Genomic DNA, 71333 nt, shown 5'->3' with positions numbered 1-71333 from the left:
ACTCCAAGGGCAAGCTTCTCAAGAAAAGCAAATGGAGCTCGGAGCAAATTCAAAGGTGCAAGGCAAATGACAAAGTGACCAAGCTTTTGGTCAATTTATTGCCAAGCACCATCCTTTGCAAAATTGGAGAATTTGAAGATGCAAAGGAATTATCGAGCAAATTGGCCAAGCTTCATGAAGAGATCCCCTCCACTGTACAAGAGCAAGAAGTATCCAGAGAGGGTGGCTCTTTGGAGCAAGACCAAGAGGAGGACTCCGAGGTTGAGAGATGCTCAACCTCCGAAGAAGAGGAAATCCAAGAAGCTTCATCCTCAAGGGAATGCAACGAAGGGAACAAGGAGGGAGCATACTCCTTGTTTCATATTCAAGATGATGAAGCCTCCACTTCTAGGATTGAGGGGGAGCAATCCTTGGTGACGCCGGATCAAGAAGAAGGAGAAGCTTCTACATCCGGGTCAAGAGACGAAGAGGAGGAAGAAGATTCTACCTCCACAGGTCAAGAAAAATTAAATGGAGGAGAATCAAGGTCCGATCAAGAGGAAGCTTCTACCTCCGGATCCAAAGGAAAAGATGACACCCCTACAAGAAAAGGTATAAATATTTCAATTAATAATAAAAATCATATTATATGCTTTGAGTGTAGGGAACATGGGCACTACAAGAGCAAGTGCCCTAAATTGGCCAAGAAGAAGGGCCAAGTGGCACAAAAGGGCAAGGTGAAGCCAAAGGAGATCATCCCCAACACAAAGAAAAGCAAGGAGCATATTATATGCTTCTCTTGCAATCAAAAGGGGCATTACCGAAGTCAATGCCCCAAGGGGAAGAAGATGGTCAAGGCTCAAGGAGGCATTAGTCAAGGGGAAGCCTCCAAGGTAAAGAAGAATGTAACATTTATTGAGCCTACCCCTTTACATTATGGTAAAAAGCATGATAGTTCTAATTTTTATCATTTTAATGCAATTTACCATAAGAATAGAAAGCATGAGGGCTTTAAGGAAAAGCATGTGGCCCTACATGCCAAAACTACCCAACCTAAGGTTAGGAAGGTAGATAGACACTTGGGCGGGAACACTAAGGAAAATAGATACATGCCCAAGAACAAAAATGCTCATGGACCAAAACCTAAGGATTTAATGATAGAAAATCAAGTCTTGAGATCAAGACTTGATAAAATGGAAAAGACTCTAAAAATGATGGAAAATATCCTAAAAGGGGAAAAAGAGCATAACCTAGGTTTAGGGGTACAAAAGTCATCCAATGGCCATAGAGGTTTGGGATACAAACCCAAAGCTAAAAAGGTTGTGCCCAGTTATCATAGGGTTCCATATAGCTATGGAACAAACCCTAAGTCTAGAGGTCAAGTCAAAGATACAAGGGAAGATATCCCTAGAAGTATCTTTGCAACCAAAGTGACTAAGACTTCTAAGAAGTCTAAGAAAGTCACTAACAAAGTCACAAGGGAGGCTATCCCTAGAGTTGACCTAGAAAATGTGACCAAGGCTTCTAAGAAGCCCAACAAGGTCACTAGGAAGGTATCTAGGGAAGTTATCCCTAGTGAGTACCTAGAGCATCCAAGGAGCACCAATATGTGTTGGGTTCCTAGGAGCATTTTCTCTACCCCATAAATGGGTTAGAGAGTGTCAACTCCGATTAGAAGGGTAGTTAACCCAACTTTGAGGAAATCGACACTCAAGGAATATTTTCAAGGTTTTGTTAACCTTTGAAAATGAAATGAAATTATTATTTACTCCTTGAAAGAGTAAAATGTACCTAATGGTAGAAGAATTGATTTTAATCTTAAATGGCACATATTGGGAAATTCATAAGAACTACCAAGTTGGGATTTTGGTATGTTCTTAGGAAATTTAAGGCGATCCGGGCCTTAATTTAAAGGTGCTACTCTTGTGGAAAAATGAAATATGCCAACATTTGAGGATATGCTTATTTTCAATTGGCATGCATTAATCAAGGGAATTAGAAATGCCAATTTAGACTTTGACATTTTCTTGAAGCACTTTAGGGCAATCTAGGTTTAAGTTGTAAGTTTAGCTAAGATCTTAAGGATACTTAGATAGTTAATCTAGGTATATTTTATTTATGCTAAATCTTGCCATGATTGTTTGCCCATCATATGCCATGACATCATGTCTATTTTTGCATTCATGTTCTATTATGCAAAATCCAAAAATACCATGTCATGACATTCATACATCATGTAGTTATAGGAATCTTTCTTTTGAAAGTTATTTTATTTTGATGTATGCCATAACATTATCATGCATTAGTTTAATTCCTTGTAATTAAGGACAAATGATATTTAACAACACTTATTAACAAGTGACATCCTAGGTGGATGTCTAATATCTTTAAAATGCCTAGATAGATATGCATGATCCCTAGATTAGGGCAAAACCAAAATCTACATCTCATAAAGACTATAAGGTGACTTGTATGTGCTTTAGTGCACATTAGATACAAGTGAGATGTTAGGATGATGAACAAAGCTCAAGATGTTGATTTAGTGCATTCTTTTGAGTTTTTAGGTTCATCAAAACACATAGTTATGTGTTTTCCCATCATTGGGAAAGCTAATGTACAAGTCATGTGCATTATGCCCAAGGAACATGATGGGATATTGGTTTTGAAAATGTTTTAAAAAATGCTTTTGGAAAACCATGGTGAAGGCTATCTTTTGATAGTAATCACCATTGAATAGTTAGACACAAACTTGAAGAAAACGCTAAAGTTTTAGCAAGTTTTCAAGCTTGTGTCAATCTTTGAAAATATGATGTATTTTCATAGAAAACTATTTTTCCATGATTAAGTATGCCCTAAATAATGTCTACACGAAATTTTATGATTTTTGGATTTTTGTAGAATTTTCTAGGGATTTCTGAAGTTGACTGAAATGGAATTTCAGCAACTATCAGAGCTTCGATCGATCCATGGATCGATTGGAGTGCCTGAATCGATCAGTGGATCGATTCAGAAGGCAACTCTTGCGAACAGAAGCTCGCTGAATCGATTAATGGATCGATTCAGAAAGGTTCAATCGATTGGAACCCAACTCCAATCGATCCAAGTTGCTGATTTTGGCTGGGAAGGCCTGAATTCAGCATCTTTGAACCTCTTTGAGTCTAGGTAACCATTCCAAACCCCTAAAATACATTTGTATACATACAAAGGGTGTTTTCATGTGAAAACAAGGATGGATTGGTTAAGGAAGGCTTCATTGAAGTTTAGGTTGAGGTTTGTTTCAAATTTTGAGTATTTGAACCTCAAAACTTCTAAATTTGGGTTTCCTAAAGGTTTAGGGATTCTAAGTCATTGTTGGTGCAATGACAGAAGTTACCACCATATCTTTAGGGGGAGGGACTCTTTAAAGACATGAAAAATTTATTTTTCATGAACCTTGGAAGGTGGTTAACCTTCTTTAAAGAAAATGCTCATGTATGAGCTTTTGAACTTGAAATGGGGAGTGGATATCCTCATTATTTCAAGTGGGAACTCAAGTGGTTAGAAAATGCTCAAGGTTGGGTATTTGTCTACATTGAGGGAGAAGTTAAGGATAAATGAAGGGTATGGGACCTTCATTATCGTGTTGATTACAACGAGCGATGTTGTGAACAACGTTGAGCAACTCTTCAGGGGGAGAATCGTCAACAAATGGATTTGTTGATGTGTACCCAAAATTGGGGCATGGGTTGATGTGTGCCCAAAGATGGGTTGATGTGTGCCAATAGGGGGAGAATGAAAGGACCTGTGAATGAGTGTAAGTTAGGCTTTCATTACCTAGAGGGAGTGTGCCCTCTTAGGGGGAGAATGAAGAGCTTAATTTATGTGTTCATTACCTAGTGGCATGAAGATTGAGGCTATAGGATTAGCCTAACTTACATGTGGTATTGTAAGTGTTATTGTGGTATTGTCAAACATCAAAAAGGGGGAGATTGTTGGTGCAACATCCCTCAGATCAAGGTTGACCTGGTTGACCAAGCTGAGTCTTGGTTTGAGTTTAGATGTTTGACAATAAGAAATTGTTTGAAGAAGAGTCAAGTAGGTCAAGGTTGACCGGATACTTGACTGGGAAGTCCTAACTGGGATGTTAGGTAGAATGGAAGTCCTGGTGAGTGAAGCCAGGCAGAAGGAAAGTCCTAGTGAGTGAAGCTAGGCAGATTGAAAACCCTAGTGAGTGAAGCTAGGTGAAAGTCCTGGTGAGTGAAGCCAGGCAAGGGAAAATCCAGATGGATCAAGGATGATCGGACATCTGGTGTTGGGAAGTCCAAGTAGGTCAAAGGATTGACTGGATACTTGGCACGAGGAAATACAGATAGGTCAAAGGGATTGACCAGACATCTGGTGGAAGTCCAAGTAGGTCAAGGGAGTGACCAGATACTTGGCATGAATAGAAAAGTCCAAGTGGGTCAAAGGGATTGACCAGACACTTGGTGGGAAGTCCTAGCAGGTCAAAGGAGTGACCAGATGCTAGGCATAATGTACCAACAGGTCAAGGTTGACCGGATGTTGGTTTGAGAGGCTTGGGACTTGGTTTTGGGCAAAAACCAAGTACTGGATCGATCAGTGGATCGATCCAGGAGCTGGATCGATCAGTGGATCGATCCAGGCCTTTCCCAGCGAACAGAAAGCCTCTGGATCGATCAGTGGATCGATCCAGATGTCCCAATCGATCAGTGAATCGATTGGGACGCTGCTGCTTCACGCGATAAGCGCTGGATCGATCCGTGGATCGATCCAGGCGTTTTTCCAGAGCACAGAGGCGCTCTGGATCGATCCGTGGATCGATCCAAAGCCTCCCCGATCGATTGGGAACATTCGAATCGATCGGGATCCGACCGTTGGCGTCGATAAAGGCCGCAGGTGCACGATTCCTTCGAGACCTCTTCGCAGATTCATCTCAGATCTCTCGCCAGCTTCTCCACAGCACTCACAAAGCTCAGATCGCCAGTTCTTGAAGGATCTTGGAATGTTTCCAAGTCAAGAGGCGGATCAAAGCCAAGAAGAGAAGCTAGGGTTAGGGTTTGTACTCATTGTAAGCTTGTAAGCTTGTATTTCTTGTATCCTTTCCCTCTCTTCTTGTGTTGAGTCTTGTAGGGCTTCTCCGCCCTTGGTAGTTACCATAAAGGAGAGTTTTACTTAGTGAAGGGTGTGTGTGTTGGTGTGGATCCTTGGATTAGTCACCTATTGTGAGGTGGATACCAAGTAAACCAACCGTGTTAGCGTTGTGTGATTGTTTCTTTGTATTTCCACTGCACATCTTTGAAGAAACAAGCAACGAGCGAACGCGACGAGCTATTCAGCCCCCCCCCTCTAGCTACTTTCGGTCCTAACAGGATCGAGTCCATTCGGGTCCAGAATTATGATGGTGATAACGCCGAGCGGAGGAACATGGAGCTTGATTCGGTCGACGAGGAGCGAGCCAAGGCGTCCATCCGGCTGATGGCGTACCGACAAAGAATGAAGCAGAATTACAACCAGCGCGTGATCCCTAGAGCATTCCAAGTTGGCGACCTTATCTGGAAGAAAGTAAAGCCGGTCGGTGACGTCGGCAAGTTGGAGGCTCCTTGGGCGGGCCCTTTCAAAGTCATCGAAAAGCTCCGCTCGGGTGCTTATTACTTGGAGGATGAAGACGGACGGTGGTTGGATCGACCATGGAGCGCGAATCATCTCCAGCCGTACCGAGCTGGGTGAGAGGTGCGCTGATGTAATTTTATATATGCTTTGGTCGCCTATGTCCTTGTAATGCAGGAAGCAAAAATGATTAAAGGATGGCAAATAGCTTCGCCGAACGGCAGTGTCAAAATTAGCTTTAAAGACCGTCGAGCTCCGACGTTAAAAATCGAGAGACGAACCGGCGTCTATAAACCCGCCGACCGGAAGATCATCGAGCTCCGACGTTAAAAATCGAGAGACGAACCGGCGTCTATAAACCCGCCGGCCGGAAGACCGTCGAGCTCCGACGTTAAAAATCGAGAGAACCAAATCTAAACCCGCGGGGGAAGACCGCCGAGCTCCGACGTTAAAAATCGAGAGAACCGGCGTTTATAAACCCGCCGGAAGACCGCCGAGCTCCGACGTTAAAATCGAGAGACGAACCTGCGTCTATAAACCCGCCGGGAAGACCGCCGAGCTCCGACGTTAAAATCGAGATGAACCGGCAAACCCCGGCCGGAAGACCGTCGAGCTCCGACGTTAAAAATCGAGAGACGAACCGGCGTCTATAAACCCGCCGGCCGGAAGACCGTCGAGCTCCGACGTTAAAAATCGAGAGACGAACCGGCGTCTATAAACCCGCCGGCCGGAAGACCGTCGAGCTCCGACGTTAAAAATCGAGAGACGAACCGGCGTCTATAAACCCGCCGGCCGGAAGACCGTCGAGCTCCGACGTTAAAAATCGAGAGACGAACCGACGTCTATAAACCCGCCGGCCGGAAGACCGTCGAGCTCCGACGTTAAAAATCGAGAGACGAACCGGCGTCTATAAACCCGCCGGCCGGAAGACCGTCGAGCTCCGACGTTAAAAATCGAGAGACGAACCAGCGTCTATAAACCCGCCGGCCGGAAGACCTTCGAGCTCCGACGTTAAAAATCGAGAGACGAACCGGCCTCTATAAACCCGCCGGCCGGAAGACCGTCGAGCTCCAACGTTAAAAATCGAGAGACGAACCGGCGTCTATAAACCCGCCGGCCAGAAGACCGTCGAGCTCCGACGGACCGTTGTACATCCGAGCGACGAACCGGCATCTACGAACCGGTTGTAAGCGCCGACCCATAACCGGTCCTACTATTAAGGCAAGAATAAGGCCATCGTACGTCCGAGCGGCTCCCTTATAAAGAATACTTAGCATGAAGAAATTATTATGAATGAAATAAAGGCTAAGGATGAACATTGGTCTAGCAAGCAAATAACAAGCAAAAACAGAGTTCATTTACGCCGAACGGCGGCCAGATAAAAGTAGTAATGACAAAAGTGTTCGCACCGAACAACAGCCATACAAAAAGCGATTCAAATACTCCTCACTCATCGAAATTAAAACGGGCGTCAGGGATAGAGCCCATCATGACAGCGAGGTCTTCAGGGGGGACGGACAACTCGGCTAGTAAGTGGTCCTTAGTCTTGAAATAATCAACCGCCACCTTGATAGCCTCTTCAAAAGTTAGGGACAGCTTGTCGCTGAACTTTTCACCAAATTCGTCCGAGCGGACGAAAGCTTTTCGCACTTCAGTCGACTGGCCGGGCTCCCCATCTTGATATTATTTGAGCGTGGCTCGGGAAGCGTCAAGGGCAGCCTGGAGATCTCTCAAATCCCCTTCAAATTTGGCCTGGTCAGCCGAGCGGCTCTCCCGTTCGGCAGTCAGTAGGGCATCCGAGTCCTTCATGCGCTGTTCCAGCCCTCGGTTTTCCACCTTCATCAAGTCCATATCGTCGATGGCCTTGAGCTTCCGGCTGGTCGCGAGCTTTATTTCCTTATCGCGCTGCTTGACCAGAGCCTCGAGCCGAGCCACTTCACTCGTCAAGTCAGAAGATCTATTCCGTTCAGCTTCCAAGAGTTTCTTGGCTTTCTCCAAAGCAGCCGTGGATTGTCCTCTGCTTTCCCCCGAGGTTTTGAGCTTTTTCAGCTCGTCCTCCAGCTCGGCCAGGTGGTTACTGATAGCGATCTGCTCCACCCAGTTCTGTGAACGAATGTGATCAAGTTAGAAGCTAAACCAAATTAACCAACAAAACAGAGGATATACCCCAGTCACCTGCTGCAAATTGCTGTCGCCTAGTTGGCTGGGGGTCATAAGCGCGATGTGGAGCCGAGCGTACTCCCAGGCTTTGGCGAGAGGACCTGTGAGAGTGATTTGCTGTTCGGGAACCGTTGGCCGATCAGCAGCCAATAAGTATTCCTCCGACGGAAATCGCAGAACAGTTTTTATCACCCGCGGGCCGCTCGGATCATCTTGGGTCGCAGCTGCTTTGCCAGACGGCTCGCCAGTTGTGGAAGGACGGTCGCCCAATCGTCTAAGGTGACGCAGGGTCCGAGGAGGACTGGTTGGCGACACCTCGGAGGCAGCCCGAGGAGAATCGAGCGGCGTGGGGGTGCTCTCGGTGGAAACCGCCCCGGAGATCACGGGAGCATCATCACCCCGCTCGGAACGCTGCTCATCGGATGGGGTCGGCTGAGAGACTTGCTCTTGCCGTCTGCGTTTCCGAGTCGCTAGAGGAGCTTCATCCGCCGAGCGGCCCTCTACCTCGGCTTGAGCAAAGGATGCGATATCGCCCCCAGCCTCGTTGAGAGAGATAGAAGCGGTTAGGGCTTCGGGGACAATCTGAGTCCCCTCCTCTCCTCCAAGTGCCGAGCCAGCCAAGACCAACCCCCGTTCGGCTACCTCCTTGTCCTTCGTCGCCTCAATCTCAGCAGCTCTCAACTTAAGCCGCTCGGTAGCCTTGGCACGCCACATGATTTCAGCTGCAGAAACAAAGAATAAATCAGTTAGCACGAAGGAAAGAGGACGATAAGAATGCTTACTCATGCTGCACAGCAGGTCGGCTTGGACGGGGGACAAGCCGAATATATATAGCACTCCCGGAAGGAGCAGCTTATCGATGTGGTAGCGTTGGCCAACCAGCCGGTTGGCTGCATGAAGATAGGCCGGATCGCTCTTAAACTTTCCGAGCTCCGGTTGTGTTGGTACCGCCGTCTGCCATTTGGTACGGAAAGCCGGTAGCGCGGGAAAACGCAAGTAGAAAAAATGTTCTTTCCAGTGCTTGTTGGAGCTTGACATGTTATCGAAAAGAACAAAACCTATCCTAGATTGGAAAATGAAAGTGCCCCACTCGGATTGTTTCGGATAGTAAAAGTAGCGAAAAACTTTGGGATCCAGTGGGATGTCGTTCAGTTTAAAAAGAATTACCACCCCGCTCAGCAGCCTAATGGAGTTCGGAACTAGTTGGCCGAGCGGGATGCGAAAATAGTTGCACACTTGTACAAGGAACCGGTGCGCAGGAAATCGTAGCCCGGCCAAAAATTGATCTCGGAAAAAGAGAACGGTACCAGGTGGTGGACCATGAGGCCGGTCGGTGGGGGTGGCTAATACTATATTGTGGTCAGCCGGAAGTTCATATGTCCGAGCGAGACGCAGGGCATCCTCCTCGTCAAACCGACTCTCCATGGTCGTGTACCAAAGACCAAGAGCGCCGGCGGTCGGCTGAGAAGTGCTAGCCATGGTCGAAAGTAAGGGAGAAATGCGAGGCGGAAAGGAAGCAAGAGAGCAAGCAAGGAAAGTCGGCGATAAGACGGAAAGGATAGCTAATGAAAAGTGCAAAGGAACGACGGAATGAAGGGTGAGGGAGGCTTACGAGCGAGAGGATGATCGAAGAAAGAGGCTGTGAAGTCGCTGGAGAGCTAAAGATGAAGTCGCCGGAGCAGAAAGAGCAGCAAGGCTTCGGAGCACTAGGGAGCGGAAATGCGGCGGAGAGAAGAGATCGAAAGCTTTATAGTGTTGGCCCCGAATGGTCTCAGCCGTCAGATTCAGGTCGCAAGAAACGAAGCTATCATCGAGCCGTTCATTTCAAACGGCGGTTGTCCCATCGGAGGTAATGCCGCCGCCGTACGCTGATGACAGTGGGAGCGCCACGTGTCAGCAGGACACAGGGCGCATTTAATGAACGCCAGTACCGCGTGCAGCGCGGGTGCTTGGCGTTAATAGAGAAGATTCGGCATGAATTCCGAGGGGATACTGAAGGCGTCAGCATGACAGCGCCGAACGGGCATAAAGAAGAAGTTGAGCCGAGCGGATGAACCTTCCCGGGCCCAACATAGTGGTCGTTACTCAGTCAGACCGGCAGTCTAGTCAGTCGGACTTTGACGCCTCTTTCGACTGGACTTAAAGGGGAGGCAAGTGATCCGGTGATAAGGCCGGGGGGCCCTCATGAGGGCAAGGTCAACGTTACGTGGAGGTCAGCAGTCAAAGGGGGCTCGACGAGCGGGCGGGACATGCTGATCACTAGGCAATGACCTTCATCCGAGAGAACAACCATCTTGCCGTGAGCCCAGATTTCCAATGCAGGAAAGAAGAGCATATGGCCGAGCGGATAGTCCGCTCGGCCGCAGTGCAAAGCAAGAGTAAAGGCCGAGCAGTTACCCGTTCGGCCAGGGTGTCAGGCTATGAGAGCCGAGCAGGCGACGACCCTAAACCTTCTCTGACGGACGACCACCTACGCTAGACCAAAGGCGAATATTCTGGCCGAGCGGCTTGATGGTCGGTCCGAGAACAGGAAGTCAAAAAGTATGGGACAACGGGTACGTCATCTTAGTAACCCTTGTTGCTGACAACAGGCATGTTCGAGGACCAGGCCATACTCAGTATCGTACGACAAAGGGTTCTGCTCTCCCATCAAGGAGACGCTCAAACTGTAGCAGTATGACGTCAGACATGCTCATGCTGCGGTATGATATAGGACACGTGTACACCTCGGCTTGTGTGCACCAAGTTCCCATAGCTCTATATAAGAGCCCTTAGACTTCACCGGAGGTATGAAATCTCTGATCCTGGGAGCCACTTTCTTATTCTTCGTCCACCTGACTTGAGTGTCGGAGGGTCGTCGCCGGGAACCCCTTCCCGGTCCGACTTCTTTGCAGGTTCGCCGAAGCTCCATACGGCCGGTCAGAGATCTACGCCATCAACTCGGAGAGCGCCACGTGCCCAATGTCCGCTGATTCAACGTTCGGACATGATCAATATGTAAAAAAATCGAGATGGTGTGGGGATAAACACAAATAAAAAGACATAAGACAATCCAAAAATCAATCATGGATCTAAATTCGAGACTCTATTATTGAATATTTTTCTTATCAGTAATTTTTTCTAATTTTCTTTAGTCCCACGTCTTAAGATCGGTAATACTACAAATGAAGAAACTTATATACACCTTGGACTGACAATCATACTTTTATTGAGTTTTTTTTTTTGTTTTTGTTTTTGTTAAGATCATGTATGATATTAAAAGTATGATTTTATTACAATCCAGCTCTAGTAAATTAAACAATTACAAAAACAAAAGAATAAATATTCATTTTATTTCTATTGTAGATAAGCAACATGTGAGAAACTATATTACACAACAATAGAAATTAAATAAATACATTAAGATTCAAAGTGGCACCTCATAATTTGCACAAAAATCTCACAACAATACAAGCACGTCCAAGTGAACGAGTAAACAGGGAGAGAACCAAAACCTCATTCATCCAAAGGCAGCCATTCCAGTTCCAGTTCCATCTCCCCGGACTCGACATTCTGGAGCTTCAGATGCAGCTCTTGCTTGATCCTTCCATCCACAATGTTGACAAGGCTGTCCTCGACGAGTGCATTGTCGCTTGTTTTCAGCCACTTCCCTACCTGCATGTTCCCAGGAATATCCGAATCCCCGAAAGCCAATGCTGCCGTGATCATAGCCTGAAGGTCGATCTCGGCCTCGCCCATTATGTCATCAGCGGATATAACATCGTGGTCGTACACTTGCTGGTAGAAGAGAGAAACATGTCATTTCTGGTTCAGAGTTTATGTTGGCAGTAACATTCTATGCCATTTTAGAGACGCAAGTATTCTAGCATCAATTGGAGCTAAACATTTCAAAAGCAAAAGAACTAAGCTTTTCCACTTCGCAAGGTTAAAGTTTGCTGAAACAAGTCAAGTAACTGAAACCTTGATACACAATGATATTTTCAAAGTCGGAGGTTAGATACTGAAGCAATGATCGAATAGATAGCTAATTTTGACAATCTACTGATCCAATAAGTAAATAAATAATCAAACTAACCAACTTCAGAGCGCCGTAATTCGGTGGAATTGAAAACGTGAGCTCTTCATTCCAAACTGGATTCAAGTTGCTGTTCTTTACTGTGGTCTGGGCTTTCTGGTACACTCGATAAGCATTAGCCATTAGAATATGAATCAGAAGTAGCTTTATTCAAATTCAATATTTACAGCACCTAACGCATTTAGCAGTCCAAATAAAAAAAGAAAGAAACAAGAAAAATCACACACAGAAAGTCACCTGTTGTCCGAGCATTAAAACAACATACGGGTCACTAGTCAACATGTCCCTGACTGCTAATTTTGATCCTCGAACTACTTTGACCTTCAAATTTCCGATGAATTGCCCCGTTTCCACCTGTGATCATTCTAGAAACCTGATTATTTACGTACCAAAAGAGAAACTGTTGATACAAATCTTGAAACAGATGTTGATAAATGATCACTTACATTCTTCTTTGTACTTTTGGAACCGAAGGTAGAAGCTGAACTTTTTGAAGATTCAACATATTGGAACGAACTCTTTGTTGATACAATACGCAAGCTTGGCGTTAAAAATTCTTGCAACACATACTTGGACCTATCGAAGAAGAGAAGAAATAAACGTCAGTCGATTCACGTTGCAGCATAAACCTGTCAAACATGCTCTACCTGATAAACTTGGTCCTGTCCTCCTCACTTGAGTCTGGTTTTGGTTTTGGATAGTTTCTTGGAAGAAAAGCTTCATAAATTGAGTTGGCGTAGGAGTTTCCACCAACTTCAATGACTGATTCCATGTCACTTTCAGACCATTCATCCAGTGTCAGGGAAAGCACCTGAATGACAAGAATCGAAAAAGGAAAATTGATCAAAATACAACAATGCCACTTTCATAAGGTTGACACAAACTAGGCTAACATGATAAGCATCTCGTAAACCAGAATATGGGAGGTTGTAACCAGGACAAAAACAGACCACACTTATCTTAACTATTTTATTGAGAGCCAAACAGAAATTGTAAACACTCCATAACCCTGACAGGCAAAAGGAAATTCATAGCAATTATTAACAACCTCATACTACAACAACAACAACAACAACAACAACAACAAACCCCAGGATTTATAAAATTTTGCCCCTGGGGCAATGGTGCAGCAATAGGGCGCCTTCTTAGAGCATCCACAGTGGTTAAAACCCACTATGAGCTCCTTCGTTGCCACATCTGCGCCACATCAAAAGTTAAAAACCCCATACCTCTTTCCACTATCAAAAAACCTCTCAACAACTTCTTCATGGGTCCCACACTTTTCATTATATATATTTCACCATCTCTTCTTCATATTTACATTTTATATAATTAAATTTTAATAAAATTTAAATTCATAAATTACTAACAAAGGTAACTTTCATAATTAAAAAAATTACATAAATATCACAATACATATATCACAATTAATAAAAAAAAATTTCACTGATTACAATTATAGCGTGCCCAGATATACTCAACTAAGTCGGCTCGAAGTTGATGATGTAGCTGATTATCACGTAGCTCGTAATTTCTATGAATATATGCTTGGAATTCTTGAGTGGAGCCTTGAAATATTTGTGATTGAGAATCTCCTTCATCGTCCGACCAATTGACTACTGCATCTCCCTCATTCTCAATAATCATGTTGTGCAAAATAATACAGGTATACATGATGTCCTTCAAATTATCCTTGTACCAAAATCGTCCTGGACCTTTTATCATTGCCCATCGTGATTGGAGCACCCCAAATGCCCTCTCGACATCCTTTCTCGCAGCCTCCTGTCGTTCCTTAAATATTTTTCTTTTGGGATCCTGGGGCATGGAAAGCTCTTGACGAAAGTAGCCCATTCTGGATAGATCCCATCGGTCAAATAGTATCCTTTTGTATATTGTGTATTATTAATCGTGAAATTAACCTCGGGTGCATTCCCTTGTAAGACGTCGTTGAATAACGGTGATTCATTAAGCACATTGATATCATTGCGTGACCCTGCAATCCCAAAAAAGGCATGCCATATCCACAAGTCCGAAGATGCAACGACTTCGAGCACAATTGTTGGGACGCCATGATCTCCTCGAGTAAACTGACATTTCCAAGCGACGAGGCAATTTTTCCATTGCCAATGCATACAATCAAGACTGCCCAACATACCAGGGAAACCATGTCTCTGCTCATGCATTTCAAGCAAGTGTTGGATATCAGCAGCATTAGGTCTTCTTAAATATTGGGCCCCAAACACTTCAATTACACATCGACAAAAGTTGAATAAACATTGGATGACAGTTGTTTCAGCAATCTGTAGATACTCATCATAATGATCAGCAGGGGCTCCATACGCCAATTGACGAATAGCCGTTGTGCATTTCTGAAGTGGTGACAAACCTTTTTTCCCCGCTGCATCGACCTTCCATTGAAAATATTCGGAATGATTTTTCACGGCATCAACTATATGAAGGAATAACTCTTTTTTCATTCGAAATCGACGTCGAAATATGTCATCAGGATATACCGGATCATCAGAAAAGTAATCATTGAAAAGACGAGCATGTCCAACTTCACGATCCCGATTCAAATACCTTCTCCTTTGTGTTCTACCGGAAGAATTTTGAGATCTTTGACGTACCGTTTGTCGCTGCTCATATAGTTGGAGCATTCTTCGTTCATCTATATCCTCGGCATCTTCCGCCAATTCATTTCTCCAGAATTCCTGGAGCATAAATCGATCTGGATTTTGAGTCATTTGAAATAAATCAAGATATTTTTGTGGTTGAAAAATATAGAGAATTGAGGAAAGAAATCGAAAGCAAAGATAACAAGTAGATGAATGAAAAATATGAAATCGATCATGTATTTATAAAAAAAAATAAATTAAAAAAATTTAATTATAACCGTTGAACAACGGCTAAAAATTAGCCGTTGCTCAACGGCTATTCTCATTGAAATGAGAAGCAGTTACCAAATTTTTGATTTTTTTTTAATTATTAAAAAAATAAAAATAAAAATAAAAAGACGAAGAAGCGGCTCGGCAGCGGCAGAGCCGCTTCTTCGTTTTAATCAAAAAACCTCCCTCCACTATGGGAGGGAGGTTTTTCACCCAGTCCACGTCACTGTGGGAGCTCGGAAAGAGCTCCCACTGTGGTTGCTCTTAGTTCCCAGACATTTAAGGATCCAGTCTCAGTTTTAGCGAATTAACGGATGAATTTACCTTAATAGGCGGTTGACCTAAGAACGCTGGGCTGATGGGTCGTCTGCTGCGAGCACTTTCTGATTTACCTTGGTGGCGGGTGGAAAACTTCCAGGGGATCGGGCCGGTCACCCCAGGATTAGTTAGCATAAGTTAGATACCTAGTTCCAATTAAAACAACAACAACAGTCAAGCCTTATCCAATTAGGTGAGGTCGGATATATAGATCCTTCTACACCATTGAGTTTTATCCCCTATTATATCATCATCTATATGTAAATAAATTTTATCTTATTTTATTCTTGCTAACCAAGTCTTTTTTGTTTTCCTCATTTGATGTGCATATTTGTCATAATTTTACATCGCTTAACTAGAACATTTATTGGTTATCTAAAACATGTTCATACCAACTTAAACGTATCTCTCGGAGTTTTCTTTCAATAGATGCAACCCCAACTTTCTCTTTAATAGTTTCATTTCTTATGATGTCTATCCTCATATGTCCACACACCCACCTTAACATCCTTGTCTCTACAACTCGCATCTTCTGTTCATGTGCTCGATTCATAACTCAACATTCAACTTCATATAACATAGCAAGTCTAACCATCATTTTGTAGAACTTTCCTTTAAGTTTTAAGAGTACTTTACGATCATATAAAACACCCGGCGCTCTCCTCTATTTCAACCATCCTGTTTGTATTTTACATAAGACATTTCTCTCCATCTCTCCAACCTTTGCAAAAATGAACCTAAATACTTAAAACTCTCAGTTCCTCTAGATAACTCGTTATTGTTGGTACCCCAAGGTAGTTTTGATGTGATCAAACAAGTTAAGTTAGGTCCTGTTGTGTTTAATCCTGTGTCTAAGTGTGCAGGAGTTTAAGAGCACATGAAGTCGAGCAAAAAACGCAGCTAGCGTGAAGGACGGTACGGGAGAGAGCCGACGGGCTCGGTGCGTCTGAGGGACGAGGTGCTGTGGAAGAGTAGCGGACGAGAAGGAGGCGCGCGACATTTCCGAGGGACGAGAAGCCGGAGCGGAAGCTAACTCGAGAAGGGCGGAAGTTGGGTTCGGGTGAACCTTATTCCGGATGAACCTTATTCCGGATGACCGAGATCACCCAAGCTAGAGGAACCGGAGCGGAAGACCCGGATCAAGGCGAGCGAAACCGGAGCGGAAGGCCCGAACTGAAAAAGTCAACTTGGTTAACAGTCCAGGCGTCCGGACTCAGACTCCGAGCGCCCGAAACCAAGCGCCCCGAGCAAGGCTATCCCAAAACTAAATAACAACTAGAAATACAAAGAAACAACACTTGTGTGCTCCTAGTTTTTTGTTCAGCTTCTTTTCTGTGCGTTCATTGCTGTAAGAGGCTTCTCCGCCTGAAGGAGATTTTTTAGTGCACTTTTTCGCCTTAGATTAATAACCTCCCCGGTTGTAACCAAGTAATTCGCTATGTTTCTTTCTTTTCAATTTCTTTATTATTCTTTTATGCAAGTGTTCATTTTATTTAAGTTATAAGTTCGAGGAATGTATTTTTGTTTTGATTTGTGTAGGGGTTATTCACCCCCTCTAGCAAGCCGTCAAGGGTCCTAACAAGTGGTATTAGGCTTCAGGAGGACTAACCGTCGAACGAAGCACACGGGATGGCAAGACCGAGCATCTACCCACCGAAGTTCGAGAGGGAGTTCGCGGGCTAGAAAAAGAAAATAGAGGTATTCTTTAAAACCGATTTTGAATTATTTCTAATAATGAAATTCGGCTTTGTAGCACCCGAAGAAAAGGAAGAATACCAATGGACGAAGGAGCAGGCCGACTTCGTGGCAAACGGCAAAGCAGAGTTCCATCTGTTGAGTGTCCTACCGCCACAAGAAGTCAACCGGATCGGCGCCTACGACTCAGCAAAAGAGCTTTGAGAGAAGTTCCTTGAACTACACGAAAGGACATCCGAAGCCAAGCTCGCGAGACGGGATATGTTAAGGAATCAGTTAAGCAGCATAAAACTGGAAGCAGAAGAAACCGTTGCACATCTTCACTCGAGAATGAAGGAACTAATCACCGGGCTCACGAATCTCGGAGAAAAGGTAAGTAACCGAGATTCGCTAAGGTACGCACTTAATGCATTTCTTAGATCGACTGAGTGGCCATCATTAGTAGATGCTTACTATATTTCTAAAGATTTAGATTCTGTTACCTTAGAAGAAATGTTTTCAACATTTGAAGTCCATGAAACGAGATGTGCAGATCCGAAGAAGAAATCGAAGCACAACGTTACCTTTAAGGTAAGGATGGGCGAACAAGATTCAGAATCCTCTATCGACGATGAAGAAACGGTAATGATGGTAAAACAATTTAAAAAATTATTTAAATCTAGCAAAACTAACCATCTGCAGGGTAGAAAGAAAAGAACTATCAGATGCTACCACTACAATAAAGAAGGGCACGTTAAAGACAACTGCCCTAAGTTAAAGGTCAAGGACAAGGACAAAGGAAAGAACAAGAAGTCTGTCCAATCTAACAAGTACAAGGCGCTAAAGGCGACGTGGGACGAAACATCGTTCGAATAAGAAGTTGAAGCGGTTGCTGGACTTGCGTTAATGGCAAGTCATCAAGACGACAAAAACGAAGCAAGTTCGTCTGAAATGAGCATCGAGAGCATCGATGAAGGGAGAGCGACATCGGAAGAGAGCAGCAGTTCAGGGGGAGCTACGGATAACGAGATTGACAAGGTAAATCAGGTATGATCTCTTTCTCCCGATAAGTTATTTAAATTTGTTAAATTATTATCTAAACACTGTTATAAACTAGAAAAAGAAAATAAAGAATTAAAGTTAATTCTAGCAAAATCTTGCCTATTAGAAGATTTTGAAAAATTAAAATTGGAAAATAATAAATTAAAAATACAACTAGAAGACTTGAAAAATCGTGCATGCTTAAATGTTAAAAATCAAAATATTAGGAAATATAATAATTTAAACTGGTATTTTAATTACCACAAGGGACAAATTAGGAAAATTTCTCAGAAATATATTCCTAAGAGATTTTTAATTAACCCAATTGGCTGGAACTTATATTGGGTTCCAAAGTCTTGTCTAAATTGAACTTTAATTAGACTTAGGGTTTTCAGCAAGAAAATTAAATGTTTGAATTTCCTTAAGAGACTTTGTCTAGAAATTGATTGTTGCTCCAATAACAAAGAAGGTCTAGTGCCTCGCCACAGCTTGGAAGCTAATTAATGAAATAAAATGTTTAATTGACTAACTGATAGAGCATTTAATTGTAAATAAATAATACTTTAAATAGTTGCTCAAACATTTTTTTTTGGTGTTTTTTAACTTAGATTTAAAAAAAAAAACGAGACAGTTTTTTTTGGAAGTATCAGCTTTAGTTTTACTAAAATTATTTCTACAAAATCAGTTTTTGCAAATTTGTTTAACTTAGGAAATTATTGATGTTATAATTTTTTTTTTATATCAAAAATATTTTTTACTTAGAAATTTTTTTCTAAAATTATTGCAATTTTTTTAAGTGCTATCAAAATTATTTTCAAGATTTTCAAAAACTTTATAAGTTTTTCAAAATGTTGAAAATCAGATTTTTTTTTTTAACTAAAAACTTTCCTATTTTTTGAAAATTTACCCTTAGATTTCTTTTGGTACCCTATTTTTTATGTGATCAAAGGGGGAGAAGGGAAAATTAAGTCTAGAGGGAGGTAATTTAACCTTTTTCAATTTTTTGCACTTTTATTGCAAAATTTATTTCTGTTACTTTATGTTAGTTTACTCTAACTTAACTTAGGTTACTCACATAAAAAAGGAGAAGATTGTTGGTACCCCAAGGTAGTTTTGATGTGATCAAACAAGTTAAGTTTGGTCCTGTTGTGTTTAATCATGTATCTAAGTGTGCAGGAACTTAGGAGCACAGAAAGTGTGCAAAAGACGCAGCTAGCATGAAGGACGACACGGGAGAGAGTCAACGGACACAGTTAGCGTGAAGGACGGCACGGGAGAGAGTAGACGGGCTCGGTGCGTCTGAGGGGCGAGGTGCTGCGGAAGAGTACGCGGGCGGACGAGAAGGAGACGAACGGCGTTTCCGAAGGACGAGAAACCAGAGTGGAAGCTTGCTCGAGAAAGCCGAAAGTTGAGTTCAGGTAAGCCCTATTCCAGATGGTCGAGATCACCCAAGCAAGAGGAAACGGAGCGGAAGACCCGGACCAAGGCGAGCAAAACAGGAGTGAAAGGCCTGGACTGAAAAAGTCAACTTGGTTGACTTTACTAGTCCGAGCGCCTAGACTCAGACTCCGAGCGCCCAAAATCGGATTTTATCCGAATCTCGTTTGACCGTGATCCGTTGCGAAAAGGATAAATTTTAGAAACAACACTTGTGCGCTCCTAGTTTTTTGTTTAGCTTCTTTTCTGTGCGTTCATTGTTGTAAGAGGCTTCTCCGCCTGAAGGAGATTTTTTAGTGCGTTTTTTCGCCTTGGATTAACAACCTCCCTGGTCGTAATCAAGTAATTCGCTATGCCTTTTTCTTTTCAATTTCTTTATTATTCTTTTATGCATGTGTTCATTTTATTTAAGTTATAAGTTCGAGGAAGATATTTTTGTTTTGATTTGTGTAGGGGCTATTCCACCCCCCCCCCCCCCCCCTCTAGCCGGCCCGCCAAAGGTCCTAACAGTTAATCTCTTATCTTAATAATTGTCTTATTGTGTCTAATTTGATAAACTTAAATTTCATATATTCTGTCTTTATTTTACTAAGTCTAAAACCTTTCACTTCTAGTGCTTCCCATCAAGATTCAAGTTTAAAAAGATTAAGACTTAGAGAGTTTCATAGTATAACTCATTAGTTTAATTCCCTATAGTTTGTACAATTTTGTATGTCTCCTTTGTTCTTATATAAGGGAACTAGAGTACTTACCCTCCGTTAATCAGACATTTTTTTCGTTTTTAATATCAGGTTAAATAACTTTGTAAGTCATGTAATTCCTTATTTTTCTAAATACTTTCATACCTTTATCGGAATATCATCTTGTCCAACTACTTTTCTATTTTGTATCCCATTTAAAGCTTGTTATTCTTCTGACCTTTTAATTCTATGATAAAATTTTAAATTTATATACTCATTCGACCTACTTAAATTACCTAAGTTAAATTGGTCACCTAAACTTTCATTGAAAAATTGATGAAAATGCATCTTCCACCACTCTTTTATTTCCTCATCATTTACTACTACTCTATTACATTCATCTTTAATATATCTTATTTGAATAAAATCTCTTATCTTCCTCTTACTCACTTTAGCTATTTTGCAAATGTCTCTTTCTCCTTTTATATTTAATTTTCGATATAAGCATTCAAAAGTTTCATTTTTTTTTGCTTCATTCATTATTTTTTTAGCCTCTTTCTTGGCTATTCCATATTTTTTAAAATTTTCCTCTTACACGTATATAATACCTTATAAGTTGCTCATTTGCCAACACTTTCTCCTGTATTTTCTCATTCCACTATTAAAATTCTTACTTGGGGGTGCACATCCATTTGACTCATTGACCACCGTCTTAGCTACTATTTTCAACTTGGATATCATCTTATCTCATGTCATATTTGAGTCGTCATATATTTCTCTTAATACTTATACTCCTACTCTCTCCTTAAATATATTTTGTTTCTCATTCTTTAACCTCCGCCACTTAATTCTAGAAGTCGTGCATATTTTCTTTCTATTGATAGTTTATACTATGTTTGAGATGGATATCCAACACTATTAACCTATGTTGGGTAGTTAAATTTTCTCAGAGATGACTTTACAATCTTTATAAATGTTTCTATCATTCTTCCTAACTATAAGAAAATCAATTTGCGATTTATTATTCCCACTTTTGAACGTGACCAAGTGTTCTTCTCTTTTCTTATATTAACAACCTCATAGCTAATCAAAAACAATTTGGACGGACAAATTGTTATTCTGGAAAATAAGAAAAGTTGTGCAAGTCGTAACAGTAAGATTTGGAAGATCGAGGACGATATTGATGAATGAAGTATGAATGATTGGCTAACTAAAAGGAGGACAAAATGATCCAAATATAAATGGATGGAAAAAAGAGTCAATACCATGAGGGCAACAAGAGTGGGTAAATAGAGTAGGAGTGACAAAAGGGAGAAGAGAAAACATGAATTTCAATTCTTAATTGGTGTTGCTCAAGTAAGGTCCATATATTTAAGACACAAATTTCCTACAAAGTGATTATTAAATTATTATTATCATTAAATGAACTAAGTCCAAAGGCAACACTTACCTTAACAATCTCTATACAAGTATGGACTCCAACACAATTCCATTTTCAGAAGTTGGCTTATAAATTCCTAAATGTGGCTTGGTTTCCTCTGCCTACATAAACCTTGCTAAAATATATGACCAATTGAACAAAAACAAAAATGCAGAACTTTCATGTTCTTTTTCTAGACCTAAGCATTATTAGTTTAAATCCTCTTTTGAATGAGTACCCCTCTGCAGTGATTATTTCAATATCCCTACCCGTTACATGTATGATCATGAAACACAATGCATTATCACTAATCAAATAAGAGAGAGCACAGTAGAAAATGTGGATAATCTGTCAAAATCAGCAAAAAGAGATGCTTGAAGAATTGAGTAACTACATGCATACAACAATTTCTGAGGACAATAGAGCCAATTCAACTCAGCAACTGAGCACCTAAACCAATACCTTAGAAGTATCAACCCCAAGGCTTCGGTGGACCTCACTGCATTTCAGGCATAGAAAAACCCCAATATTAGCAGATCTGTAATAACAAGCATGTTTTATATCAGAAAAATTCAAGCTTAAGAACAAGCCACTAAAAAAGACGATCTCATGGATTTAGGATAGAAATGTTAAATCGACTGCCATGCCATCCATGATTATCTAGACCAGAAATGATGAACTAGGCAACAATATCACATGAAATTAATTACTCAATATTCAGTATGCTTGAGGTGATCAGATATCCATAGACAAAGTCATGCAATTATAGGGCAGTTAGTAAAGATACTATAATCCTAAATAAATGAGAAAACTAAGGGTTCTCTTGTAACTTTGGATCAGAGATAAATTTGCATGATCCCTTAATATTTAAGAATTTAGTCTAAATGCTGATATTAGACAATTTTGATAATTCCTAAATGCATTAGATAAACTAATGATTATCGTAAATTTGACTAAGAATAACTTCTTTGCACAATCACTTAATATGAAATATATTATCTTAACACCCATGCTGGGCCTACAAATTTATTAGCACTGCAGACAAAATACCAAGGCAAACTTCATGATAATGAACCAAAAGCTTTTTAAATAATGAATAAGAAAAAAGGTATTTGCTGCTTAGTGAAACACTGAAAGTACGTGAGTACCATTCTCTTTCATAGTGCTGATGATTCCAATCAAGATTAGCACCGATGATTTACAAAACAGATCACTACCAGGCATGCACCTCATATATGCAACAAGATGACCATTTACAACACTTACACCCATTTTGGATCTGGAGCACTACAATCTGCACAAATTCGATTATCGCTTTTCATACTAAGATCCCGCAGTTTCTTCCATTTGCCTGTTATAGAAATAAGAAATTATAATAAACTAAGACAAATTAATATCAGCCATATCATGATGATGGTAGCTTGCAATTGACATATGGCATAACATGTCAAGCTTGGAGCATATAATCTATAAACACCATCTCTAGTATGCATCTGATGAATCCAGAAATGAAAATAATTAAACTAAGTAGTGTTTTATTTTTCTTATCAGGCTAGTCCATCAGTTTGGTAGCATGTATTGGAAGATGATATATGCATGCACAACAAACTGTCTAATCAACCAGTACAATTAGATTTTTTTTTTCTATCTAGGATATAGAAAACATCGTAAAAAATAAAAAATTGAAAAAGTCACAGAACATAATCTATAGATTATACTAAACAGTAAGCATGTTTACCAATCCTCAAAGCAAAAGTACTTGGTTGCTGATTTTTTTTTGCCTTGGACCTATTTGATTAATGGATGCGACTAGAAAAACTATTCCTTTCAGACAATTACCCATCCCAGGCTCCAAAGAGGAGTTTAAACCTTATAAAACGACTAATGATTTCCCTATCAACCTGAACTGATCTAGAAATACATCAAACTCTAAATTAAGAATACACCATATTGTTGTAGATTAGCTAAACATGACCACAAAAGTAATCCAAAAATTCTCAAGGAATGATAATTTGTCTAATCCATGTTCAAGGTGTCATCTGGAAAAATGCTTCCACATATATTCCTCAGTTTGGGAATTGATTACCTATTAGAAGATGTAGTCAAACATAGTACATATGATGCTTAGAAAAAAAAAATCCAATGCAAGAACACCAACTCCAGATTTTTCTAGCAATTAAATGATAGACAGCATCTTTGACTTTGTAAATGCTCCTATTAACGTTCATCAAGGCATATAACGAGGAATGTCAGCAGTAACAAGTATGGACAGATGAGGTCTTGTGTACCTGGCACTGTCTTGTCAGGCCTGTCGTACTGAGAACTCATTTATTCAGTAATCCACAGAATGCTAAATTTCACAAATGAAAGAGGGAAAATCAACAAAACTTGAACAGCTACAAGTCAAGCTGCTTAGGAATGCATAATATTTTAAGATGATCAGGTAACACATCAAGAAAAGTTCATTTGCTTTCGATTGTTATTACTATCAAATTACTACATGGCACAAGAACATTGTGGAGCGAAGTTTGTATCCAATTTTTGGTCAGTAAAACTGTAAAAAGCAAAGGATTCATTAGTGGATTTTTAAATCTTGATAGGGAAAAGCTAAACAGACAACAAAATTAAGAGTCAAACAAAATGGAAAAAAAAATCGAAGATGGCAAGAGGGGGACTAGTGAACCACAAAAGCAAAAGTCAGCCATAAAATCCTTAACCATCTGTGCCACCACAAGAGCATCTCGTAAACCTAAGTTCAACAACACTGTTCCCGTTCGCCAAAAAAGATCAGATCCAGCAGATTAGGTTTCTTACTCAACCTAACGACTGGAAAACAAGGTAAACCATCCAAGGAGTAAACTTGAAGCGATCGAGACGAATATCCCACCAGAATAAAGCCAGAATACGGATCAGATCTTTCAGAAAGGAAACTACTAAATGCACGAATCAATAACCCACTCGAATCGTCAGAAATGCGTCGCAAGCGAAATCCAAGCATCATTCTGTAAACTTACCTGGAAAACTAGCAGCTATTCGAGCAAAATCTTCCGGAATTGAGATGGAAAATGGAGTTCAGTGGTCGTCTCCTCCACAGTCCATCGGAAGATTGCCTATAAATATACAATTTCTTGCCCATAAATAAATAAAAAAAAGTCATTTTTTCTAATATATCTAAGAAATTTTAAACCGTTTTTTGGTTAAAAAAAATAATTTTTACTCAATCGATTAAAAGAATTTAGAATTTAATCAATTTTTAAATGAATTCAACCATAACATACAATTCTGATTTTGAAAAAAAATATATTGGTGTGCAGAATCAAATCATTTTAAGTAGATTAATAGGATAATTTAACGATAAATTAGAGAAAAATTCTCAATCATAATTTTAATTTTGTATGCAGTCCCTATGTCTAAAAAACTTTATTTTCACTCTCTGCATGTAAAATTTTATTTGTTTCAACTTCCTAATGCAAATATCATTACCTAATTGCTCTTCGGATTTTTTAGGTACAAAACGTTCAAAAATGAATATAATTCTTTTTAAATGCAGCACTTTAAATTAGAATTTAGTATATTTCTATCAAAATTCAGCACTTTAAATAAGAATCTAGTATATTTCTATCAAAATTGATCCTTCATATTTTTAGATATAAAAAATCTAAAAATAAATATAATTCCTCTTAAATTCGACATTTTAAACTAGATTCCAGTATATTTTCTATCAAATTGAACATGAATTTTTTTCCTACTTAATATAATTCCTTCTAAATTCAGCACAATTCAAAAAAAATCTAGTATATTTTTTATCTAATTGAGTATCATTTAAAGAAAATCTAGTATATTTTCATCTAATTAAAGTGGAAAAAGAGTCGTGATCAATTTGATAGAAAATATACTGAATTCTAGTTTAATGTGCTGAATTTAAGAAAAATTATATTTATTTTTAGACTTTCTATATATGAAAATATCAAGAATAATTAGTTAAATTAATGTCTATTGGATTAGGGGATGGGAATAAAGAATTTGATTACTGCATATAAAATTGAGTTTATGATTAGGGTCAAAATGAAAATTTTTCTGAAAGACGTTAAAAACTGGTCAAAGGAAATCGGCAAATAAGCTTTGCTTCGACTGCACGGCGCCGCCCTTGCAGTCTTCTCTATCCAGAAACACCGACGCCGGCATCGCCACTCCCTACGCGACGACGAAGCCGCTCACCTCGAGCACGTGTCGCCTCTTCTCGGATCGCCGGCTCGATAGCTCCTACCCTCTTCTCCTTCGACCTTTGTCGAAACTGTCGCTGCTGGAAGGTCCGCGTTCCTCCATCTAAACCTCCTGGAATCTTGGAGACGATCTCCATCTCTATGAACACCACGAGGAATAGTGGATCTCAACGTTTTCTTATCGATCTCCGATTTCTGGCTTCCTGTGGTGATTCTGATGGTATTGTGTTGATTTTTGTGTCATGGGTTTCGTGGAGTCCAGATCGATGGCTTTCGCCCAGATTAATTGTCTTGCGTTGGGAATGAGAACGAGCATGAAGCCATCCTTAGGCGGGATTCGCCCTTTACCACTGTTGCGTAGGTTTTCTTCTCCCGATCTTATGGAGCAGAGGGCCAAGTGGTTCAGAGTTCCTGCCGTTAGGGTTTCCAACGTCAGCAACAAAAAGGTTGTTTTTTAAAATCTCTTTAATTTTTCTTAGCCGTGGTCAAGTCTGGAGATTCACTGTTGGCAATTCGGGGTTTAGCTTAGATGCACAAAGTGGCGTTGTCCCTTTCATCTAGTTTTGCTGTTTGAATTTTCCTTAAAAGATCACAAATTTACTGGGGCAGGCTTCTCATCTTTTTATGCTGGCGCCATCTTCTGGATGCATGATTTCCCTATCAGATAACAATAGCATTCATAAACTGCCCAAATTATAATAAATAATGAGAAATCATTTAGTCCATGCTTTTTTTTTCCTCCTACTTTTGATGTGAAGTAATGGTAAAGCAAGGGTTGATCACAAAAATGAATGTCCATCCTTCTTTGTATTGGTTAGAGGGTTGGCGTCTACAGTCATCTCAGAATCGAGACATTCTTTAAAATTGGATTAGGGGAATCCTACTTTAAGCTATTATTTGTCTCCTCTCTGCCTTTGCTGATGTACATGATTAGTAATTATATATTAGACTTAACTTCAGGTATGCATGATAAATGCTTTTTGACTCCTCTTGCAAATAATTTTTTTTTTCATTATGTTGGTCTTGATTATGATATCCAAGATGTGAACAACATAATTTATTGACCAAGTTTGCTTTCTTGCTCTCAACTATCATTCTTGTGAAGTTGACAAACAGGGGGTTATCATTCTTTGTGTCCTTCTGATGTTGATTCCCATGCAGTGAAATTCATTTGATAATTACCAAAACTTACTATTGGTCAAATTTTCCTTTCATAACTATTTTACACTAGACTGAATAACTGTTGTATTTTTTCAACATTTCTCTTGAAGTCTCGCTGATATCCTCATCTTTTCTTGGTTCATGAATATATTCAAAATCAAGCAATTGGCGCCCTACAAATGTAGTCAAAAGACAAGCATTTAGGGAAGCTATTTATTCTCTAAAACCAAAAGGGAAAAGTGAAAATTGAACTCAAAGAAAGAAGCAAAAGAAAATTTTTCTGTCTGAATTAGAGCTTACTCATTGATCTTCTCTTCATTTGTTGGTGCATTAACTCTAATTTTTCTTCAACTCAGCTTTTCGTTTCCATGTGCGTCAATGGAAGTAGCTCTCAGAGCAATTTAGAGGCTGATACTGCTACAATTTATCCAGAGGATAAGCTAGATAAAACTGAGTCTATTGAGTCTAGTCCAGTTGTGGAACTAGTCAATGAAAAAACAGGTACTGAGATTCATCATCAAGAAGAAGCTGTCATCCCAACCCAAAGAAGTGCAAGAATACATGATTTTTGCTTGGGAATCCCCTATGGTATGCCATTTCAAATTTTAGTTCAACCATTGGGATTATACTTCTTGTTGTGAGTACATAGGCAAGAAATTTTAATCCTTGATATAGACTAATTAGCGCAATGCATACAATGGCCAGCCAACATACAACAAAATTTAGTCCTTGACATAGACTAATTGTCAAAATATGGACTAGGGCCAAAGGCATGGGTACACTAATGTTGCACTAACATGTAAATGCAGTTTGTTTGTTTCTTCCATTGTTTGCCCATACTAGTTTTTACTGTTATTGTTAAGATTCATCATTATTGTACCTCTGGCTCAAGCTGTCATGCGTTTGTTCTCTAGGATCTTACTGCTAGGAGAAAGTTTTTGCTTATCACTTGACATTTCAAATATTTGTTATATGCTGTTGAAGATGTGAGATCGGACAGTCTGCACACCTTTTAAGATATGCAGTCAAGGACAGTCTGCACACCTTTTAAGATATGCAGTCAATCACAACGTTCTTTTTTTCTTTGTAGGTGGATTTCTGTTCTTTGGTGGGTTGCTTGGATTTGTTTTCTCCAGAAATCCTACAGGTTTGATATTTGGTAGTGCTATCTCAGCTCTGAGTATATTTAGTCTAATGGTTTGGAGCGCTGGAGGATCCAGCATACCATTCATTTTGGGTCAAACAGGTATTCCTCAGTCTTTCTATCAAAACAAGGAATGCATTCAGACATAGTATTTCATGCATCTGCTTGTAATTGGTGGTTCAGTAAAATGAAAAATGGCTTATTTTTACACGTTTTTCTGTGGCTCAAATTCACAAATTGGACATTGTTGGCATTTGCCAATGTTGAAATGGAGAAAAGCTTCTGGAATTGTATGTTCCCTAGACTAGACATAAATTTTATAAGACTAGTATGGGATGATTTTTTATAAAGATCAGAATGTGCAGGTGGAAAACAACAAGTACGAAAAGTTAATATAGCAAGATGTGAGAGTACTAAAATGGACGTCTGAAAAAGATATAAAAGAGGAGCACTTAAGTTATAGCTCCAGTAGATGTACAATAGAGAAAATAGGTAAATATGGTGTTGAGTATGGGCATTTCAAAGACAATAAAAATATTTGTACTTCCATCTGGGGGTGTGTATGGGCATTTCAAAGAACATAAAAGGATTTCATAGCTGTACGAATCAAATTAACTAAAGTTATGAGGGAAGGGATTTAGAGTGATTGAAATATCTAGTTGACATAAATAGGAGAGGCAATTTAAGAGATTCCAATATTGCTTGTAACCTAGCGTTATATAGTGTTCAAAGAGGTGATGCATATGATGTTGCTCCAAATGGTCGTGATTAGCACAATTGGATGCTGATGATGCCTAGCTTGTCTTTTTCTTTAGGTTTTTTTTTTATCGTGTTGTGAAAATATAATTGTGTGCAATATATTATCATATTGTTATTGCTTCAAGGAAAATTTCATATGTATATTGTTCTTAATTCTTATCAGTCTGATACATTTTGCAACTAAGGTTTACACTGTATGGCCTGTTAATGTATCATCCTTATAATGATTTCTCTCATTTCTGTCTAAGTAAATGAACATATGTTATTATTCTTATCAGTATAGAACATTTGACAACTAAAGTTTATAGTTTGCAGCCTCATTATGTATCATCCCTATAATGATTCGTCTCATTTCGCTCCAAGTAAACAAAGCTATAAAAACATAACTTTCACATACTTACCTACTAATCCAAATATAATGGGAAGCCATGTAATCACTTTTGGTGCATTTGGTTTAAGGCATAAAATTTTGTTGTGGGAGAAATATAATCCTAAAAATAGTTATTTTCTCAAAATTTAGGCCTTGGGATGTAGCCCAAATGTATACAATATTAATAAATTAAGTCTTAGTAATATGCTGCTCTTACAATTTTTATTTCAACTGAGAAAAATAATGTGAGATCCGGTCTTGAGATTCATGATTCTCCTTTTTCGTATTTTTGTTGCAATTTTCTGCTTATTATATGATAATGATGATAATTTCTCAACTTGTTCTGTATATAGAAAAGCGTGAAATCAAAATATAGATGGAATATAATGAAATAGAGCCACTTTGAGTATCATAATGACTTAGGCATGGAAAGAAGCCACTACCTACAAGTTCTAGCTTATAGGGACAACTGTAGGCATAGTCTCCACTATGTTAAATTCTCTACAAAATAATATTTCATCATCCCGATTCACATGACCAAATGCAAAACTGAACTCATAAACCGTAGAGCTAATGATTTTTCAAGCACCATAGGCAACCATAATGCTTGGACACTAGCACAGTTTGTCTGCTGGATGTGTCACTGGATTTTCCTTTATTTGTGTTATAATGCTAAGTCCTTCCACTTGTAATACACGATCTTAAAATCTCTTCATGTATTAATTTTCTTTCTATTGCGGCAGCATTTTCTGTTGCGTTTCTCTGGAGGCATTTGCAGTCATTCTCCTTGGCAAGTACCTTATCAAACTTCTCATCTATAAGAATCAAACTATTTGCTTGATGAGATAACAACTGCTTATTTTATAATTGTTGCAGTCAAAGAAGCTCTTCCCTGCAGTATTCTACATAGCATTAAGGTATATTCTTCTCCATTGATGAACAAAATTAGCCGCTCGCATCCTTACATATTACTCATCACTACTTCAATGTTTTGCAGCGCTGCAATGATCTGCTTCTATGCGTATGTGCTCATCTCCGGTGGAAACCCACCGCCAAAGAAGTTAGCAAAAGCTCGATCGGCGCAGTAACCACCACAAATTAATACTAAAACTACTAGAGCTTGACGATGCTGCAGAATCTATGGTTTTGATAACCCAAGAGCACAGGGATTATATAGCGGAAAATAAAATTCATTATGACATAAATACAAACTTGTTACTGTGGTTATGATAGAATATTTTTTTATAATATCTGCTGAAATAATTTGATGCATTTGGTATAAAAAGTCTATTTCATGGGTGCGGTTCAAATTGGTTTCAGCATATGATTCATTGTGGGGTAGAATTGTAAACAAGTCAAGTCGAAATAAACCAATCTGTTAAAATCATTGTTTAAGTTTTTTTTCTTAATTGGAATGTGGTTCATTTAGATGCTATGGAGGCTTGTTTAATTATTTAAAAGTTTTTATAATTTTTTTACTTGATTATTGAGTTTAATAATATAAATTAATTTTTAATTTTATTGTTTATTTAATCATAAGAATTTTATGAATTAATATTGTTCAAGTTAACAAAACTTTTATATTTTTAACTTGATTATTGAGTTTAATAATATAATTTTAAAAATAATAAGAGTTTAATCTTAATTTAAATTTGTTTAATTATTTGAAATTTGATATTTTTACTTTGATTATTGAATTTAATAATATAAATTTATTTTTATTTTTTTATTTAATAGTTTTATCAGTGAATATTGTTCAACAAATTGAAGATCAAATTTATTTATTTAATTAATCTTTTATATATATATATATATATATATATAAATGATATGCTGCATGACAAAGCCGTGCGAATCGCTGTGGACATGCCTTCCTGATCGGTCACCAGACCGATCAGGGAACCTCCTGATCGGTCTGTAGACCGATCAGAAAGTGATCGGTTCCCTGATCGGTCTACAGACCGATCAGGAGGTTCCCTGATCGGTGGATCGGTCTGGTGACTGATCAGGAAGGCATGTTCACAGCGGTCCGCACGGCTTTGTCCCGCAACATATCACTTCTATATATATATACACGGCTTTGTCCCGCAACATATCACTTCTATATATATATATATATATATATATATATATATATATATATAGAAGTGATATGTTGCGGGACAAAGCCGTGCGGACCGCTGTGGACATGCCTTCCTGATCAGTCACCAGACCGATCAGAAAGTGATCGGTTCCCTGATCGGTCTACAGACCGATCAGGAGGTTCCCTGATCGATCTAGTGACCGATCAGGAAGGCATGTCCACAGCAGTCCGCACGACTTTGCCCCGCAGCATATCACTTCTATATATATATATAGAGGTAGGAATATAAATAATCTCTTATTTAATTAAACGTCAAATTAATTTTTTCACAAATATTTAATTTATTTATAATACTAAATACAAAAATTGTAGTCCGATGTAAGAAACTCTCAATTTGAAGCCCGGAGAAAGATCCCATCTATTTACAATACTAAACACAACATAACAGAAAATGGACCGCACGGGATCCATTAAAATCTCTAATGTACACAGTTTTCTCTTCTCTCTGCACGCAAGGCTCCACCTGCATTTCCAGTTTTGTTTAACTAAAAAAACATATCTTTTAACTAGACAAAAAAATCTAAATAGTAAAAGAGACATCAAATGCAAAATGGAGACACCAACAGAGCACCCAGGAGAAAAGAAGCAAAAAACAAAAAACAAAAAACAAAAAAAAAAACAACTACTAAAAGAATTCAAATCCATGTAACTTATGCACATGAGAAAAGAAACAAGGGTCTAAGTTTATTGTTGAAATAAGAAGGGTAGCTTTAAGATACAATGTCATAGTTAAGGGTGAAAAATGGACGTCAACTGCAGCAAGCACCACCTTGAGAAGATGAATCCCTTCCACCTGATGGACCAGGAACCCCTCCATATCCAATTTTGATTCCATATGACTGCAACATCAATTCGCAATAAATCATGGTTAGCATGGTAAAGATTCAACCGTTGTTATAAGAATTCTTTGTTATGGGTTCCAGCTACAAGTTATTGTGGTTAAAAATGAAAGAATTCAGTAAATCTAACAAATAACAATTCCATGAATTCAGCAATTGCAAGGTCCACAAAAGAAATGATCGAGGATGCTGACAAGGCAGCTTGGTCGATTGCATGAGGCATGGCAGTAAGGAAACTTGGTTGATCGCAAGCAAGCACATCGGTAAGGTAACTTTGTCAATAGAGAGGCATGCTAGCAAGGGAACTTTGGTAGATCATGAGGCAGGCCTGCTGACAAGGACAGCTAGTCAATGGTGAATAGCCTGAAGTACCGCGAGATACACACTGTATTGTAAGATGTTTTAAATACAGTTTTATTGTTTCAGTCGTGAAACATTCAGGCCAATAAGGAGGATAACACCTCCTATGAGAATAGCTACTAGAACTGGACCCAACCAACTAAAAGACCTCAAAACCCCAAGTTCCAATCCAAGTCTTCCAATCAGATTGAATCTACATCCAGACCAGTTAAAAAAAGGTTGAACCTGACAATTTTTATCAATTTGAAAGAACTAATCAGTTTGGTTGAACGCGAACAGTTTTGGCATTCTCTTGAAAACATTCATTTATCTACTTCAAGGAAGATGGGTAAGTATAAAGATGTCATTTTATAATCTTAACACAACAATATAATAACCAATAACATTAAAAAAAATCTAAGAAATCTTAATAGAGCAACATGATACTTATCATAACCAACCCTTGGTTAATCTGTAAATACAATACATAGTTTGTCAACACATTTTATTTTGTCTGGGAAGCTAGATATATTTCTAGTGATTAATGTATAAATATGAATTTTAAAACTAATATTTAGGATTATTGTCATAGTTATCAAATGAGCTAGTTAATGAGAGCATGTCCAACGAGTTAGCTTAGGAAATTCTCTTTCAGGAACATAAACAGCCAATGGTTGCAACCAGCATGTATTTTATCAAGCACAACAAATTCTAAAGAGGATTATAAAATGTATGATCTAACTGTGTAGCTTTGATTTGCATCTTGCTATTTTGGTAGTATGTCCACATCTTACCTCATTTGATACATCGAAGACACCATCCTGAATTTTCTTGTATATTGTTGCAGCAGTTCTAATAAAAGCCTGAGGAGAAACAAGAATTTCCAATGTAAATTCATATACGTAAGTTCATGGCATAAAAGGTACAATGATTTGAAGGAAAACAAAAGTTGCCATTTCACCTCCTCAACATTCTGTGCTGTTTTGGCAGATGCCTCCATGAAAATTAAACCATGCTCCTTAGCGAACTGTTCGCCTTCCTCAGTGCTAACAGCTCTTCTGTGAGCCAAATCACACTTATTGCCAATCAACATAATTGTCATATTAGCATTAGCGTGTTGTCTTGCATCTTCTAACCAGCTAGCAAGATGATTGAATGTCTCCCTCCTGACAATTAATTGAAAGGTACATCACAAAGCACCTAATATGTCCTCTAAATCAAGATCTATGTTATTCAGACTTAGATACAAATATTTCACGCTGGACACGGGTATGAACCTGGAAGACCGACACATGAATTTTTATTTTCAAAATTGAAGCATGTGAAAAAAGTGGACCAAGCAGAGGCACAACCAATCTTAACAATATAAATGTTAATGTATGGAACACATATTGCATAGTAAATATATATGGTATATAATGTTTGTTGCATATATGTATACAATATAATGTTTATAATTTAAGGGACGTTTTGAAAATGTCTACAAATTTGTCATTTTTTAAGTGTTATAGGTTAGGGGTCATTTTGAAAAAAAATAAAAAATAAAAAACTATTAGGGGCTTTTTGAGATGTTATAGTATAGGAATATTTTGAAAATTCCTAAAAGAAGGCTTAATGCTCTCTTCCCATCACCACAACAGAAGCCTTCCCTCTCTCCTAATCCCTACAACACATTCAACTGCAAGGTATATCCTTCCTCTTCCTTTCCAGTGAAGCCTAATTAAGCTTTCTCCTCAGTCTCTTTCTTCTTCTTTCTCTGTAGATGAGTTCAACAGCTTGACTCTTTTTCCATACCCATACCCATATCGTCAAGGATATAGGTGTATAAGCTGAGTCTGAATAACACAGCAAAATAATGCTTATCAATCAATACCTGGTGATGTCATAAACAAGAAGGGCACCTGCGGCACCTCTATAATAAGATCTTGTAATTGATCGAAATGACTCTTGACCAGCCTGCAAAATTTACAAATTTTAGCCCAAGTAAAATGGCAAAATATTCAAAATATCCTAAAAATTTGAGTTGTTAAAAAAGAAATCAATCTACTTATCTACATGTATAGTGTTTGTTCAACATCAGGCGTGGAGGGTTATGATAAATATTTGCATTTTCTTAATTATGTATTGCAAATATTCAAGAAACATAATGGCAAATACAATTTTGAAGATTCTTACAATAAAGTCAGCAAAGGCAGATACAATGTGTGAAATGTTTGGAAAAGAAAGAAAAGAAATATTTTCATTTGCAAGCATTTATGTTGATCTAGCTATAGCTATAATAATGAGAAACAAATATAGGGAGAGGTAGAAACCAACTGTATCCCATATCTGCAACTTAATGGGCTTGTTGTCAATATTAATCATTCTAGCCCCAAATTCCACACCAATTGTCAGGTCATGCACAGGTTGGAAACGCTTGTCAGTGAATTGCAAAAGAAGACATGATTTCCCCACTCCTACAATGAGAAAAACCAGTGACAACTCAACTTTTTCAGAGTTTAATATTCAAAACTAGGATAGTTATCTTTCACCTATCCATATAAAACAAAACAGTAAAAAAAAAATGGCATTCGTAGCATGTAACTAAAAGCAACTACTTTAAAAGTTAGTCAACGCAAAGGAAAAAAAATACATTTTAGAAAAAAATTATAAAGCAACTAAAAATCGCAAAGCTACCGCACTTAGGTATATAAAGACGGTGCGCAATTCCTATAAATAAATGAAGAGACACGCTTCAGATGAGCCCAATTGTGACAGCTTAACAAAGAAAACTAAAAGAATAAGAATCAAAACTTAAAACCTGCTCCGATACCAAACTATCACCAAATAGAATCCCTAGCCCAAATGGATCTTACTCCTGTGACGAATTATAAACCCTAGGGAGGACCAGGAAAAGAGTACCCGTGTCGCCGATGATGATATACTTGAACAGATAAGCGTACGACATCCTCCCTCGAATCCAAAACCACCCGGCTTCGAATCCGAGATCGAGATCGAGATCGAGATCGAGGAAGAGAGGAAACTTAGGAACGAACTCGAATCGACCGAAAACGGAGGAGCAGATGACAGCCGCAACGGATTTGGGCTCCTCCGCCAAGTTCGCGTGAGAGGAGGCGGAAGAGACGTTTCGCGTTGCTTCCGGCGTAAGCAGCCTGCCCTTTATATGGGGATGAAATGGACCCTTCGAATGGCCGACCTGTCGCAAAGAGAGTACATTTGCGGGTGGCGAGGTCATGGGGACGCCGGGTTTTATCGGATTGCACGCACCACAACAAATTGAACACTAATAAAAATAAATAAAACAAATTGAATTGATAATTGAAAATTTCACAGAAATTTATTAGGCTATGAATTCATATTTCATAACAACCAAATGGCATATAACAATACATTGGAACATAATCTTTTGTGTCCATGACACAAATCTACTTGTTCCAATCGAAATATACATCTTTATTCACTAAAGATTTTACCAACTCACCATAATAGATTTTTGTACAATAGTTTCAATTTCAGTTTCAGCATCCCTTTGTGTACAATAACAATTAGACCCAAGTAGACAAAAAGAATTACTCACGCCATTTAGCAGCCATTTGGTTTCAGTCATTTGAAAGTTTCAGCCATTTATATACCTCTCCACGCAGCCAGAACCTCATGAAATACTTCAGCTATGAGTTCTCTATCGGCGCTCTGCATAAAGTCGTTAAATTCTTCGTGAATCTCGTATATCTTTCCAAAGTTCACTAGGTATCGGAAGCAGGAACTCTTTAGCTTGGACAAGTGGTGGAGATGGGCAATCTGGAGCCTCTCGAGAACATTCCTAGTATCAATGTCTTCTACTAGGCTTTCGTGGCATGCCTCCTTTAGGTCGGAGATATCATACTTGTCAGCCGCTCGGAGGAGGGCAATGCGGTGTACCATGAACTCTTCGAGCTGGAAGTTGCCATAAATGAAGTTGAGGAAGGCTTGGCAAGCATCAAAGGACATGTCGGAGATGTTGATGGTGGAATGTTCTTTCTCCCTAAGGTTGTGGGAGAACATGCTGTCGAAAACGGGAGATCTTGTAGCGAGGACGGCCCTGTGTGCACCAATGCTACCATCAGTGACATTGATTGTGATGTCAGTGTGGATGCTCTCACTCAGCATCCTTCCGAGTGAGTTGAGGACTGCGGCTTCAGTTTGCTTTGTTGCCTGATAGCTGGTCCAAATCGAGGCAGGTTCACCACCCTGAAACCCATTAAGTAAATTCAAGAAATTGCAAATGCCATTCTTTTCTAAAAAAATTTAAGAACTTCAATCGACCATCTAACAAGACGTGAGTTAAATCCGAAGATCAAACTCGAGAAAGGAAGTTTCTCTTTGCTGCCCCTCCAATCTCAGGCAAGAAAATTTATGTGCATACATGTATGAAAGGGAAAATGGAGCAAAAATGTTTTCATATCCTCCATCATATCTGATTTTCGAGAAACTGAAGTCTCTTGCCTTCCAAATCCCTCAAACAATTGAAAGATGAAGAAGTAAATATCTGAAAGCAATTGGAAACAATAACAGTCCAGACAATTCAGTTAATATGTCACCATCAGCCTAATATCTGACATGAAATATTTAGTCTATGTGGAAGATGAGAAGGGGCCAACAACGATACATAACCTACTTCTATAGTTCTATGCATAAAGTTTAGGATCAAACAACTCTTATCCTCCCAACATACTTACTGATGAAGGTACAATCTTTAGATCAAGGAACTCGACGTCGATGATGAATCGCCCAGTGAACAAGGTGTCAATGGCCCAGACACAGTCGCCACTGTTCTTTAGCAGCTTGTCAGAAATTCCTGCACACGGAAAGAAGCATAACTAGTTGGTTTCTTTGGCATCTTGAGAAAATGTCTAGTTATCAAGGCATAAATCTAAACCTGGATGAATGAGGGTGTTGCGATTTGGTGCAGACAGAGAAACAATCTTGATAATCAAGGAAGCAATTGGTGGCTTCTCCTTTGTCAAGTTTGAACCCTCGGGATATAGCTTCACAAGGAGTTGCCTGTTCTTCTCAACTGCAAGGTACCTGTTTAACAAATTTAAAGAGATACCTGGATGATTAGGTTTTGTCCGTCTCGACCACCAAATCAGATATCAATTCACGGAGGGGAAAAAAAAATTCAAAAGCATATACGCAGTAAATACAAAGCAGCAGCATAGAACGCAACACAATCGTAAACCACAAGGAACAACGAGAAGAAAATGCCCTAAAATGGTAACAAAATTCGATTTCTTTTCTTCAAGAAATCCATTGAAGGTGAGATTTTTACACCAAAAGAAATCTTAGATTGACTGCAGGTAAAAAGAAAGAAGCATCGGGAAACAAGGGCTTCGTACACCAGTTCGAGAGGGAGGAGGAAAAGATAGGGTTTTGGTACCAGTTCCAGAGACCGATCTTGAAGGGGTCGGACTTGCGAAAGGAGAAAGGGGAGAGGGTATCGATCCTCCATTGAGCGAGCCGCGGCGTGGTCTCCACCCGGTACGCGCGCTCGCTCATCCTCGCTGCCGACGCCGCGATCGCTGCGGCGACGTCATTGATACAGTCGAAGATCCCCAGCAAGTCCTCCGCCTTTCCCAGTTTCGCCTGCTGCTCTTCCACGGTTCCTTCTCATCAACACCCCGCGCAGGCGCAGAAGCAGAGGCACTCCCCTCCTCCGTTACTCCCACCAAAACCTAGAAATAGCCAAAAGTGGACAAGGAAACGGAGAATCCGTCAAGGAATCCAGCACGCAAAGCTCACCAGCAATTGCTTCTACGCCATTTGTTTTATGCGGAGTGGAGGAGGGACAGCGAAAGTAAAGGAGCTTCTTTTAACGGCCTCGGCCATGTCCTAATTCTCAAGCTTCAGACCTTCCCTATTTATAAACAAATGGAGATGAATTTTTTTTTTTTTTTGAAAACAAAGCTAAAATCAAAATTAAAACATAGAAATTGATAAATTTTATTAAGGATCTTTCAAGGCGATGCCATTAAATTGTTTGATTAATGTTCCATTAATAATTCTGATTTTATTTTATTTTAAAACAAAAAGGATATTTTTTAATTTTGTTGTTATGAAAGTTGATTATAGAAGAAAAGTTCAATATTCCACTTGATTATATTCGGATTCATTGTGGCCCCCACTCCCCCAAATAGAATCTAATCGAATTCAAATCTTACAAGCAACAACAATATTTTTTTAAAAAATAAAAAATCTCATTGATTTTTTTTAGTTGTTTCAAACTTCATTTCTGAAGTCTTTGAATGGTAGGTGGGGAAGGTCTGAATTTTGGAGAGCAAAGCTTATTTTATTATTTGTAAAGCTAAAAATTAAAGAAAAAAAAATAATCTTATGGAACATTCCAAATTGTAATAATTTTTAAAACATATTCGACAAGACGAAAAACACATTGTGATTCCTTATTTTTAAACTGCCTACCATTCTTCTCTGAAAGTTAGGACCCAAGGGACTATTTGGAGGAAGGATATATTTTTTTTTAAATTCTCATTTTGAAAAAAAATAATAATTAAATACATTTTTGGTTCAGAATTTAAAAAATAAATAAATATACGTTTGGTAGATGAAAACAAAATTCAATTTCAAAAATTGAAAAGCACTTTCTAAAAATTTACACTTATTTTTTATATAGACTTTATAACCTATTAAAGATATAATGAAATCCGTAATTATTTTTATAATCAAATAGCATTAAATAAAGATAGTTATTTGAGCAAATGGCAGCGTAATACGAGTTACCAATTTCATAGGATGGTGTTGAGAATGTGGCCCACAAGACCAGAAGCTTACCATTGGACACCTGGTTCATGCAATTAAGAAGAGGTCGACAAGAAGAGTAGATAAGATTGGGTAGGTTTAATTAGGTTGGCGTGGATGAAAGCAACGTCACATTATATATATAATTTTTTTTACATCTACACCCTCAGCCTAGTCACTTTAACCTGCACGTCTCGTGAGGACCTTAAATTTTTTAGTTTATTTTTTTATACATAATACTATAACCCAAGTCTAATACAATCAAAAAATATTAAAAAAATATGAAATATATAGTTGCCCATGAGGATCGTTCATCGTTTGTATGTGTGTAAGTGTGCAGTCTGCACATCCGTGAGTGTGTGATTCTGTGGACGTCTAAATAAACTTCCAAAAATTAATTGAGGCGTTCGACTCACTTTTGAGTATCCTAAGTTCATTTAATCGCACACGACGGATGTGAAGGTTAAAATGTTCACTCAGGGGTTAGCCACGTATAGAATGTCTACCGATCAAAATAAAATTTACCCAAGTGATAAAATTTGAGCTGTGCACATAGAATTTCTTTTTGTTATATACTTAAGAGTGTAACAGAAACATTAAACTCATTAATGATGATTTTATAATGTCTCGATAATAATAATTGATATTAAATTTATTAATGACAATTCTGTAATATCTTGACAATAATAGCTGACATTAAATTTATTAATGATATTTTTGTAACGTCTCAGCAATAATGGCTGACATTAAATACATTAATAGTGATTTCGTAACGTTTTGGCAAAAATGACCGATAACCTGATCATTCATTACAGTCAGTGGTGAGCTCTCCTATATAAGGAGACTAGATCTTAAGCAAAGAAAGAAGTGAAAGCAATAGCAAAAGAATTCCTCCACCTTCATTCCTTGATTCTTTCCTCTCAGTCGTGCATCCGCTCAGCTAAACTGCTTGTGATAGTACTCAGGTGCGTTTTCAGTTCACCACGAACAATCAGTGCTTAGTTGTGTACATGGTTCTACAATTATATCCTGAAAAATAGACGACCCGAGAGAACCTCGAAGTATAATCGAAGGTGAGACGAATCTGTTTCAAGGAAACTGCTTGAAAGCAAGCCTCGACATCTCCTGACTTAGCGACACAACTTCCTAACTCCTCTCAGCATCTCTCTACTCGGTGACTTGGCTTCTCGACTCCGCTCGACATCTCTTGACTCGACGTTCACTCGAGAGTTCGTACTCAGACTGGGTAGTAGGCAGCTATCTTCTAGAGAATCTAGCAGCTCAACCTTGATAGGACCTTTGCGTTTAGCTAAAGGAGGAGGAGGAGGAGAGGTGGGGTGAATAGTCTTTCTTCGATTTTTCACCTACAACTTGTTAGCAAAAGCAAATAGAGAGAAATAAAAGACAAGAAAACAATGCTAACTCCTTGGTTTACTTGGTTTCCACTTCCTTGAGATGACTAATTCAAGGCACACACCCACACGATCAAGCTCCAATATGAACTTCTCCTTCTTGTTATCACAAACGAAGGTGGAGAAACCTTTACAAGATTGTCTCTTCCTCTTACAAGATGAGATCTAGGCTTAGAAGGAAGAGACTCAAAATCTTTTGCTTTGAAGTCACTTAGAGAGCTTTCTTTTTGCTTAGCACAATAAGTATTCAAGTGTTATTTTTGCTATAGCGCATCTCCCCTTTTTATTTGTCTTCAAAAGTAGTCGTTTCTCACGTGATTGTCGCCGTCGATCGATTGAGCACATCTCCAATCGATTCAAATATAGTCATTGAGCGTCGTCACAATTGATTGGGCCAACACTGGATTGATTCAGCCGCATATTTCATAGGTACAGAAGTTGCCTCCAATCGATCGGTTGATCGATTGGTTGCCTTCAATCGATCGGCTGATCGATTCAAAATCGCACTGCTCTTTCGTGTAGAAGTCTTGTGAATCGATCGGATGATCGATCCAAGTTCACACTGTGTTCTTGCGCAGAAGCATGTGAATTGATCGACCGATCGATTGAATTCCTCTAATCGATCGGCGGATCGATCCAAGTTCCTTCTGTGCTCTCGCGCAGAGGTTATCAATAGATCGGTCGATCGATTGGTTTCCTCCAATCGATCGACTGATCGATTCAGCAGTATTCTATTCCATAGTTATGCGCCTCAATCGATTTACCAATTGATTGCTTGATGGTTTCCCAATTAATACCTCGTGCCAGATGAATGCATCCCTGGACTTTCTTGCCAAGACTCCGGTCCTCGACCTTCTCGGACTTCTCTTGCCTTACATCCGGTCTTTTGACCTGCAAGGACTTTTCCTGCCAAGACTCCGGTACTCGACTTTCTTGGACTTCTTCCTGCAAAACTTGCGGCACACGTTAGATCCAAACGTATTAACCTAAACTTAAATAGTTGTCAATACATTGAAAATATCCAGGGCATGATTGCACCAACAATGCCTCCCTTTTTTGATGTTTGACAATCTATTTGAGTTTAGGCTAATTTCCAACACACTATAATAATAAGATGATAAGCAGTAAATAACAATATGCATGAGCTAACAGTAAATAACAATATTGTTATTAACTACGCATAAAATTTATATATGACTAAGTATGAATCTCCTTCATAATTAAGCATAAACTTCAACTTACTTCTCCCCCTTTGTCAAATATCAAAACTAAAACTCCCCCTTAATTGATGCACTAAACAAACATGATAAACCTGAGGGGTACTCTCCCTAAATCACACAAATATCAACATAAGATAACAATCTGGAATCGAAAAATGAAAGATAATAGAGAGAAGCAGTATATCATACATCCAAAATAAAGTGAAGTTCACAAGACGACTTCACAACAAACATCCATATAACGTACAAGATCCCATGTCATAGAGATACAAAGAACTCAAAAGTATCATCTCTGGAGGAGTAGGAACAGGATCAGAAACGTCGATAGGATCAGAAGAAGGGACAGATGTAGTAGTAGGAGCAGGAGCATCAGCAGACGCAACTGTTGGTGCGGTTAGCACTAACGATTTAACCCAGGTTTTGATGAATGACAAATCAGGTTAAGTTAGTCTGTTGTTGTCTAAACACTCTGATCGAGTGTGTAGGAGAAGTCCAGCTAGGTCGACGGGCTGACCGGATAGCTGGCGAGAAGTCCAAACGGGTCGACGGGCTGACCGGACGCTTGGCGAGAAGTCCAGCTAGGTCGACGGGCTGACCGGATAGCTGGCGAGAAGTCCAGACGGGTCGACGGGCTGACTGGACGTCTGGCAGGTAAGTGAGGTAAGTCACTGGAAGGGAGTGACTGTGAGGACGCGTTCCCGGGAAGGGAACATTATCCTGATCACGCGTCGCCACTTGGAGCTCGCTGGTTGGACTTGCCACGTCTCACCAGGGCGCCCGGAAGGGATCCAGGGCGCCCCAAGCTTCATATAAAAGATGGGGCGGAGGCAGAGCTGAAGACACAACTATCAACTGAGAATCTACTGCTTGCTCTGCTTGCTCTGCTTGCTCTGCTGCTCTACGCTCCTGCGACGCCGCGAGGCTATTCCGACAAAGCGCTTTCTTAAGTCTAATTCTTCTTCTCTTGTCGGTATTTTAATTCTGTCAATTCTTGTACTTAATTATTTTGTAATTATCATTCGAATTGATAGTGATTGCCCAACGAAAGTACTCACGGAGTACGGGCCTTCGAGTAGGAGTCGTCACAGGCTCCGAACGAAGTAAAAATTACTGTGTCTGTTCTTTTAAATTCCGCTGCGCTTAACTCTTTTCAACGTTATTTTTCGAATCGATATTCACCCCCCCTATCGACGTTTCACGATCCAACAAGTGGTATCAGAGCAGGTACCGCTCTGATTTGGTGCAACCACCAATCAGACAGGGGGTGAAAATATTTTTTTTCTCTTCGCTTAAATTCTAAATTGATATTACTATTAATTTAGGATTTTTTTTCCTTTCTTCTCGTTGCAATTAAATCTAAATTGGTGCAACACCAATTTAGATACAGCTATTATTTTTTTTCCGCACTACTAATCCAAGACCAAGTCTTGGAATATTTTTTCGTTATTTACTTGTGTGCAGAATGTCTCAACTAGAATGCTTCAGCACAGTACGCCCTCTCCTATTCAACGGGGATAACTTCTCGTACTGGAAGAAAAGAATGGAGGTGTACCTAAAGACGGATTACGATCAATGGTTCAGCGTTATAAAGGCCTACCAAGCTCCAACCGACAACTCCGGAAAATCACTAGACACGGAACAGTGGACTCCGGACATGAGGAAAAAGGCATCAACAGAAAACAAGGCATTCAACACGCTGCATTGCGGACTAACACGAGAAGAGCTGAATCGCGTCGGACCACATCAGAATGCTAAAGAATTGTGGGACAAACTGATTGAGTTGCACGAAGGAACAAGCGACGCGAAGGTAACAAAAAGAGACCTACTTTTAAATAAAATATTTAATATAAAAATGCAGGAAGGGGAAATGGCAAGTCAACTGCATGCAAGAATCAAGGACGTCCTCAACGGACTCCACGCGATAGGCCACCAGATGGAAAACAGAGATTTAATAAGGTACGCACTAAATGCTTTTCCTCGTAATAGCTTGTGGGCATCAATCGTAGATGCCTACAAAATTTCAAAAAATTTATCTAAGTTAAAATTAGACGAGCTTTTTTGTGAGTTAGAATTACATGAACAAACTAATGCTGGAGCCGAGAAAGGTATTGCTTTATTTGCAGGCTCATCCAAAGAAAAGAAGAACAAGCCTGAATCTGAAGAAGATTCTGATCAAGATACCGAAGACGAAGAACACCTGGTGAACCTGGTAAGAAAAATGTTCACCAGGAGAAAAAGAAGCTTCAACAAGAAGGACCTTCAAAAGATCAGTTCTCCCGCGGAACAAAAGAACGTGACGTGCTTCGGATGCAACAAAAAGGGGCACTACAAGAACGAATGCCCAAGACTGAAGTTCGACAAACCGAAGCCAACCAAAAAGAAGGCCCTCAAAGCAACGTGGGACGACTCCTCGGACGAATCGGAGGCAGAAGAGCAGAAACACCAGAGCCACCTCGCGCTGATGGCCCGCGAAGCTGAAACGGAAGACGAGTCGGAAGATGAAGACGGGTCTGAACCCGAATCAAGCCATGAGTCTGTACTCGTTTCCGAAGGCCGGGATGAGGTACTTTTTAATTTAAACAAAAAGTTTTTTAAAATTATTTCCTACTTAAATAGTAAGTTAATTAAAATAGAAAATGAAAACAAATCACTCCTTGAGGAAAATCAAGACCTCAAGGAACAAATAAAAAATTTAAATCCAACTCAAGATCTAATACTTGAAGAGAATTCATCACTAAAATCAGAAATTAATAACTTAAAAGAAATACTAGAAAAATTCACTACAAGATAAAAAAATCTAGACTTAATCCTAAATAATCAAAAAGCATGTTATAATAAAACCGGACTTGGATACAAGTCGAACTCAAATAAAACCTTTAAATCATTAATAACCCAATACAAATCAACCAATCAATCTTGGGTTCCGAAAGCGTGTTTGACCACGCAAGTAGGAATTAATCAATATTACATACCTAAAGAAAAAATTCATTATATAAACTCGAATAAACTAAATCAAAAACCAAAACACAAATCAAAGAAATCAAAATTTAAAAATATTAAAACTCAACAAAATATAAATTATCACCAAGTTAATTATAACTATAAAAGGAATCGACACAAACCTAATTTAAATTAAAGGCCAATAATTCAGGGGGAGGCTCCAGAGTAGCTAGCACCTCCTAAACAAACTAACTCGGCAGGGTAATTAGGATTAGTTAAAAAGAGATCAAGTTTAACTTGAATCATGGTACTGGTGAAATTTTTGGATGATAGTATGTTAGGGAAGCTTGGGCATCGCATGTCTAGAAAGATATGGTTTCGATCTGGTGCATTTGGCCAAGTGGAACTGACCGAAGCTACCCTTAAATGGATCCTAACTAGTTAGACCAAGATTTAGTACTAAGCTCCGTGGATAGAACTATTTGGAAAACCTCGAAAGGTTGGTTACTTCTAATGACGTCCATGTGACTCACCAAGCTTAGAAGTTTATCCGAAGAATGCCTATTTGTAGAGACCAAAACTAAATCTGAATCTAACCCAAGTTAAACCAAACTCCATAATTAAAATCCAACCCATCTCACAAAATTATAGGATTCTCTGATTGAAAACTTAAATCGGGTGAGATGACTAAGGACCAAAATTAAATTTCGAATTAAATTAATTAAATTAAAATTCAAATTAAATTAATCAAATTAAATTTCAAACTGAATTAGTTAAGTTAAATTTTGAACTAATCAATTTTGAATTAAATAACTAAAATGAATTACGATTAATTTTTTAAACCAAATTAACCTAAAAAAACTATTTTTAAAAATTATTAAATTAACTTTAAAAAACTATTAACCTTAAAAACCCTTTTAAATTATTAAATTATCTTTAAAAGTTATTTTAAAAATTAAATTAAACTTAAAAAAAAATCATTTAAAGGGTCAAAAAACCAGGGGCAGGCGCCCCTAGTATTCCCTTTGGGGGCGCCCGGGAGGGGATCCAGGCGCCCCGCCCGAAATCAACCCCGGGCGCCCGGAGTTCCCTATAAATAGGGGGCAGCAGGCGCCCCCAACACTTGCCCCAAATCTTTTAAACTCTTACCAAGGTTCTATCCGAACCTCAGTGTGAGAGTGTCCTAAATTTAAATTTTCTTGCGGTGAAGACGCTGTCGCGACTTAACCGAGGTCATCAGTTCTATATCTTACGATGGCTCCTCGGTAAATCCTTTTTCCTTGTCTAAATTTTTTTTTAAATTTGTCTTGATACTTTTATTTAGAATATCTCTTTGATATAACAGTAGGAAATGAACAAATACTGGTGCTGGGCCCTCTAATGCTAGTACTGACCCTAGGTTTCCCACAGATGAACTTAGAGTTAGATTTGAGTCAACCATATATATGGCCATTAGGACTAAATGCATAGATAGATCGTTCTTTTTAGTTTCTTGTGCTCCTGTTATGGAGGTTATAAACCACTATAACCTTCGAAACCTTGTTGAATGTACTAGTCCGGTAAACATAAGTCTGTGTGCTGAATTTTATAACAACCTAGTGAAAGTAGATGACCTTACCTATACTACTAGGGCAGCAGGTACTGATATCACGCTATCACCTACGACGATCCGGGAGTTTTTAGGGTTACGTCCATCCACTTGTCCCTTTTTGTGCTATCCTCCCGGGGATCTACCATTCGGAGATCCCTACTCACATATCACTCCTGATACGATTTATTCGTATTGTTTTGGGGGAGAGCGAGATCCCACTGTAACCCAGTTTAGGTCTGTAGAACTTCGAGTCCAGGACTACGCTCTTTATAGGGTCTTAGTCTTTTACATCTTACCACTGACTACTCGGGACATCGCTGTGATGCGCCCATTCCACTCATTTTTACTCTATGCCCTGAGTCATAGGTTAGATATTGACATTAGCCTACATATCTTCTCCACCATTATCTACTCTGCTGGTTATGTGACTAATAGTCGAGTCCACATGCCTTTTTGTCACATTCTAACGGCATATATGTCCTCGTTGCACATTGATGTCACTAGAGGAGACATTCGCTGTATGACTGAGTTTGACGTCATAATAGCTAGGAACTTCTCTCTGGCTAGTATCCACATAGATGAGGGCGATGGTACTATGTCTTGGTGGAGGGGGGCACGGCACCAGCACGACCCAGGCGCGCAGGGGGAGGCCGAGCAGGATGAGTTCATACTTGCACTGTTTCCGGAGGAGGTCGTTCCACCTCCACCACCAGCTCGAGCACCACGTCACGCACCACGCACTCTAGCCGACCGCATGACTGGACTAGAGAGGGCCATGGAGAGTCTCCAACAGGAGAACTCTGACTTTCAGCGTGACATGCGGCGAGAGGTCTCCGAGTTACGAGCTGACGGGCAGACTCGACACACTGAGCTGATGACACTACTCCGCTCCTTGGGATCGGGACCACCCCCTTCCTCATCTCAGTAGCTCTAGTTGTGATACTTCAGTTATCTACATCACTTGTAGAATACTTATTGATCTATCTAGTGTTCTTTCTGATATGGATTGATTATGTTCGATCTTAATATACTAGGAGTTTCAAATTTCAAAAATATTTTCAAAAGTGGTTATTCTCAAACTATAGGTTAAAACATATTCTATTTTCAAAACTTTCCTATTTTTAGATTTTTAAATAAATTTTTAGCCTTAGACTAGTTTAAAATCCTTAGAGAACATGTACCCATAGGACTAGTTTTAAGCATCTCATCAAAACCCTAGGCTTACCTTGCTTGTGTTTGACGAACATAGAAAGGGGTGAGATGCATAGGGCACTTGCCTAAGACTTAAGATGCTTATTTCAGTGCATCGATATAAGTCTGGGCGTTAAATACAAAATATACATTAATCAAGTTAAGGTTGAACTTAACTTGACTAACCAAGTGAAAGCTGCTATCTTATGATAAGTCAGTCAGTAACAAACTGGTTAGACATTTGATTTAATGTCAGATTCAGGGGGAGATATAAAACTACTTCAGTTTTTCAAATTGAATTTTAAACTTATTTTTTCATCAAAAGTTTAAACTCAACTTATTTTTGAAAATTTCTGAAAAAGAATTTTACAAAATTATTTTGAAAACTCCTTTGTTTTAAAAATTATTCTACTTTGAATATTTTTAGCAAATACTTCTTATGTTCGTATTAAAAAATGTTTTCTTAAAAAAATTTTAAACCTAATTTTGAAAACTAACTCTTATAAAACTAAGTTGTTTCTAAGAATTGGGTTTTACTTTTTATTGAAAATTGACTTTGAAAATTAGATTTAACTTAGTTTTGAAAATTAAATTTAAAAATCTAGTTCTTAAAATTTGATTTTACTTAATTTTGACAATTTGATTTAAATTAGTTGAAAAAATTGCTTTTAAAACTTAAGTTTTTTTTTTAAAAAAACTTAAGTTTACAAAATCACTTTTCCTTAATTTTGAAAATTGAATCTTTTTTGTTGAAAAATAAATTTCAAAGTTTTAAAACTGATTGTTTCCTTAAAAAACTTAGTTTTAGAATTTTGAATTTGTAAACTTATGTTTGAAAAAGCGTTTCAAAGTTAAAACTTGTTTTGAAAATTTAAACTTGACATTGAAATTTAGAACTTATACAATTATGTTTGAAAATCAGGCTATCTAAACTTAGCTATTTTTCTAAATAGCTAATGCTTTAAACAAGTTTTCAAAAGTTTAACACCCCCAGATTAACTTGACATTATTTCTTACTTTGTCTGAAGTCTATGTTGATGCTTACTTAATCCATACTTATTTTTTTGATGAATGCCAAAGGGGGAGGGTTAGATGGTTAAGTTAACTAAACCAATTTGACCAACTTGAAAATACAAACTAACTTTAAAACCACATAAATGCATGTTGTTTCTTCCATATATTTTCACTAACTTAACCAGATTGTCATTCCATCAAAAAGGGGGAGATTGTTGGTGCGGTTAGCACTAACGATTTAACCCAGGTTTTGATGAATGATAAATCAGGTTAAGTTAGTCTGTTGTTGTCTAAACACTCTGATCGAGTGTGCAGGAGAAGTCCAGCTAGGTCGACGGGCTGACCGGATAGCTGGCGAGAAGTCCAAACGGGTCGACGGGCTGACCGGACGCTTGGCGAGAAGTCCAGCTAGGTCGACGGGCTGACCGGATAGCTGGCGAGAAGTCCAGACGGGTCGACGGGCTGACTGGACGTCTGGCAGGTAAGTGAGGTAAGTCACTGGAAGGGAGTGACTGTGAGGACGCGTTCCCGGGAAGGGAACATTAGGCGTCGATCCGGCTTAAATTCATTTCGGATATCTAAGTCTAGATCGTGACTAGACTCTGGTCTCGGAAAGACGGAATCTAAGTCATACTTCTTATACTGAACTCATAAACTGTGCTAACACTTTATTTTGCAGGATCTATTTGTCTCGGACTAACCTTGTTTTGCAAGAAAGCTGTTCGCTAGAAAAAGGTGGTCCGGGCGCCCGGAGGTCCGGGCGCCCGGGAGGCACCCGGGAGCCCTGGAGGCGCCCTGGAGGCAAAAATTATCCTGATCACGCGTCGCCACTTGGAGCTCGCTGGTTGGACTTGCCACGTCTCACCAGGGCGCCCGGAAGGGATCCAGGGCGCCCCGAGCTTCATATAAAAGATAGGGCGGAGGCAGAGCTGAAGACACAACTATCAACTGAGAATCTACTGCTTGCTCTACTGCTCTACGCTCCTGCGACGCCGCGAGGCTATTCCGACAAAGCGCTTTCTTAAGTCTAATTCTTCTTCTCTTGTCGGTATTTTAATTCTGTCAATTCTTGTACTTAATTATTTTGTAATTATCATTCGAATTGATAGTGATTGCCCAACGAAAGTACTCACGGAGTACGGGCCTTCGAGTAGGAGTCGTCACAGGCTCCGAACAAAGTAAAAATTACTGTGTCTGTTCTTTTAAATTCCGCTGCGCTTAACTCTTTTCAACGTTATTTTTCGAATCGATATTCACCCCCTCCTCTATCGATGTTTCACGATCCAACAGCAACAACATCCTCAGGAACAATCGCAACAGGAGGAACAGACGGAGACAGGTGACTCGTCACCCAAGAGCTCACCAAACCCACCAGAGTATTCAAAGTTGTCTGCATCACGTCAACCTTGGTGGTCAGGGCAGCCATCTCCATATGCAGTTCCTCAAGACGGGTATCCACAGACTCCTCGAATGTCGGAGAATCAGGCTCCGCAATATCCTCCTCGGCATCAGCCGCCGCAGGAACTAGTGCCTGTGCGGCTCCCCTTTGGCGAGCCCTGGGACCCTCACCAAGAGCACGCCCATCGCGCCATCGGACTCCCGCTGGACCAACCGCTAATCCCGTCTTCGTGAAAGAGCGTGAAGAAATTCGAGAGTAGGCAACGGTCATGGGCTCCAACCGCCCCCGAGAGACATCTATCTCCATGAACTCGAGCCAGTCAGTGATGAGATGATCGAAAGGCATGTGAATCATCTGCTGCACCTGCTGAGTAAAATGAATGATGTAATGAAATATGTTCAGAGCAATGTTGATGTCAAGGGAATGTCGTATGACATATAATGCAACATGTGAGAGGGTCGAAGAGCGGCTAAGGCACGTGAGACAATGGGAAATAGACAGTTAATTACCACTTTAAACAGGGCAGCGTTCTCAGCCGATAACTCAAGAGATGAGAAAGAAGTGATCTGTGCATTTGGCCCGTCCGGACGAGGACGACCAAAAAGGGTCTAATGCATAGATGCAATGTTGATATGCTCAAAGGGTGGAGGTAGCTTATAAGGAAGTGTGGGATAGAAAACAAAATCATTTTCGGATGGTAGACACCCTAGAAAGGACTGAAGGATCGCATAGGAAAAGTCCAAATTTTGCTTCGCAACGCGAGTGCGATAGTGGACACCATCAGAAGTGTGCAAGTTGTTATAGAATTCAGATACAAAGCTTACATTTATACTCCTCTCACAAGAGAAAATTGACTCAAGTTTATAGTGCTTGAAGAGGGAATAGATATCAAAACAAGAGTCCTTGTAAAATTGAAGATCAACAGACCTAGGGGTTATAAGTTAGAAGGTATGTTTACTAAACGCTTGCTGCATAGCAGCATTAGGAAATCACTGATCAGTGGGAGGGAGAGGACGAGGTGGTAGCCGAGAGGAACCCTCACCCGACTCACGGACCTTCTGTTTCTTCCTAAGGGTAACCAATGAAAAAGTAACAAGCAATGGCACAAGAATTTGCATTGCAACAGAAAATGCAAGGAAGAAAATGCAGGGACAAGGCATAAAATGCAGACAATGCAATTCATGAGTGAAATGCAATGCAACACACAAAAACACACAAGATACATGTAGATTAGCAATCCAAGTATAGGAGCAAGAGTAAAAGAAAAAATGAGAAAAGAGGGAAGAAATTACTTAGGGTTCGGAGTCCTCATCGTGTGTGCGACGCAGAGATGAGGAAGAAGGAGTTGCCCCGGTCGTCGAGAGAGGAGGAGCGGAAGTGGGAGAGAGATGGAAGAACACCCTTCGCCGGAGAGGATCGTCGGAGAGGACGACTGACGCAAGCGGGAGATTCACCGGGAGAATCGCCCAGGTTAGGGCACGGATCGAGTCGAAAGAAAAACGAGAGAAAGTGAGGGTGTACTTAGGTCAACAGTGATTTAAGTTGGCTTTTAAATACCCAATCGATCGACGGATCGATTGGGAGCAAGTGAATCGATCGGTCGATCGATTCATGAAGCCTCTGTGAAAATCGGAAACACATCTTAATCGATCCATCGATCGATTCAAATATGCTGAATCAATCCATTGATCGATTTAGATGACCTCTGTGAAAATCGAAAATGCATCTCAATCGATCCATCGATCGATTGAAACGCGCTGAATCGATTCATTGATCGATTCAACTGCCCTCTATGGTGAAATGCGAGCTTCCCAATCGATTGATCGATCGATTGGGAATGCTGATATTACTGCATTTCTGAACACTTTCAGATCCAAGTTTTGGAAATGCACAAATAATTGTACACTACTCTAAAAATCATGAAATTTTGTGTAGACACTATATATGTCTCATATTATCAAGGAAAAATAAAATTTGACAAAAAGGGACTCTTATTAGCGAAGATTTACACAAAATTGAAAGTTGTCGAAAACTTCAACATTTTGATAAGTTCGTATCTAATTATTCAATGATAACTCCCATCCAAAGACAAACTTCAACAAGGGTTGCAAAAATAAAATTTATATGTATTTTAAATTAAAATTTCCAATCATAATCGTAGGGATAAGTGCGCATGATGTGTACACTTTCTTTCCCTATGATTGGCCGAAAGTAATGTAGGATTGATGTTACTAGATGTCATATTGACTCAAAGTAATGTGTCATGACTAACATGTTGAACCAAAAGCATCATCCTAATCATCTCACATAATGTCTAATTGAAGAAATACACAAACAAGGCTTCTTAGGTCTAATGTGAGATGTAATGAGATACATTCTTAATGTGATATGGGATCATGTAATGCTATACTCACTATTCTACAAAACACATATCAAGTTCTCTCCTAAGTGAGGTAAATTCTGCCTCGGGTAGTGGTTTGGTAAATATGTCGGCAAGATTTGACTTAGAATCAACATAATTTAGTATAATGTCTCCTCTTGCCACATGATCCCTAATGAAGTGATGTTTCACTTCAATGTGCTTTGTCCTAGAGTGATGCACCAGATTTTTGGTTAAGTTAATGGTGCTAACATTATCACACAATACCTTAACTTTGGAATAATGAAGCTCATAATCTTTAAAGTATGCATCATCCAAAGTAATTGAGCTACACAACTACCCATAGCTACATACTCGGCCTGGGTGGTAGACAATGCGACAAAAAGTTATTTTCGACTACTCCAACTTACTAGGGAGGATCCAAGAAATTGACATTCACCACTAGCACTTTTTCTATCTAATTTGCAACCCGCATAATCGGAATCGGAGTATTCAATCAAATCAAAATTTTGAGTCCTAGGGTACCAAAGACCTACATTAAGGGTACTCTTGATGTATCTCAAAATTCTCTTTATCGCCACTAAATAAGATTCCTTGGCACATGATTGGTATCTTCCACACATACCTACCGCAAAAAGTATATCTGGTCTACTAGCAGTTAGGTATAACAAACTATCAATCATACTTCTATATTGTTTTGGTGTACTAATTTTCCTTTTTGATCACTATCTATTTTGGTATTAGTTCTTGTAGGAATAGATACTACCTTAGCATTTTTCAAATCAAATTTCTTGATAAGTTCCTTAGAAAATTTTGTTTGATAGACATTAGTTCCTGCATTGGTTTGTTTGACTTGCAATCCTAAGAAGAAACTTAGCTCTCCAACTAGACTCATCTCAAACTCACTTTCCATATGTTTAATGAAGTCTTAAAGAAGTTCATTATTTGTTGAATAAAAAATGATGTCATCAACATAAATTTGTGCAACAAAAATGTCTCCATCCTTAGACTTTAAAAATAGGGTTGGGTCAATTGTTCCTCTTCTAAAATCTTTGGAGATTAAGAAGGATGAGAGTCTTTCATACCATGCCCGGGGAACTTGTTTTAACCCATACAACGCTTTCTTAAGTTTATAAACATGATTTAGGTAATTTATGTCTTCAAATTCGTGTGGTTGTTTCACATACACTTCCTCCTTAATGAACCCATTTTGGAATGCCAATTTTACATCCATTTGATAAAGTTTAAAACTCATATAAGCGGCATATCCTAATAATATCCGAATGGACTCTAATCGAGCAACGGGGGCATAAGTTTCATCATAGTCAAGTCCTTCAACTTGATTGAAGCCCCTAGCTATTAACCTAGTCTTATTTCTAGTGACTTTTCCTTGATCATCCAGTTTGTTTCTAAACACCCATTTTATTGTAACAATTGTACTATCATTTGGTCTTGGAACCAATTATCATACATCGCTTCTTTCAAATTGATTCAACTCTTCTTGCATTGCTAGAATCCAATCCGTATCAATTAAGGCTTCATCATTTGATTTTGGCTCAAATTGTGATATTAGAGCAATTTGACTAGTATGATCTCTAAAGTATGATATAGTTCTTACTCCTTGAGTCACATCTCCAACTATTTGATCAATAGGATGATCTTGATGATGCCTTACGATCCTCGAAGTTATGGAATCATCATCTTTAGGAGAATCATTGTTTACATTGTTTCTTTCATCATCCGAACCATCTCTTCCTCCCCCTTGATCGATACCCCCTAAATGTAGATTTTGTATTTCTTGAGTAATGGCTTGATTTTGTTCAATTATATCCTTATCAATAGATGATTTCCTAGGGTAAGTACTAGTGGACTCATCAAACTCAACATTGGATGATTCCTCAACCGTTTAAGTTCTTTTGTTGTATACTCTATATCCTCTACTAGTAGATGAGTATCCAACTAGAATTCCCTCATTGGACTTGACCTCAAATTTACCTAAGTCATCTTTAGTATTAAGAATATAGACCTTACAGCCAAAGACTTTAAAATAATGAATTGTAGGAATTGTGTCATTCCATAGTTCAAAAGGTGTTTTTCCTAAAAACTTATGAATCAAGACACGATTTTGAATGTAACAAGCGGTATTAACCGCTTCGGCCCACAAATAGCTCGATAAGGAATATGCATTGAGCATGGTTCTAGCTGCCTCTTGTAAAGCTCGATTCTTCCTCTCCACTACACCATTTTGTTGAGGTGTTCTTGGACAAGAGAATTCATGCTTATAGTCATTTTCTAGACAAAACTTAGAAAAGTTCAAATTCTCGAACTCTCCACCATGATCACTCCTAATTCTATCAATTTTGAGGTTCTTTTCATTTTCTACCCTCTTGGTAAATCCTATAATTGTTTCTAAAGTTTCCCCCTTATGTTTCAAGAAATAAACCCAAGTATATCTAGAGTAATCATCTACTATCACCAAACAATATTTGTTACCTACTAAGGAAGGTGTTCTATGACAATAAAAAAGATCCAAATGCAATAATTCTAACGATAATGAAGTGCTAGTTAAGGTTTTACCTTTGTGTGATGACCTTGATTGCTTATTCTCTTGGCATGCATCGCACAATTTGTCCTTGATGTACTTGATCTTTGGTAGTTCCTTTACTAGCTCCATCTTGGTTACCTTTGTTAGAGTGTATACTGAAAGCCTAAGCTTTTGTAAACATTTATTTTGAATAAAGAATCATATTTGGTCAAATTATCTACATTTATTTGTAGTTGTTCAATTAATTTATATTGTAGATAACATAGTATGTGGTGTCACATACAGAAGATGATGTTATCAGTACCTTATAAATTATAAACAGTAGCTCACGACCAAAATGGAAAGGAACAAACCATTGGAAGGTCGTAGTATAATTAGGTATTAGTTTATCTTAACTATATAATTACACTAGTACACTTAGAGTGTATTGAGTAGGACCATCAGAGGTCGTTTTCTTTTATACTGACTTTATAAAGGAACAAAGACCTCAGTTATTATGGAAGTGTGTGCTCTTAATCCTAATATAATAACAAGCACATATATTTGATATTTATTTCTTTAATTTATCAATGGATGAGATTTAGTTTGATGAATCAATAAGCACGATAAGTTGAGAAATGATATCACTTATAGTGTGTGTTGTTGATTATAGAAGGAAACTGTGTCCTAGTGATCTAGGTTGATAATGTCCCCAAGATGAGCTCATAAAGATTGTCATGTTAAACCCTGCAGGTGGACTTAGTCCGACATGACGATAAGGTTGAATGGTACTATTCTTGGATTAAGATATTAATTAAATGAGTTGTCAGTAACTCACTTAATTAGTGGACATTCGACATCTTAAACACAGGGAGACTAACACACTCATAATAAGGAGTCCAAAAATATAATTTGGGATTGGTGCGGTAGTTCAATAATAGTTCTCTAGTGGAATGAATTATTATTGATAAAATTAAAATTGTGTGTTCGGGGCAAAAACGGGATGCTTAATTTTATCGGGAGACCAAAATCAATTCCTCCTCTCGGTCCCTATCGTAGCCTCTTATTTATAGAGTGTTATACCCACCTATACCCACCTTCATACCCATGATGTAGGGGCCGGCCAAGCTAGCTTGTGGATCAAGCTAGGGCCGGCCAAGCCTTGGTTCATGGGTGGCCGGCCCTAGCTTGAACCCAAGCTTAGGTGGCCGGCCCCCATTAAATTAAAAAGAATTTTAATTTTAAATTTTTCTTATGTGAAAGATATAATTTATTGGAGAGATTAAAAATTAAAATATCTCTTTTAAAAGGATCTACAAAAGATTAAAGAAAGAGATTAGATCTCTTTTCTTATTTGTAGATTGGAAAGATATTTTATTTTTCTTCTTTGTAAATTATTCACATGTTGAAAAATTAAAATTATAGAAATTTCTTTTTATCAACCATGAAGGGATTTTAAAAGGAAATTTTATTTTTTAAAAATTTCCGAAGACAAATAAGGAATTTTAATTGTTGATTGAAATTGCCTTGTTTGCTCTTAATGATGTGGCCGACCATGACATGAAGGTTTAGGAAATTTTGTTTAATTTTTCTTAATTAATTCATGTCAAGGAAAGTTAAGAAAATTTTATTATAATTAAGTTTCCTTATTTGCCAAAGCTAAGGATTATAAAAGAGGGGGTTTTGGGAGCCTTGATGGTGAACAACCTCTATTATTTTCACCCTCTTTTCTTCCTTGGTGTGGCCGACCTCCTTATTTTCTCTTCTCTCCATCTTGTGGCCGGGCTTTTCTTCTTCCTTGGAGATCAAGTGGTGGCCGGATTCTAGCTTGGAGAAGAAGGAGAGAAAGCTTTCATCCCTTGGAGCTTGGTTGGTGGTTTCTCTTCATCCTTGGAGGTGCACTTGATTTGGCCGAACCTTACAAGGAGGAGAAGAAGGTGCTTTGGTGATTTCTCATCTCGGAAGATCGTTGCTCACACAACGTCCGAGGTTAGAAGAGGAATACGATAGAAGACCTAGAGGTTTTTGCTTGCAAAAGAAAAGGTATACTAGTATTTAATTTCCGCATCATACTAGTTTTATCTTCATGTAAAAATATCAAATACAAGAGGCATGCGATTCTAGTATTTCAAATTTGTTTTCAATGTTGTGTTCTTTGTTTTTCTTTTCCTTGTGATTTGATTGTTCCTTTTGGTTGACCTAAAGTTATTTAAGGAAATTAAATATTAGCTTTCCTTAAAAGCCTTTGTCTAGGCGGTGGTGGTTGTTCTCATATCCAAGAAGGCCATGTGCCTCGTCATGCAGTCCTGGAAGCCAATTTTAGAAATTAATATTTAATGGAATTAATAACCTAGGTGATTTGGATCGAACGTGTTAAGTTCCGCAGGAGATCCAAGTCTAAACCTAAAAGAACAAATAGATTAAAATTTGGATCAAACGTGTTAAGTTCCGCAGGCGATCCAAGTTTAATTTAAAATAACACATGGTAGCTAGGAAAAGGTTCAGACCTTTGTACAAAATTTTTGTACAGTGGAACCATTAGGTTTTCCGAGTAGCAACCAACAACCTTGGCTATGTTCCTCATATTGATATGTCCAAGTCTTCTATGTCATAGCCATCCTTCCTCTTCTTTTGATATCAAACACTTAATAGAGGGCTTAGAAGCATATGAAAGATCAACATAATAAAGATTTGCCTTTATAATCCTTTTAACACAACATTTTCAAGATTTTTGTACTTAACAAAACACTTATCGGGGTGAAACTCTATATTATATCCGGCATCACATAATTGGCTAACACTAAACAAATTAAACCTCATATTTTTAACCAATAAGACTTTATGAATGATAATTATGGGTGATACCTCAATTACACCTTTACCTATAATCTTGAGCTTCCCACTATTCCCAAATGATACCGTTCATTTCTTTATATAATTTATTGTGGAAAACTTGCTCACATCACCGGTCATGTGTCTTGAGCAACCGCTATCCACAATCCACATACTTGCATCCTTATTCTCTTCTACCTAAACAACATAAAATACACAACTCTTTGGTACTCATGCACTTGATTCGGAAATGTCATTCAAATATTTCTTAGGCACCCAAGCTTGTTTTACCTTGCCTTTAAGATTTTTCTTGACTTTGTTTCTAAGTGCATCATTTCTAGTACCATTTCTTAAAGACATATATGCAACTTCCTTTTCTTTAGGTTTATATCCTATTTTAGCTTTGTTGTAAACGACTCTTTGATCTCTAATAATTATATCTAGATACTTGGATCCATTTGTGAATTTCTCTAAACATGCTCTTAATTCAATCACATCATCCTTCAATTTTTCATTTTCTTTCTTGAGCATTTTTGACTCACTAGACATGCATGCATCATTTCTAATGATCCTAAGTTTTCCCTTCAAGGTCTTCACTCTAGATTATGACTTAGCAAAAACATTCTTGAGATAAGCAATTGTATTGTAAAGAAATTCTACTTTGGGAGATTCTTTTACCTCATCGTCACTTGATGATGATCCATCATTTGACTCCTCCTCACTTGATGAATCCTCTTCACTTGACCCTTCCTCTTGACTTGACTCTTCTTTGTTATCTTCATATGCCATAAATGTCATATGTCGGGTCACATGACATAATTCATCCTCATCCGATGAGTCAACGTTTGGTGTATCCCAAGTAGCTTGAGCCACCATGACTTCCTTCTTCTTTTTCTCTTTCTTCTTCTCCTTTTCCTCTTTCTTCCTCAATTCCGGACAATTTGGCTTAATGTGTCCTTTCTTGTTACATCCATAACAAATAACATTAGTGTTAAAACTTGAACTTTGACTACTTTTACCTTTTGAAGGTTGAAACATTTTCTTCATATCCTTTCTTGTGAATTTCCTTGATCTTCCCATCATCTTCTTGACATAATGTGCCACTTCACTTGTCGACATTTCATCATCACTATCCGATGATTCTTGCTCGGATTCGGATGATGAGGATTCCACCTTCTTTTCTTTCTTCTTTCTCTTTTCCTTCTTTTCTACAATAAGAGTCATACCTTTCTCTTTTGAAACCACATTAGCTTGTTCATAAAGTTCAAACTCGCAAAACAATTCATCAAGCTTAACCAAGGATAGATCTCTAGATACCTTATACGCATCAACCATTGATGCCCATAAAGTAGTTCTAGGAAAAGATTGAAGGGCATACCTTACTAGATCCTTATTGTCAATTTTCTCACATATTACATGGAGTCCATTTACTATCTCCTTGAATCTTCCATGCATTTGACTCATGGTTTCATTGGTCTTCATGGTGAAGGTTTGGAGTTGCCCCAACAAAAGATCTCTCTTGGCTCTCCTAGATTCGCTTGATCCCTCATTTAATTCACTGAGCTTTTCCCAAAGCTCTTTGACAGAGTTGAATGGTCCTACTTTGCTTAATTGCTCCTTTGAAAGTCCACATTGTAAGGTTGTTGTGGCTTTTACATTTGCGTGGGCCTTCTTTGCCATCTCTTTTGTCCAATCCTTGGTTGGAAGGGGTGCTCCCGATTCGTCTTTTGGTTTTTCAAATCCATCTATAACACTAAACTAATTTTCAATATCATTCATCAAATAATATTCCATCCTACCTTTCCAATATGCGAAATCGTTGCCATCAAAGAAAGGTGGTCGAGCGTGCTATATCCCTCTTGAAACGCCATCTTGATGCTTCGGTTGACGATGAGTTCTTCCGATGCGAACCTAGCTCTAATACCAATTGATAGAACCTTTGCGTTTGGCTAGAGGGGGTGAATAGTCTTTCTTCGATTTTTCACCTACAACTTGTTAGCGAAAGCAAATAGAGAGAAATAAAAGACAAGAAAAACAAGAAAACAATGCTAACTCCTTGGTTTACTTGGTCTCCACCTCCTTGAGGTGACTAATCCAAGGCACACACCCACACGATCAAGCTCCAATATGAACTCTCCTTCTCGTTATCACAAACAAAGGTGGAGAAACCTTTACAAGATTGCCTCTTCCTCTTACAAGATGAGATCTAGGCTTAGGAGGAAGAGATTCAAAATCTTTTGCTTTGAAGTCACTTAGAGAGCTCCCTTTTTGCTTAGCACAATAAGTATTTGAGTGTTATTTTTGCTATAATGCATCTCCCCTTTTTATTTGTCTTCAAAAGTAGTCATTTCTCACGTAATCGTCGCTGTCAATCGATTGAGCACATCTCCAATCGATTTAAATATAGCCGTTGAGCGTCGTCACGATCGATTCAGCCAACACTGGATCGATTCAACCGCATATTTCATAGGTACAGAAGTAGATTCAATCGATCGGTCGATCGATTGGTTGCCTCCAATCAATCAGTTGATCGATTCAAAATCGCACTGCTCTTTGATGCAGAAGCCTTGTGAATCGATCGACCGATCGATTGGTTATCTCTAATCAATCAGCTGATCGACCCAGGTTTGCACTGTGTTCTTGAGCAGAAAGCATGTGAATCGATCGGTCGATCGATTAGATTCCTCCAATCGATCGACGGATCGATCCAAGTTCCTTCTGTGCTCTCGCGCAGAGGCTATCAATCGATCGGTCGATCGATTGGTTTCCTCCAATCGATCAGTTGATCGATTCAGCAATATTTTGTTCCATAGTTATGCGTCTCAATCGAGTTACCAATCAATTGCTTGGTGGTTTCCCAATTAATACCTCATGCCAGATGAGCGCATCCCTGGACTTTCTTGCCAAGACTCCGGTCATCGACCTTCTCGGACTTCTCTTGCCTTACACCCGGTCTTCTGACCTGCAAGGACTTTTCCTGCCAAGACTCCGGTACTCGCCCTTCTTGGACTTCTTCCTGCAAAACTTGCAGCACATGTTAGATCCAAACGTATTAACCTAAACTTAAATAGTTGTCAATACATTGAAAACAAATAGGGCATGATTGCACCAACAAACCTGACTTTCAAGGCCGATAGTATGAGATTATCTACTTAAGTCATCTCGATAGATAAGTTGGAATTGATCTTATGTAATTTCAATTCAGCTAAATTTCCCCTCTATCTTCAGTAACAGATTATTCAACAATCTTGAAATACATTCTGTTCGGTTGAGATGACCACAAAAACAGTTGAGATGCAACAGACTCAATACGTGAAGGCCCCCTTCGCTCTAATTGGAAATGTTCTAATCAACCACGAAAAAATGCCAGAGAAGTTCGTTGGGTTGAACTTTAAGAAGTGACAGTAGAATATGCTCTTCTACTTAACCATACTTAATCTGGCTCAGTGCTTTACCAAGGGTACACCCAAGTATGTTGATGTTCATACTATTAGTGCAGTAGAGGCATGAACTCATTCTGAATACCTATGCCAAAACTATATTCTCAACAGTATTGTTGACTCGCTATATAATATGTATAATATGAAGAAAATGACTAAAGAGACGTGGGAGTTCTTGGACAAGAAGTACAAGACGAAAGATGCAGAGGCCAAGAAATTCATTATGGGTTGATTCCTAGACTATAAGATAGTTGACTCCAAGATAGTGATCGGCCAAGTCCAGGAGCTTTAGGTGATTCTACACGAGATTCACTCAGAAGGTATGGTGCTGAGTGAAACCTTCTAGATAACAACAATCATTGAGGAGATGCCTCCAGGCTGGAATGACTTTAAGAACTACCTGAAACACAAGCGGAAGGAGATGAACGTGGAAGAACTTATTGTTAGACTTTGAATTGAGAAAGACAACAAGAGTTCCAAGAGAAAGAAATTCTCTCAGGCTATTGTAAAATCCAACGTGGTAGAGCGTGATCAAAACTTAAAGCGGAAGAATTCCAAGTTGTCCAAGATGAGACCTAGAGGAGGCATAATTAAGAAGAAATTCTTTGGCAAGTGCTTCAACTATGATAGAGTCGGTCATAAATTTTCGGAATGTAAAAAATCGAAGAAGAAACAGGAGGCCAACCTGAATGAGGAATCAGAAATAGACAACCTGTGCATCATGGTCTTCAAACTAAAACTAGTGAGTTCAAATTTGCGATAATGGTGGATCGATACAGGTGCTACCAAACATATCTACTGCAATAAGGAGCTTCTCCATAACTTAAAAAAAAAAATCAAAGATGGAAAGAAAGTGTTCATGGGGAATTCAATAATTTCAGATATCATGGATCAAGAAAAAGTGATGCTAAAGCTGACGCTGACCTCGGACAAGGAGTTAACTCTCAACAATGTGTTGTATGTTTCCAAATTCGAAAGAATCTAGTGTCCAAATCATTGTTAAGCAAGCATGACTTCCGCATTATTTTTGAGTCAAACAAAGTTGTTCTATTTAAAAATGGAATATTTTTAGGAAAAAGTCATGTAACCGATGAGTTGTTTAAGCTCAGTGTAATGACAATTATGCCTAAGGTTAATAAAACTACAAACTCTTCCATTTATATACTTGAGTCTTTGTGTTTGTGGTATGGCAGACTAGGATATGTTAACTACGATGTGTTGTGTAGATTAATTAACATGTAAAGCATATCAACATTCCACCTTGACCCGAAACACAAGTATGAAATTTGTGTTGAAGCAAAAATGATAAGATCATCCTTTAACATGTTAAAAGAAGCAGCAAACCACTCTGCTTAATTCACATTAACGTGTGAGACCTTAAAGGTACATCGAGATGTGGTGAGAATAAGTATTTTACTACTTTTGTAAACAAGTATAACACAAGATATTTTTATATGTATCTTCTCAAAAGTAAAGCTGAAACTATAGAAAATTTTATTCTCTATATGAATAAGGTTGAAAACTAACTTAATAAGAAAATTAAGGTGGTTCAAAGTGATTGAGACAGTGAATATGTATCACCATTCACTGAGTTGCGTGTTAAATATGAGATTAGACATAAAATAACAACTCCTTAACTTCTCAGCAAAATGGAATTGTTGAGCAAAAGAATCACACTCTTAATGAGATGATGGATGCTCTTCTATTAAGTTCTAAACTGTCAGAGTTCATATAGGGAAAGCTGGGTTAACAACTGTAGAACCCTTGGCGGCTAGCTAAAGGGGGGTGAATAGTCCTGCAAAGGAAAACTAATCTTCCTCGAACTGTATAGCTTTATAAGAATCAACACTTGCATAAAAGCAATAAGAGATTAAATAAAGAAAGGAATAGACACAGAAGGTTTACTTGATTACAATCTAGGAGGTTGTTAATCCAAGGAAGATGAAAAGCTCACTAATGTCTCCTTCAGGCGAAAAAGCCTCTTATAGCACTTGAAGTACTCAATTACAGAACAAGATTGAAAAGAAATCAATTACAAGTGTTATTGTGAACCATTGGGACCAGGGTTGTATTTATAGCTCTGGTCGGGACACCTCTAGGGGGATAAAACTTTATTCCTGTCGTAACGCAACTCGACACGTTGCATTTGGATAAAATTCGATTCCGGGCGCCCAGATTAGAAAGTCAACTGGAACTTTTTGGTTCGGATTTTCTGCTCCAGTTCCGCTCGCATTGGTTCGGGTCTTCCGCTCCGTCTTCGCTCGCTTGGGTGATCTCGGCCATCCAGAATAGGGCTCACTCAAACCTAACTTCCAACCTTCGAGCAGTCTTCCACTCTGACTTCTCATCCATCGGAAACGTCGTACGCCTCATTCTCGTCCGTCAGCGTACTCTTTCGTAGCACATCGTCCCTCGGACGCACAGAACCCATCGGCTCTCTCCCGTGTCGTCCTCTTCACTAGTTGTGTCTTTCGTTCGACTTCATATGCTCCTAAGTTCTTGCACACTTGGACACAGGGGTTAAATACCAACATGACCTAACCTGACTTAGTTGATCACATCAAAACTACCTTGGGGTACTAATAATCTCCCCTTTTGATGTGAATAATCCCAAGTTAAGTTTGGGTAATAACAAAAATAAATAATAACAAGGTAATCAAATTGGTAAATTAATAATGAGCAAAAAAATTAAATAAGTTGCATTACCCTCCCCCTTCGCTTCTCCCCCTTTGTTCACATTAAAATGAAGTAAACTATGCAAAGTCTAAGGAATAAAATCAAGAAATTTTTGAAAAATAAAGTTTAAGTTATGAAAAATGTGAGTGTTTTAAACATAAAAAAAAAACTCTACTTAATAATGAAAATAAATTTTACAGATAAGTGAAGAAATTTTCTTTATCAGAAAAATTAAGTTCTGATAATTTTAACAGAAATTTTAACAAATAATTTAAAGCATTAGTTAATTAAATGTTTCATAGTTAGTCAATTAAATATTTTATTTCAGTAATTGACTTCCAGGCTGTGGTGAGACACTAGACCTTCTTGGTTATTGGAACAACAACCACTTCTAGACAAAGTCTTTTAAAAAAATTAAATATTTAATTTTTTTCTCTAAAATCCCTAGGTAAAAAAAATCAATCTAAACATGATTTTAGAACCCAAAATAGATTTCTTTCTACAGGATTAATCAAAAATTTCTTAGGAATATATTTTTGTGATATTTTTCTAATTTAACCCTTATGGTATTTAAAGTACTAATTTAATCCATTGTATTTTCTAACATGTTGAATATATGAGCATGCATGATTTTTTAAATTTTCTATTTCCTTTTTTAATTTTTCATTTCCAATTTTTACTTTGTTGAAATCTTCTAATTGACAAGAACTAGCTAAGGTTGATTTTAATTCCTTATTTTCTTTTTCTAACCTGCGACACTTTTTCGATAATATTTTTATAAACTGAAATAACTTGTCAGGAGAAAGAGACCGTATCTGACTTACCTTGTTGATCCCGTAATCTGAATCTCCCACTGAAGTGTTGCTTTCTTTCGATGTCGCTCCCCCTTCATCGATGCTCTCAATGCTCATTTCGGACGAGCTTGCTTCGTCTTCATCTTCTTGGTGACTTGCCACTAGCGCAAGTCCGACGATTTCTTCGATCTCTGATTCGGACGACGTTTCATCCCACGTCACCTTTAGAGTTTTATACTTGTTCTTTTCTTTATCCTTGTCCTTGCTCTTCAATTTTGAGCAGTTATATTTCACATGTCATTTTTCATTGCAGTGGTAGCATCTTACTTTTCTTTTTCTTTTTCTTTTTGTACCTTGCATTTGATTAAATCTTTTATATTTAAATAATTTTTTAAATCTACTTACCATGAATGTCATTTCATCGTCATCGAGAGAAGATTTAGAATCTCGTTCGTCCATCTTTGCCTTTAGTAAATTGCTTTTCCCACCCCCTCTGACAGCCCACCCCCCTCTCTCTCCCCTATTAAATGACCTTTTAACCTTTCTTTCTTTAAATAACAAGTTATTTTTTTCTAATTTTATTTACTTCTTTAATTTTTTTTCAATGTTATTTACTTCTTTAGTTTTATTTTTTTAATAAATTTTTATTATTATTTTTTTATTATTTTTTCATTTTTTATCTATATTTTACTTTTAAATTTTTTATAAATAATAACCCCTAAAATTTACTATTAAAAAAAATAAAAGATTACAAGAGATCTAATCCTCTATTCCAATATCACTTGCCTCTGTTCCCACTCGTTACCTTAACCCACTGTCGGCGGCACCACCGACGACCCTCGGTTGTCGCCTCGATTAAAATTATATCCTAGGGGGAAGGTGAACATAGTGGGGTCGCATCGATGCGATCAGCGCCGAAATTTGACCGGATTTGAGCAAACTTTCCTTCACCATCGATCTGAGTCCCTGCTCAAATTCGGCCAAATTCTGATGTCGATCGTGTCGATGGCGATCCTCCTCGGTTTACCTTCCCCCTAGGGTATAGTTCTGGTTGGGGCGACGACCAGAGGCCGTCGGTAGCGGGCTGGAGGCGACGAGTGGAACACGGGGAGAGAGAAAATTGGGGACATAGGATCCGATTTCATATTACAAATATAAAAACAGTATGATATTCTTACTGAAAAAATACTTAATAAAAAAATAAAAAAGCAAAAATAGATGGAATAAAACATAATATAAAGGTAAATAATATTATGGAGCTAGGAGCGAATGTGTGAAATGTGAAAATCTACAACTAAAAAATAAATAAAATATTACAAATATATAATAAAAAATTATTTTAAAAGAATGAAATTGATAAAAACTGATTAAAAAATAAAACTATTAAAAAAAATTTGATAAAAAACTGATTAAAAAGAAATAAAAAATTGTAAAAAAAAAACGCGGACACTTAATAAGGGCCAGGGGTATAAAGGTCAAAAAATGGGTGGTGCCGGGTGGTGAGGGTGTCAGGGGAGGGGGGAAAAGCAGGTTTCTTGCCTTTAAGGCAATGTTTTACTTTGGCTCCTTCTTCAGATATGCATATCTCGTTTCATGGACTTCAAAAATTGAAAGCATTTCTTTTAAGGTACTTGATTCTAGATCCTTAAATATATAATAAGTATTTACTAATGATGCCTATTCAGTAGTCCTAGGAAATACGTTAAGCGCGTATCTTAGTGAATCTCGATTGCTTATCTTTTCCCCCAGATTCGTGAGTCCGGTGACGGGTTCCTTTATTCTTGAGTGAAGGTGTGCAATGGTTTCTCCTTCTTCCAACTTGATGTTGCTATTGGATCGAAAGCGCTAGAAGGGGGGGTGAATAGCGCTCGTGGCTTTCATTTACGTTTCGGAAAATTAAGAGTAAAAAAGCGAAAAATTAAATAACAATTAAAAACACAAACACTAAGATTTACTTAGTTCGGAGTCTGGGACGACTCCTACTCCAAGGCTCACGCTCGTTGAGTATTTACTTTGGGCAACCACTATAAGCTCAAAAAATTATAATTTAGATTTACAATATTAAACAGTAATGAAATTATACTGACAACGAAAACAGTAATCTTCAAGCTTTTGGTTGTCGGAGACTTGTTGCAGCTTCGCTGGATCGTTCTTTGAGCAGCACACGGAAGAAGGGTTGTCAAATTGTGTTGTTACTTTGCTGCTGCTTAAGACAGACTTATATAGCCTGTTGAGGGCGCCTCCAACACCATGGAGGGCACCCTCATCCGTACCAAATCCGCAGTATGGATGAGCTCTGACCTCTTCGCCGCTTATCCACCTGAGGGCGCCTCCAACCGCATGGAGGGCGCCCTCCACCTGCGTCCAAGGCGCCCTCAACTTTATAGAGGGTGCCCTCTACTCAGCGTCCAGGGCGCCCTCTACCTGTTGTGTGGAGGTCATCAACTAGTGACTCAAGGCGTCTCTAAGCTCCATGTAGGGTGCCTCAGGACTGTTCATCCAAGCATTTTACTTCTTTTTCACCCCCTGCAAGATGAGTTAGTCCAAAATACAAATCATATCCTGCAAGACAAAGTTTAACACAATAAAATAAGTCAAACATAAGTATTTGATAGTCTCCGGACTATCCGGTTCTGACTTCGGATTCTCGATCGGAAATCCTAGGTCGAACCGACGCCTACTGTTCCCTCACCGGAGAACGCATCCTCACCTACTCCACTCAAGAGAGTTTACCTGTTATTAGTTGATCTTTCAAACCAACTGGACTTTTGCTTAACGCCCGAGGCTCCAGGACTTTCTGCTGGACGTTCGCTCCACGATCCGTCCAGTCTTCCACCTGATTCGCGACATCAAGACTTTCCATCTAGAGTCCCCGACTCTAGGACTTTTTCCTGAAGCCCTTGACTCGCCAAGACTTTCCGCCTAGGGTTACCACCTCCTAAGACCTAGGGTTACCGCCCCCTAGGGTTTTTCCTTTGCCTAATTGCAGCTAGGACTTTTCCTCACCTAGGGTTACTACCCCCTTGGACCTAGGGTTACCACCCCCTAGGGTTTTCCACCTACCTAACCGCAGCTAAAACTTTTGCCTAAGTACACATAGGATTTCCTGCAATCTCATCAACCTTGTTAGATAACAAAACAACCTAACTTTGAACCTTTTGTCATAATCAAAACATAGGTGTGATTGCCGAATACTTCCCACACCAACAGTTGTTGATCTCGTTCCTGAGCAGATCCTATCTCGCGAGTTTTACCTCCAAGGTCCCTTCGTGTAGTTCCAGGAATTTTCCTAGAGCTCCTTGGTTAACTCGTAAGCTCCGTTCCAGTTGACTTCTTGAGGTGATAAAACGCTAAGCAAGTGAAACTTTACTTTGCCGTTTGCCACGAAGTCAGCTTGCTCCTTCTTCGTCCATTGTTATTCTTCTTTACCCTCACGTGCTATAAAACCGAATTTCATTATTAAAAGTAAATCAAAATATGTCTTAAAGAATACCTCATCTTTTTCTTCCAGCTCGCGAATTCTCTGTTAGGATGTATACTAAAAGCCTAGCTTTTGGTATAAACATTTATCTAGAAATAAGAATCACATTGGTCAAATGTCTACATTTATGATAAATGTAATTGTTCAATTAATTTATATTGTAGATAACATGGTGTGTGGTGTCACACACAGAAGATCATGTTATCGGTTCCTTATAAATTATAAACAGTAGCTCACGACCAAGATGGAAAGGAACAAACCATTGGAAGGCCGTAGTGTAATTAGGTATTAGTTTATCTTAACTATATAATTACACTAGTACACTTAGAGTGTATTGAGTAGGACCATTAGAGGTCGTTTCTTTTATACTGACTTTATAAAGGAACAAAGACCTCAGTTATTATGGAAGTGTGTGCTCTTAATCTTAATATAATAACAAGCACATATATTTGATATTTGTTTCTTTAATTTATCAATGGGTGAGATTTAGTTCGATGAATCAATAAGCCCGATAAGTTGGGAAATGATATCACTTATAGTGTGTGTTGTTGATTATAGAAGGAAACTGTGTCCTAGTAATCTAGGTTGAGAATGTCCCCAAGAGGAGCTCATAAGGATTGTCATGTTAAGCCCTGCAGGTGGACTTAGTCCGACATGACGATGAAGTTGAGTGGTACTACTCTTGGAGCTAGATATTAATTAAGTGAGTTGTCAGTAACTTACTTAATTAGTGGACATTTGTTATCTTAAACACAGGGAGACTAACACACTCATGATAAGAAGGAGCCCAAAATGTAATTTGGGATTGGTGCGGTAGTTCAATAATAGTTCTCTAGTGGAATGAATTATTATTGATAAAATTAAGTTGTGTGTTCAGGGCGAGCACGGGATGCTTAATTTTATCGGGAGACCAAAACCAATTCCTTCTCTCGGTCCCTATCGTAGCCTCTAGTATATAGAGATTTATACCCACCGCATACCCACCTTCTTACCCATCCAATGGAGCCGGCCAAGCTAGCTTGGAACCAAAGCTAGGGTCAGCCAAGACCAAGTGGATGAGCCATGTAGGTGGCCGGCCAAAGCTTGGGTCCCAAGCTTAGGTGGCCGGCCACTAGAATATTAAAAAGGATTTTTATTAAAATTATTTCTTATGTGGATATCATGATTTTAAAAGAGAGTTTAAAAATTAAAAATTTCCTTTTATAGCTTTCTACAAAAGATTAAGAGAAGAGATTAATCTCTTTCCTTATTTGTAGTTTAAAAGGATGGTTTTAATTTTTTTGGTAAAAACTTTCCTTATTTGTAAATCATCTACATGTTTAAAAGAGAGTTTAAAATTTGAAATCTTTCCTTATTTGTTGATTAAAGGAGGATTTTAAATTTTAAGAAAACTTTCCTTTTTAATCATGTTCATGATTTAAAAGAGAGTTTAAAATTAAATATTCTCTTTTATAAGTTTCTACAAAAGATTAAGAAAAGATTTGATATCTTTCCTTATTTGTAGATTAAAAGAGATTTTAATTTATAGAGATAACTTTCTTTTTATCCACATGTTTAAAAAAAAGATTTTAATTTATTAAATTTCCTTTTAATAAACCAATCATGAAGGGATAAAATTATTGGAGAAATTTTTATAAATTTCCGGAAGCAAATAAGGAAATTTTAATTTGTGTTTAAAATTTTATTTGCTTGGAGATTTTATTTGTTATGGCCGGCCATTGTAATTTGAAAAGAGAAAATTGTTTTAATTAAATAAATTTTCCTTTTCAATGGCAAAAGAATTAAGGAAGTTTTTATTAAATTTTCCTTATTTGCCAAGACCAAGGATTATAAAAGAGGGGGTAGAGGAGGCTTCAAGGCTAAGGACTCTATTCTATTTTTCTCCCTCTTTTCCTTGGTGTGGTGGTCGGCCCTTCCCTTTCTCTTCTCTCCTCTTGTTGTGGCCGAAATCTATCATCTCTTGGAGCTTGGAGGATGTGGCCGGATCAAGGAAGGAGAAGAAGGAGAGAAAGCATGCATCCCTTGGAGCTTGGTTGGTGGAAAATTCTTCATCCTTTGGAAGTTCTTGTGCTTGGCCGAAACTTGAAGGAAGAAGGTGCCTAGGTGGTTCTCATCTTGGAAGATCGTTGCCCACACAACGTCCGAGGTTAGAAGAGGAATACGGTAGAAGATCAAGAGGTCTTTCTAAAAGGTATAACTAGTAATTTTTTTTTCCGCATCATACTAGTTATTTTTGGAAATAATACTAAATACAAGAGGCATACGATTCTAGTGTTTCAAATTTGTTTTCGATATAGTGTTCTTTTGTTTTTCTTTTCCTTGTGATTTGATTGTTCTTTTCGGTTGACCTAAAGTTATTTTAGGAAATTAAATATTAGCTTTCCTTAAAAGGTTTTGTCTAGTCGGTGGTGGTTGCTCCCATATCCAAGAAGGCCATGTGCCTCGCCACGTCAGTACTGGAAACCAATTTTGGAAATTAATATTTAATGGAATTAATAACTTAGGTGATTTGGATCAAACGTGTTAAGTTCCGCAGGAGATCCAAGTCAAAACCTAAAAGAACAAATAGATTAAGTTTTGGATCAAACGTGTTAAGTTCCGCAGGCGATCCAAAATTTAATTTAAAAGAACACATGGTAGCTAGGAAAAGGTTCAGACCTTTGTACAAAATTTTTGTACAGTAGAACCATTAGGTTTTCTGAGTAGCAACCAACATTCTCCCTCGAACTTTGGTGGGTAGATGCTCGGTCCGGTCATCTCGTGTGCTTCGTTTGGTGGTTAATCTTCCTGAAACGAACCTGCTCTGATACTACTTGTAGAATCCTTGACGGCTGGTTAGAGGGGGGGTGAATAGCTCTACAAATGAAAACAAACCTTCCTCGAACTTTATAGCTTTATAAGAATCAACACTTGCATAAAAGAAATAAAAGACTAAATAAAGAAAGGAAGAGACACAAAAGGTTTACTTGGTTACAACCGGGGAGGTTGTTAATACAAGGAAAATGAAAAACTCACTAATGTCTCCTTCAGGTGGAGATGTCTCTTACAGCAGTTGAAGCACTCAATTACAGAATAAGATTGAAAAGAAATCAATTACAAGTGTTATTGCGAACCATTGGTATCAAGGTTGTATTTATAGCTCTGGTTGGGGCGGTTGGAAGGGTTCCAAGCACCTCTTGGGGGATAAAATTTTATTCCCGTTGCAACACAATGCGACACATTCCATTTGGATAAAATATAATCCCGGGCGCCAAGACTAGAAAGTCAACTTCCAGTTGACTTTTTGGTCGGGTCTTCTGCTCTGGTTCCTCTCGCATTAGTCCGGTCTTCTGCTTCGGCTTCGCTCGCTTGGGTGATCTTGGTCATCCGGAATAGGGCTCACCCAAACCCAAC

General features: G+C 38.6%; 4 protein-coding genes and 1 long non-coding RNA gene across 6 annotated transcripts; 2 read left to right on the top strand and 3 right to left on the bottom strand.

The window, feature by feature from the left end:
• Positions 1-11052: 11052 nt before the first annotated feature.
• On the bottom strand, positions 11053-24412 carry LOC121993178 (ADP-ribosylation factor GTPase-activating protein AGD12-like). 2 transcript variants are annotated; one of them, XM_042547865.1, is made up of 9 exons: positions 24291-24412; positions 23565-23626; positions 22543-22627; positions 21739-21814; positions 12469-12632; positions 12268-12397; positions 12059-12175; positions 11822-11917; positions 11053-11523 (listed from the first exon to the last, which is right to left on the bottom strand). In XM_042547865.1, the coding sequence occupies exons 2-9, from the start codon at positions 23602-23604 to the stop codon at positions 11242-11244; spliced, it is 990 nt and encodes a 329-aa protein (XP_042403799.1). In that variant the 5' UTR covers positions 23605-23626; positions 24291-24412; the 3' UTR covers positions 11053-11241. The 2 variants fall into 2 exon arrangements, with proteins under 2 accessions (XP_042403799.1, XP_042403800.1); XM_042547866.1 differs by lacking the exon at positions 23565-23626 and having other exon boundaries at positions 24291-24382.
• A 964-nt stretch (positions 24413-25376) lies between these two features.
• On the top strand, positions 25377-30243 carry LOC121993177 (protein FATTY ACID EXPORT 1, chloroplastic-like). Its single transcript, XM_042547864.1, has 7 exons — positions 25377-25586; positions 25762-25945; positions 27017-27248; positions 27751-27906; positions 29677-29723; positions 29810-29850; positions 29931-30243. Exons 2-7 carry the CDS (start codon positions 25766-25768, stop codon positions 30019-30021), a joined length of 747 nt encoding a protein of 248 aa, XP_042403798.1. The 5' UTR covers positions 25377-25586; positions 25762-25765; the 3' UTR covers positions 30022-30243.
• Positions 30244-31702: 1459 nt separating this feature from the next.
• On the bottom strand, positions 31703-35504 carry LOC121993175 (ras-related protein RABB1c-like). The gene is made up of 6 exons (XM_042547863.1): positions 35156-35504; positions 34571-34710; positions 34128-34210; positions 33216-33420; positions 33049-33117; positions 31703-31915 (listed from the first exon to the last, which is right to left on the bottom strand). Exons 1-6 carry the CDS (start codon positions 35487-35489, stop codon positions 31826-31828), a joined length of 921 nt encoding a protein of 306 aa, XP_042403797.1. The 5' UTR covers positions 35490-35504; the 3' UTR covers positions 31703-31825.
• A 61-nt stretch (positions 35505-35565) lies between these two features.
• Positions 35566-38216, bottom strand: LOC121993174 (BTB/POZ domain-containing protein At1g55760-like). The gene is made up of 4 exons (XM_042547862.1): positions 37671-38216; positions 37170-37318; positions 36970-37088; positions 35566-36481 (listed from the first exon to the last, which is right to left on the bottom strand). Exons 1-4 carry the CDS (start codon positions 37787-37789, stop codon positions 35879-35881), a joined length of 990 nt encoding a protein of 329 aa, XP_042403796.1. The 5' UTR covers positions 37790-38216; the 3' UTR covers positions 35566-35878.
• Positions 37317-38172, top strand: LOC121993176. Its single transcript, XR_006115103.1, has 2 exons — positions 37317-37507; positions 37580-38172. It is a non-coding gene; the product is annotated as an uncharacterized LOC121993176 (long non-coding RNA).
• Positions 38217-71333: the final 33117 nt, after the last annotated feature.

Source organism: Zingiber officinale, chromosome 6B, assembly GCF_018446385.1.
Source record: "Zingiber officinale cultivar Zhangliang chromosome 6B, Zo_v1.1, whole genome shotgun sequence".
In the NCBI taxonomy this organism is placed as follows: Eukaryota; Viridiplantae; Streptophyta; class Magnoliopsida; order Zingiberales; family Zingiberaceae; genus Zingiber; species Zingiber officinale.
This window is presented reverse-complemented; position numbering and strand designations above follow the sequence as displayed.

What these genes read in the sequence shown, in the direction of transcription:
- LOC121993178 (XM_042547865.1), bottom strand. Translation starts at nt 23,604, where the DNA reads ATGAGTTCTCAGTACGACAGGCCTGACAAGACAGTGCCAG. An exon ending in GCCTGACAAGACAGTGCCAG is followed by an intron (nt 22,628 to 23,564) that starts GTACACAAGACC and finishes TTTCTATAACAG; the next exon opens with GCAAATGGAAGAAACTGCGG. An exon ending in GCTCCAGATCCAAAATGGGT is followed by an intron (nt 21,815 to 22,542) that starts GTAAGTGTTGTA and finishes TTGTTATTACAG; the next exon opens with ATCTGCTAATATTGGGGTTT.
- LOC121993177 (XM_042547864.1), top strand. Translation starts at nt 25,766, where the DNA reads ATGGCTTTCGCCCAGATTAATTGTCTTGCGTTGGGAATGAGAACGAGC. An exon ending in TTGCTTGGGAATCCCCTATG is followed by an intron (nt 27,249 to 27,750) that starts GTATGCCATTTC and finishes TTTTCTTTGTAG; the next exon opens with GTGGATTTCTGTTCTTTGGT. An exon ending in ATTTGCAGTCATTCTCCTTG is followed by an intron (nt 29,724 to 29,809) that starts GCAAGTACCTTA and finishes TAATTGTTGCAG; the next exon opens with TCAAAGAAGCTCTTCCCTGC.
- LOC121993175 (XM_042547863.1), bottom strand. Translation starts at nt 35,489, where the DNA reads ATGACCTCGCCACCCGCAAATGTACTCTCTTTGCGACAGGTCGGCCAT. An exon ending in TATCATCATCGGCGACACGG is followed by an intron (nt 34,711 to 35,155) that starts GTACTCTTTTCC and finishes TTCTCATTGTAG; the next exon opens with GAGTGGGGAAATCATGTCTT. An exon ending in CAGCACAGAATGTTGAGGAG is followed by an intron (nt 33,118 to 33,215) that starts GTGAAATGGCAA and finishes GTTTCTCCTCAG; the next exon opens with GCTTTTATTAGAACTGCTGC.
- LOC121993174 (XM_042547862.1), bottom strand. Translation starts at nt 37,789, where the DNA reads ATGAGCGAGCGCGCGTACCGGGTGGAGACCACGCCGCGGCTCGCTCAA. An exon ending in CAACACCCTCATTCATCCAG is followed by an intron (nt 37,089 to 37,169) that starts GTTTAGATTTAT and finishes TTCCGTGTGCAG; the next exon opens with GAATTTCTGACAAGCTGCTA. An exon ending in TAAAGATTGTACCTTCATCA is followed by an intron (nt 36,482 to 36,969) that starts GTAAGTATGTTG and finishes AATGGGTTTCAG; the next exon opens with GGTGGTGAACCTGCCTCGAT.